The sequence below is a fragment of the Rhinopithecus bieti genome, unplaced genomic scaffold (assembly GCF_001698545.2).
Source record: "Rhinopithecus bieti isolate Rb0 unplaced genomic scaffold, ASM169854v2 scaffold_51905, whole genome shotgun sequence".
Classification (NCBI taxonomy): domain Eukaryota; kingdom Metazoa; phylum Chordata; class Mammalia; order Primates; family Cercopithecidae; genus Rhinopithecus; species Rhinopithecus bieti.
This window is the reverse complement of record NW_016821253.1, coordinates 711,918-784,006: the sequence shown is the minus strand read 5'-3', so window position 1 is coordinate 784,006 and position 72,089 is coordinate 711,918. Positions and strand designations below refer to the sequence as shown.

At 45.5% G+C, this 72,089-nt stretch overlaps 1 long non-coding RNA gene across 1 annotated transcript; it reads left to right on the top strand.

Moving 5' to 3' along the window:
* Positions 1-21,525: 21,525 nt before the first annotated feature.
* On the top strand, positions 21,526-40,378 carry LOC108520788 (uncharacterized). The gene is made up of 3 exons (XR_001883007.1): positions 21,526-21,744; positions 38,535-38,675; positions 40,279-40,378. It is a non-coding gene; the product is annotated as an uncharacterized LOC108520788 (long non-coding RNA).
* Positions 40,379-72,089: the final 31,711 nt, after the last annotated feature.

Sequence of the window (72,089 nt, the reverse complement as noted above, 5' to 3'; positions counted from 1 at the left end):
TGTTTGTATCTAAAAGCATGCCATTCTAGTCAAAGCCTTGGTAAAATAACCAGTGTCTGCAATTGTGCCCTACTACAAAAGAAAACAGATTCTTATTACACTTATGCAAATAACTATACTGCCGTAAGTTAAGAATATTCACAAATAGTTTCCAAATTTTGGAGAAATCTGGTAGATAGAAATATGATTCAAATTTTGTTTATAGGAGTATACTTAACTGGTAAAAGTTATAAATAGCTTGAAAGAGAAGTATTTTTTATTCTGAAAACAAAACAAAGGATCCACAAGGTTTTAAGCCAAAAGTTAAAAAAAAAAAAAAAAAAAAGATTACTTCAGCCTTTTTTTAGCTCAGTTTATGCAATTAATTCATGTTTTGCTCAATATTTATAAACACATTACTTTTCCTAGAGAGTCTTGGAAGTTCTTTTCTCTCCATTTTTAATGTCACAATCTCCGAGTTATCAGAAACCTGCATTTAAGAACACCTGTTAGAGTTCTATAGCTGATTATGAAACCACATTTTAAAGAGAATTAGAATGAGACAATTGTCTGTGGGTAACAAAAAACCTTAGGGCAGCCATGGTCAAAGACACAATTGACAAGGAAATTTATCACTTCCGTGGCACACAATTATTTAAAATAATTTTAGTTATTAATAAGGTATACTAAGTCATATTACAATTACAGAAGTTTCACATTATTTTGGAACACATACCAACAACACATTTATGCAAATATAGTTCAAAAAAAGCCAAATTTTACTTTTGCATTAGTGTCCTATTGATGTTAAATCCAATTCTTAATAAAACCTTATGGACAAATCTATTTAATATTAATCAGTTTGACCATAAGGAAAGATTTTCAGAAACCTTTTATAACCCTTTACAATTTTCGGTTAAAACCAGAGCAATGCTCTAAGAAAACTGTGTTGTGCTTTCATTCCAATGTTCAATTTACAGAAAAACTGAATAATACCCCTTTAACTTTAGCAATGTGTTCACACACAGAATTTATTTTGTAAGACTACTTTTTCACAAACTTTCCACAACTTGCTCAAACTTTTAGCTTTATTCTATCTAACTTAAAAGAATCCTTTAACCCTCTAAACTGGGCAAAAAAATACTATTCCCATGACTTATTATACTCTTACCAAAAGCACATTTTACTTTCCTTATATGCCTGGCATAGTCTAAAATATATGTTACACTGTTAACTCTTACCAACTTTTACTTTTGGTGAAAAACTATTAAATCTTAAACAAATACATAGTATATTCTCCTGATCCCTTTATCTCATTTTCATATTATTTATTTATATTCTTTCTTTTGAATTTTTATTAATTATAAAATAGTTTAAGCATTCAGTAAAGACACTCATGCACTCATCATCCAGACGACATAAAAATTAACATTTTGCTATCTTTTAAATTGTTTGACTGTCATGTTTTTGAGGGGATACAAAATCACAGATACAAAAAAATTCAACATGAAATTCCAGGAATAGTTATTGACCTTATTTACGGTCACCTGACTTGGGACGTTAATTCTGTCTGCAAATCTCCTTCAGGGTGGTGTCGAGATTAGTGTTGACCAGATCACCCTGGACTGGCTCCACTGTGGTCTGGGGCATCTTTTAAATTTTGCCTCCTTCGCTACCTTCAATTCCAGATTTTAAAGAGAGTTTTATAAAAATGAGCTTCAGTCCTCAGCTTCCTCCACTAAAAACACATATTGTCATCCCAATGCCGCTTTTCTACTTTACATCTCTGAGAACCAAGTCTATCTTCTCAGGCCCCAGCTGTCTCTCCTGTGAAATGGGAATGCGATATGTTTTGGAGGGTTACCCACCACAAATTCATTATTTTACATAGATAAATATGAGAACATTTTATTTGTATTACAAATTATAACACACATATAAAAAAGAACAAAATGCACAGCTTGGAAGCTTATGATCAATCGAACACTCTGGGCAAAAAGCAGAAGATTGAAAGTAATCTACAGGACTCCCTCACACCCCTCAGTCACTTCCTCCTCCTTTTCCTGAAAAAGGAACAACCAGAGTGATCATTCGTACTTATTCTTTCCTCACTTTTCTTTCTTTGTCCTACCACCTAGACATTCACCTTTGAATACTATGGTTTTATCTTGTTTGAAATTTATGAAAATGGAATTCTGTGATCTGCATTCTTGTATCTACCTGTTTTTATGCAATATTGCATTTGTGATATTTATCTACTTTACTGCACACATATCGCTTCAGTCCATTAATTTATATTGCTTTAAACAAGGAGTCAACAGACTACAGTCAGTGGGGGCCACATTCAGCCACTGTGGCCTGTTTTGGTCTATAAAGTCTTACTGGAACGTAGCCATGCTCACTCCTTTACTTGTTGGTGAAGACTGCTGCTCCCTGCAGTGGCAGAGGCGAGCCCCTGATAGAGGCTGCGTGGCCTGCAAAGCCTACGCCACTCCCTGCCTGACTGTTACAGAAAAGGTTTGCAGACGCCCCTGCTGTGGACGCCTCCTCTGAAGGGCTGTGTCCACATCCTGCTCCTGCTGTGCATTGGCGTTTTTCAGATCTTCAATAGTGTGAATATCCTTCCATGAGTCCTCCTGCACACAGCTCGCAGCCCTGCTCTGTGTCTAGTTAGGTGTGACATTGCCAGGTCATAAACGAGTACCTTTATTATTGCCGGATAATGGCAATATTGCTTCCTTTTGTTTCCCCATCCATGGTGTTGAGGTATCCATTGTGGCTTTAATTTTGCATTTTTCTAATTACAGAAAGTTGTTTGCAAATGAGGTCTAAGACATTTCGTACGGATATTGGGCAGCTGGATATCCTCTTCTGTAAAGGACCCATTTCAGTCTTTTACCCATCTGTTTAATTAGGTCATTTGTGGTTTTGATCCTAATTTATGGCAGTTATTCTTCTGTGTCAGCTCCAAGCTCTCTGCCAGCTATGTGTTGCAAGGATGCTCTTGCACTGTGTGGCTTGCTTTTACCTTTTATTGGTGTCTCTGCAGAGCAAATATTCTTAATACGAATGCAATCCAATGTGTTGATTTATTCTTTTACGGTTGTTATTCCTTGTGTCTCTTTAAAGAAACAATTCCCTAATAAAAAATGTAGATACCCTGTTATTATTTATAATTTGTCTTACTATGTCTTTCACATTTAGATTTAAAATTCACCAGCCGGGCGCGGTGGCTCAAGCCTGTAATCCCAGCACTTTGGGAGGCCGAGACGGGCGGATCACGAGGTCAGGAGATCCAGACCATCCTGGCTAACATGGTGAAACCCCGTCTCTACTAAAAAATACAAAAAAACTAGCCGGGTGAGGTGGCGGGTGCCTGTAGTCCCAGCTACTTGGGAGGCTGAGGCAGGAGAATGGCGTAAACCCAGGAGGCGGAGCTTGCAGTGAGCTGAGATCCGGCCACTGCACTCCAGCCTGGGCGACAGAGCGAGACTCCGTCTCAAAAAAAAAAAAAAATTCACCATACATTTATTTTTGTGTGTAGTATAAAGTATATATCAAGTCTCATTATTTAGTTTTCATATTTATTTGACCCAATATTATCTATTGAAGTTAAAAAAAAACCAACACATCTCTCTGCCCTTTACTCCAAACTCAGCCATGAGCTAAGTGTCTGTGTCTGTGAAGGTCTGATTTGCAGCTCCAGGTTCCATTCCATCCTCCTGACCGTCTCTGTGCCCACATCGCTGGTCACTGCTACTGGAGAAACCACCGGCCATGGGGCAGTTCCTGGGGCCTGTGTGTCTGTGTTGCCCTCAGCTCCTCATTTGTCTGCCTGTATTTTATGGTTTTGAAATTATTTTTCATAGGGATGGGATCTCACTATGTTGCCCCATCTGGTCTAGAATGCCTGGTCTCGCAAAGTTTTCTGGCCTCAGCCTCCTAAAGCACTGGGATTACAGGCCATGCCTTATCTCTGCCTCTATGTTAGACTCAGTTTGTCAATGTCCACAAAAGAAAAGGCCTGCAGGTATTGTTACTGAGATGACCCTGATTCTAGAGAGTATTTACCTTTACTGTGCTGAGTCTTCCAGAATCTAAACATTGCTTATTTCTTTAGGTCTTTAATTTCTTTGAAAAACATTTCACGACTTTGAGTATACTGGTCTTGCATAGATTCTGTTGCTTTTGTTAATGCCATTGTAAAACAAATCTTAAATACACACAAAATGTATTGATTTTCAGCCTTTGTGATTTTCTAATATATGGATTTAAAACTATACATTCTCTCCATACCATGTTTCACCACATGAATGTGTCTATTTTTTCTGGTTATTACATCAGTCTTTTGGAAAACAGCTTGTTGAGCTATACTCAAATACCGTACAATTTGCATGTTTAAATTGTGCAATTCGATGGTTTTGAGTATATTCACAAATATGTGCAGCCATCCCCACCCTCAGCTGGATCATTTGATCAGCTCCAGGAGAAAAAGAGGAGACCCCTGCCTTCTCCTGTTGTCCCTCTGCCCCCCGTCCACCGCCCTCAGCAGCCACTAAGCTGCCTCCTGTCTGGACAGACACTCCTCTCCTAGACTTCATGCAGACACAGTGACTCAAAGGTCTTCTGCATCTGGCCTCTCTCGTTAGGCACAATGTTTTCTAGATTATGGATGAATGATGTTCCTTTGTGTGTCTAAGCCGCATCTCATTTTTCCTTTTGTTCACTGATGGATATTTGGGTGGTTTCTGCCTGTTGGCACTTTGACCTTCTTCCCAATGACAGATCCTAGAGAATTTGAAGTGCGTTTATCTCCCACCCCATACGACTATTTCACGGGAACACCCTGCCCTTGCAGCAGGAGGGGCTCATGGCATGGGGCGTAGGAAGCACACCCAGGAGGAAAGCAGGGTGTGGAGCAGCACCTGCAGCACGGTGCCCTCTGACTCGGCAACCCCCACGTGGCACCCAAGGGCACGAAGAGCATCGCCAGTGTGTAGAGACCACGGCGTTTTCCATCTCTTATTCCCGGGGTTCACACAGATCATTTCTTTATTATTATAATTAATGTAACCATTTCTAACTTATGAAAATCACTGTTTCTTTACTCTCTGGATATAGTTGGATTACCTCTAAGTTTGACTTTTTCAAGGACCTTTAATTTCCTTTACTGGATGCTGCTACTGTTTTGGTTTGGCACTCTGTCCCTCCTGTCTGTCTCAACAGCAGCCGAGACTCACTGTTGACCTCTGGGCAATAGATCCCATGAGAAAGAAGAGGGAAAGTCTGGAGCTTCCTGCACCCCTGGTAGAAGGAACCAGAGTTTTGAAAGCCTGCTCACCACCACGGTTCCGAGGCAGTGGGACTCCCACCAGAACCCTGGAAAAGAGACTTTCATGAATTAATATGCTCAGTTCTGACCCAGAGTGAGGCACGCTGTCCTGCAAAAGCTTATATAGCTTTTCATTTTGATTAAAGAAAAAAATTACTCAAAATTATATTCACCACAAGCATTCTGTATTTGTTATAAATTTAATTGTCTCCTGTGAACTTGTGGGGATAGAATTACAGTACTAATTCCCTGGGAAACTATGTTATCGCTTCCAAACAGCTACTCATCAGTTAATAAGTCAACAGAGATTTACTGTGCGGCTTCTATGTGCCAGACATTAGCCTGGAGCCGGATGGTGAAGGGCGGGCGAGAGCTGAAGGCTTGAGTGTGTGTTCTGTGGCTGAGAAGAACAGTCAGTCAGTAAACGGAAGAGGTCATAATTTAGAATAAGCATAGATGCTTTCCTGAACGTAAATGATAGGCAGAGGATGTGGATAGCCAGGGGATGATAAAAACGTGATAGATGACAAAATTCGTTAAAGACTTGAAAGGAAACTCTTCATTAAATAAGGAACCACGTGATGCAATGTTCGCAATCACCTTTGCTTAGAAAGAAGTTTTCAGGATGTTTTAGAAGGCTCTGGCACCCTGCATGAAGTGCTGCTTTTGATCTAATCAACACCGGAGAGCCCGGGAGGGCACAAGGGCAGTGCCCAGGATGGAAGCTGGGGTCCGAGTGTTCCCAGGAAGCCACTGGGAGGACGTGCAGCTGGGTTGGTCCCAGCCCACCTGGCCATGCTGGTTTGTCTCCAGATGCCAGTATCAGGGACTGCTCTGCAGCGAGTGTTTAGGTGGTCAGACCGGGGTAAGGCCCCATTCCCTGTCAAAGGACCAAGCCCAGCCTGCAGGCCTCTGATCCGTAGCTGCACGTGGGCACCTGGCGCCCCCGTCACCACGCTCCCTCCACGGGCCCACCAGGCACCAGCTTTGGAGCCGTCCTGTCACAGGGCCACCTTTCCCACCCCGAGTGATGCCCGCTTTGAGGATCGCCCGGAGCCCTCTTCCCAATTCTGTGACTGGTGAACAAGCTGAAGTCAACCTTTTCTATAACAAAAGAGAAGACACGGGCCGTCAGTTGGCTGAAGCCAGTTATTAGCTGAAAGTACAAATTGACATGATTTTCAAAGCAAACACGCCTGTCTTTTCTTATATTGTCTCTGTGTTTTAGAGGCGTGGCTGGCGTGTTTACAGGGTGTGTGTGGCAGCGAATGCTTTCCACGAATGTATGAGAGAGGGCTGCTTCTCCTTCCCACTGAACTGCAGTCTGGCGCTGAAAACGCAGTGAGCCCAGGGTGCACACGGCCCAAGAGTCGCACCCAGGCTTTGTCCTTCACTCCCTTTAGATTGTGTCTGGACTCCCGAAGCCTCAGTGCATCTCGTCAAGTGATGAGGATACCATTTTCCAGTAAGAGTCGTGGAGAGGATTAAATGAATTCCCGAATCTGAACAGCTCAGTGCAGAAGCTGGGAGATGCTTGACGTTCGTCGTCTGCCTTTGCCTGGCTTGCACCTGCATAGGGACCTTCATCCATCGACATCAAACTTGATCCGGTTCACCGGCTTTCCGCGTCTCTCCTCTGTGGTGCGCCGGCCGGAGGCTCAAGACACCTGCACTACCCCTTCCCTTTCAACATCCTCACAGCGTTCCCTGTTTGTGTTTGGACGCTACAAAAGATTTTGCGCTTGCTCTAAGCCTTCAGCTATTCTGATGAGTTCGTGAAGAAGAGACAGGAATGGCCACAGCTGTGTTAAGGACCTGGGACTCCATATGCCCAACCTAACTGCAAGCACTTTGTGACTGACATGTGTACCTCCCACGTGAGGATTTTAGTGAGGAAACGTGTGCGTGAGTGCTCCACTTGGAGTATTGAACGTGGTACCGAAGGCCGAGTGCAGAGACATGGACGTGGCACCGAAGGCCGAGTGCAGAGATGTGATAGTAAGGAATACATGCATTAAATTAATGTATCTGCAATCATTAATCATCGCCAGAATATTGTGGAGGTGACTGCATTTCTGAGATGTAGGTTGGTGTGAGTTTCTGAGACCATGAAACACACCTGTGCAGGGTCTCAGCCGACCCAGACAACCTTCCCTGCCTACTCAGCGGGGTGGTGCCTGTGGACTTGCTTATGTGGCCTCTGTCATCGTCCAGGGCAATGGACCAAGGACGGCCTCCATGGGCCTGTGACAGACAATTTTACAGCTCCCCTTCCCCAGTGAGGGTCAAACAGCAGCCACAAGAGCCTCGGACTCCTCCATCTCAAGGTCTGTTTTCTGCAAAGGAGAGTTTCTAACACGAGCCTTGGAAAGCCACTGGAGTTTTGCTTTTTGTAACGATAGTCACATTCAAAGGATGATTCCACTGTAAGAAGCAAGGTGCCTGGAGGCAGCAGTTTCAAAGAGTTTGAAATTAATGAGACTTTTATAAAGGAGGCGGCTGTGAATGGAGGGAAAGGCAGGAACTCTGACAGCAACAGGGCCACGAAGTACCCACCCCAGCCTACCAGCCCGGCTCAGTTTCCCCTCCGTGAGCCTGATCTCCTCATCCATAGAACCCAAACATCAGAGAATGGCACATGGAGTATCTCCACGGCCCTCAGATAAGCTCCTCTGTGACACACAAGATACCCCACAGCAGGGCCTAGAATGAGCATCAGAATGGCCTGTTCTGTCCTTCCCATATCTGAGGGTTCACTGTGCACCAGGCGCTTATTCGTTTAGCATTAATTGAGCACCTACTGTATGCCCAGTATCCTCCTGAGTGCAGGGCCTGCAGCAGTGAGATCCCTGGCTGTGCCCCTCATCTCAGGGGCTTCTGTGTAGATGAAGGGGATGCCCGGCGAGGACAAGGCCACCAACAACAGAAACGTAAGGACCCGGCAAGCCTGAAGCAGACATTACGGCAGAGACGCACGAGGGGCGATGGGCGGCCACTGTGGGTTAGGGTGCGGGGCTCCTCTGAGCCCGCAGGTGGACATGTGGGGAGCTGGCATCACATGAGTGACCGTCTCGGGGCCGCCTGTGAAGACCTTCCTGGGGGATGGAGCAGTTGATTCAGAAATCCCGGGCAGAGCGTCTTATCTCATAGTCTCCTCGTCTGGCTTTGGGATCAGCATAATCCTGGCCTCATAAAATGAATTAGGAAGTATCCTCTCTCCTTCAGGTTTTTCAGGTTTTTGAAAGCATTTGAGGAGGATGGGTGTTACTTCCTTAACTGTCTGTAGGATTTATCAGTAAAGCCATTAGGCCCTTCCTTGGCTTTTCTTTGATGGAAAGTGTTTTTTTTTTTTTTTTTTTTAACGAATCCAATCTTTGTACTATTTAGGTGACTTCAGATGTTCTTTTCCTCATAATTCAGTCTTGCCAGGTTCTACGTGTCTATGGATCTGTCCATTTCTTCGGGGCCATCCAGTGTGTTGCTGTTTAATTGCTTACACTTGTTGTGTGACCCTTCGTATTTCTGTGGGCCGTCTGGTTTGTTGCAGCATAATTGTTCACACCGGCCATCTGACCCTTCGTATTTCTGTGGTGTTGGCTGTGAGGTCTCCTCCTGCATTTCTGATTTTATTATTTGAATCTTTCTTAGTCCGGGTAAAGTTTTGTTGACTGTTGATGTTCTCAAAAAGCCAGCCAACTGTTCACATTGGTGGTGTATTTGTTTTTGTTTTAGTACCAAAAAAAAAAAGACAAGAAAGGGGATCATGATATGAAACCAGGGAGTTGGACCCGGGCGAGGCTGGGATGCAGACGGGGCCAGATCATGGAGCTTTATAAATCGGGGAGAAGAATCTGGAGTCCAGTGGAAAGCCAGTGAAGGTTTTAATTAAGACATGACATCTGATTTAGGTCTTGTAGAAAGATCATCTGGCTGTGGAGGCGGGACCACAAGGGGTGACGCCCGAGGGGAATCGCTGCAGCCCAGCCGGATGTGGCCTGGGTGGGTCGAGAGGTGCAGGTAGAGAGAGATCACGCGTCGGACTTTCAGACTCTTCTGAGCACGTGGCCTCTTGGTCCCCTGGCCCGCTCTGGCGTCTCCGTCTCATGTGGGCAGGAGAGAGGCACCCAGGTCTCTGCTCTCCAGAATCCCTGGAGGCCTCTGAACCCGGGTCATCAGACGTCTTCCATTAACAGTCCTTTGAATGGATTTTAAATCAGTTAAAACATTATGGGATTATTTTTACTGGTGAGAAACAAAAGGGAGTTGTGCACCTATGTGTGTGTGTCCATGCGTGCATCAGTGTGTGCCAAGGCATGAACTGCATCTTATGTGTGTCGTGTATGTGTATACACGTGTATCCTGTCTGTGTGCATGAATGTGCACCTATGTGTGTGTGTCCATGCGTGCATCAGTGTGTGCCAGGCCATGAATTGCCATCTTAAATGTGTGTCCAACATATGTGTATACAACGCGTATCCTGTCTGTGTGCCATGAATGTGCGTCACGTGCATGTTGGTGTGTCAATGCATGCAATCAGTGTGGTGTCAAGGCATGAACTGCATCTTAATGTGTCCAATGTATGTGTATACCCGCGTTATCCTGTCCTGTGTGCATGAATGTGAAATCACGTGCATGTGTGTGTCCATGCATGCATCAGTGGGTGTGCCAAGGCCATGAATTGCATCTTATGTGGTGTCCTGTATGTGTATACACGCGTATCCTGGTCTGTGTGCATGGAATGTGCGGTCACGTGCACTTGTGTGTGTCCTGCATGTGCATATCCATGAATGTGCATTTTGTGTTGTTATTTTATGTGTGGTGCACAGGTGGTGTGTTTTGGTGTGTTCTTGGCATGTTGTGGTGTATGCATGAATGAGCTTCTGGAGTGCATGTGTGTCATGAAAGTGTGTGCATATGTGTGTCCTGTATGTACGTATGCTTGAATGTGCATCGTGTGAGTCTGTTATCATGAAAGAGGAGGCTTCAGTCCCCACAAAACTTGTATCATCCCTCGGAAGTCTGCAGCCCCCCAGCAGACATTTCCTCTGGTGGCAGAAGGTACACAGTGCACAGGCCCTTCCCTGGGCTGCTTCCATGGTAGGGTTTCATCCTCCTGCTAATATTACAGTAACAAGAAAAGCCACATTTCAATTTGGGTAACAATGTTTCAAGATGGAGCAGCACACGGTCTGACTAATTCCAGGTGTGGGACTATCTGGGCGGAGCTCTGGCTGCATTTGTATCTGGGACAGGAGCAAGCACAGACACAGGTTGGATGCCATATATTTGCCTCTGTGAAAGTCCTCCTCTGCGCTAACCATCTGTCAGATAATCCTCTGTCTTGCCCACTATCCCTTCCTTATGCTGGGAAGGTCAACCTTGGTGCAGAATCCCCAGGCCCCTGGCATCTCTGCCCTGTGATACGGAGCTAAGTGAATTCTGTGGAAGGCAGCAGTTTGGAACAAGCTGCTGTGCAGGGCCCGGACCGGAGTGAGCTGCAGGTCCCACACCACCAAGGAGGGGCCAAGATCCTTATCTGACCTCCGGAGATATCAGGAGAAAGCGCACAGAAGCCAAATCTCCAAACAGGCTGGTCCTAGCTGGCATGGTAAGGAGGTTCCTCTGCTTCAACCTTTACAAGAAAAGTCACCAGACACCCCCCTTGCCCAGGGTCTTTTACAAGAGACGGTGTCTGTCCCACTGCTCTACTCTTTTCCACTGTTCTGCTCTCGTAAACGAGACAACTCCCTCGCGTTGTGTTTCCCACTTGCTTCCTCTTCTGTCTATAAAATCACAGCCGTCTCTGCTTGGCTCACTGGGACGTGCACTCTCAATACCAATCAAGATCTTTTATCTAAACTTGTTGTAATTTTGTCTTCTGGCTGCGGGAGGCTCCGGACTGGCTTCCTGGCCTCGTCCTTCTCTTCTTTGCTCCCCACTCTCCTAACTGTACCTTAAGGGTTCTCTCAATTACGTGTGTGGACGTCGGAGTCCAGTTCTCCATCCAGCCACCCCAGAGCAGCTGCCCTGGCCGGCCCCGCTCCCTGCAAACACCGGACTCCCTGCGAGCACCAGGCTGGGCATGCCTCTCCCTTCTTTGGTGCCCACCCACTTGAGAGCAGACCCGGAGTGACATGGACAGGCAGATGGGGCACACCCCACACACCTGGGCCAAATCTCTGGCTGACTACACTCTCCTCCTCACCATGCAGGCTCAAGGGAGGGACTGCCAGGCCCTGACCCAGAGCCCAGGTTTCTGATCTGTCTTGGCCACAGGGAGGTCACACTCTTCTCTAAAGTTCAGCTTTCCCGCCTGAAGAGGAGGCAGTCAATCACTCTTTAGTTTCCTCTTGGCTCTTACAATCTATGATACCCACTAATTCGAGGACAGAGCCCAGTAATTGTCTTCAACCAAAGAATTAAAACAATAGACAAAAATGAGACCTTGACTTCTAATTAGAACAGGAAAATTAATGTATGCGTTAGAGTTTGAAGTCCAAATTTTGGACCATATTGCCATATGGAAATTAAGAGTAGGCCGATAAAGACAGTCCCAGCTTTGGACATGAAGAATCCCTTTTGTTCCAGATCTAAACACCACCTGCACGGGTTGAATGAGTGATTTAGCCTTGAAGTCAATACTTGATATAGAAAATTGGTATTTCTTCTTTCCTCTGGTCAACTCTTTGCCAGAGGCACTACTGAGCCATGATGATGTGCTTCCAAGAGGGTCAGAATGAACGATGGGATGCATCTAGTTATAATAATTTACTCTTAATAATATACAATAAACAAAAGCTTGGAAATCCACATCTTTAAGATGAACAATCTTTAAACATAAAAAGCCAAATATGTGCATTATTTATTTGAAGAAACCATGTGCATAAATTTTTAATATTTAATCTCATTGCATTTGGTGTTTGAGAATTTACTCATTAATATCGTTCACATTATAGGCTAAAATATTCTTTTAATTAGAAATAGTGATGGGAACCTTTAAATGGTCACACACTTTGAACAAAAACCTAAATTGTCTTACATAATAAAGAAAATAAAATAAATTCAAATGAGAAGAGAAAAAAACCCTCAAGATTGTTAGAGTAAAGATGGTATCTTCAGGATCGTTGGAGACTGTGGATGCTTTTGATTCAGGGCCCGAGGACCTGCATGTCCTGAGGACCGGACCGTCCGGGGTGACCTTGTAAGAATCCGCTCCACCGTCCACACCACAGCATCCCATTCGCCGCTGATGCCTGTGATGGAACGAAAACAACATTTTTGTCACCGCAGTTTGAGTTCCTGGCCGTCGGATACCCACTTTCTACTTGGAGGGAACGCCCGTGATTTTAGCCATTGGACAGCTTTTGGTTTTGATTTTTAATTACAAAGAAAAACCACACAACTATTTTAGAGTGCATCTCGTAGATGTTAGTTTCAGAGCAAATTTTGGGACAAATTAATAAGTAACCACTGCAAATGATCTCAATTCCAAGCACAGCTCCCTCTGGTATTCATTCTGTGGGTGGCATTTGTGAGCCAGGCCCACGTGCTCAGGAGTGATGGACCAGACACCCTCTGCAGTGCCCTCTCGTTTCGCAGGTCCCAGACCACACGGGACAGCAGTTTAGAGAATCACCAGGACTTGGCCTCTCTCCTTTGTGGAGACTGAGATAGGAAAATTCCTTTGTCTGGCCACAGTCGAAGGGAGGGCCCTGTAACATCCCAAAACACTATGGGGAAAACCAACCCACTCAGTTGGCCACTCCCGTTCAGTGATCTCAGTGGACCCTCAGGGATAGGAAGCCCGGTCTCCCTGCTCCAGACCGACTTTTCTCTCCGATCCCCCACTCCTGTGTCACCCTGGAATTTTCAGAGCAAGAACAGGCCTCTGGCCTAAGCATAAGACTCACTCATGCCCTTGCTGCCTGTGATGTGTAAGTGCTTGATGTAAACATTCCCTGCAAACGGCCACATTTGATCTGCTAATCCACGTCCGTCTCTGGGCGTTGGAGCTACCGGCATTCCTGGTTTCCTTGCCCTTTGGTGTCTGTGTGTTCGGTTTGCTTTGCCTGCTCCTGGTCCACCTGCCCAGAACGGGGGTGACGCTGCATCCTCCCCTCTCCCCAGGAGTTCTATCCCAGTGATCTTAGTGCTTTGTGTTATTTTGATGGCCCCCTTCCCAAATGCTACTAATTCCTAAAAATGTGTGTCCCACTGGGTCCTCATCAGAGAGTTTGGGTCCCATGTGTGACTTTTTGAATGACATATCCACTGAGATGCCACGGAGAGTGTCAAAGCTGAACTCATAATCATCTCCTGCCCCTGGGCTCAAATTCCCTTTGTCCAAGTTCTCCTTTCTCAGTGTGTGACCAGGAAGTTCTCATTCTAGTTACCGTGGAATGTCTGGAGGAACACCAACACTTTGCCAAGACAACTAAAACATTTGGACAAAATCGGGGGGAACATCCATGCGTATGCAAGTTCGGCAGGTCTCGTGGTTTCAGATCTTCAGAAAAAAAGACTCAGAAAAGTGATGGCGTATCAGTGTTGTCTTTCTATTGAGGCATTTAAAAAATGTGGAACCTCCGTGAATCAAGAAGCTAAGAAACCAAAGAGAACAAAGCTGCAAATCAGACTGGATTCTGGGTGGTGCTGGAGGTGGAAGCTGAGACCAGGATTTCTGAAGAGTGAGGGGCCCCAGGCATCCCCTAGGCTCCTTCAGGGTACCCTGGACGCCCCTGCCCTGAGGGGGGAGCGGGATAATCAGAGGCTCCTGCAGGCCACATGCCAGCCTCCTGGTAACTGAAATCTCCACTTTATGTGTAACACACAGCCCAGATATCGGCATTAACATTGGCCATTTAAATGGCAGCTTTATACACACATGAAATAGATAACACCATGGATAGTTTTACCACAACGATGGAATCCGTATAAAAGAAGCAGATAGAAACTCCAGAATCGAGGAGACAATCGCTGTAATGAAGAGCTCACTAGATGTAAATGCCAGAGTAGGCAGAGCAAAGGAGAATCAATGCCCAAGAAGTTACATCGTTAGAAAATATTGAAGCTGAAGAACAGAGAGCCAAAAACTGCGGTCATCATATGAAAGGCATACTGGACGTGATGAAATGTCTAACGTGCATGCAGTTGGATTGATGAAAACCAAAGGATGTCAGTAAACATCATTCTAATTCAAGCATAGCACAGAGGAAAAAAATAAAATAAAAAAAGAGCAACACCACGTCAACTGTGCCAGGGACAGAATCAAAAGCTGGAACTCATGGGCCATGTGAGCCCCAGAAGAAAATAAAAACATCAAAATGGACGAAGCATTTGTAGAAAATGACTTGATCAGAAACAGTGATTCTCAGCTCCAGGAAGCACAGCAAGTCGTCAGAGCCCAGAGGCTGAAAGCTGAAGATAAGCTGGACTCTCAGGAGCCGCCTGATAAGAGAGATTTGTTACCCACTGGGAAACAGTGATACAGCTGAATAATGATGCTTTGTCGCAAAAATAATGGAATCCAGAAGAAAATGTCACCAAAAATAAAAAGACTTTCAACTGACAAACATATCTAGAAAAACTATCTTTCAAAGATGAAGGGTAAATGAAAACATTTTAAGATGAATTGGAGCTGGATGAGTGTGTTGCCAGCAGATCCATACTTAAAAAAACGCTAAAGAAAATTCTTTAGGCTGAAGAGAAATTATACCCGATGAAAAATGGTGTTATAAAGTAATGACGAATACTAGAGATAGTAAATATGAAAATAAATAAAAACAATTATTTTCCTTCTTTGCTTAAATTCTTCAAAATTAATTGGTTATTTCAAACAAAAATAGAAAGATAGTGAGTTTTTTAACATCAAATTTAAATGTGGGGCATCACTTGCAGATAGCAGGGAAGACAAGTGGATTTATAGCAGCATGAGGTTGTTTTACTGTAGATGAAGTCACACAATATTACATCAGAGTAGACCATACAAATAAAAATGGATATAGTAACTTCAAGAGAAAACACTGAAAAAAATAATGCAGTCAAAAAGTCAATAAAAGGACGAAATGCATAATAAAATTTTACTAATTTATGCTGAAATAAAACAGGAAAATAAAAGGACAAGAAAAGAGGACTCACTGAAAAGGAATGTTTAGGTGGGAGCCTCGGTTCACAGCAGAGCGTCAGTGAGGCTGTCGGTGACCCTTGGGACTCAAGAAATTCTTCAAAATGAGGTTTATGTGGTGGACAGACCAGACCCTGGCAGGGCCCCATTTTCATGACTATGATCCCTTCCTCTGAGTGTGGGTGAGACCAATCACTGGTTTCTAACCAACATGAAATGGCAGCATTGACGGGAGTCGCTCTCTTCCTTACGTTACTGTATTCACATAGAGCTCCGTCTGGCTCGCATTCACCGAAAAGACTCTTTCCACTTCTGCCTGGAAGAAGTGAGGTGCTGCATCATGAGAGGCCTCTGGAGGGGCCAATGGCAAGGCACTGCCGGGGACCCGTGTCTGAGGGGCACTGCCGGGGACCCGTGTCTGAGGGGCACTGCCGGGGACCCGTGTCTGAGGGGGACTGCCGGGGACCCGTGTCTGAGGGGCACTGCCGGGGACCCGTGTCTGCCAGGTGAGAGGAGCCCCCAGCTGCCATCCACAACAGAGCAGAACCTTAGTCCTCCAACTACAAGGAGATGAATTCAGCCAACAACACGAAGGAGCCTGGAAGCAGACCTTTCCCTTCCCCGGTGCAACCTCTGATGAGCCCATAGCCTTGGCCGACACCTGGATTGTAGCCCTTTGAGACCCCGAGCAGATGACACAGCTAAGCTGAACCCTGATTTTTCACCTACAAAAACTGTGAGATGATAAAAGAGTATTGAGCTTCTAAGCTTTTGCTCGTGTCATGCAGCGATAAAAAAACTAGTATGTCCATTAAAACCAAATGAGGCTTGGCCGGGTATAGTGGCTCATGCCTGTAATCCCAGCGCTTTGGGAGGCTGACGCGGACGGATTGCCTAAGGTCAGGAGTTTGAGACTAGCTTAGCTAACATGGTAAAACTGTGTCTCTACTAAAAACACACAAAAAAGTTAACTGGGCGTGGTGGCACATGGCTGTAGTCCCAGATACTTGGGAGGCTGATGCAGGAGAATTGCTTGAACCCAGGAGGAGGTTGTAGTGAGCCGATACTGCGCCATTGCACTCCAGCCTGGGCAACAGAGCAAGACTCCGTCCCCACCTCCCCGCAAAAAAAAAAAAAAAAAAAAAAAAAAGGCTTCACTAACCACACATGAAACATGCAGGAAGAACACAGTAAGTTGGTATGGAGGTGCCGGAGCGGCGGTTCCCCTTCAATGTTCTTTCTCTTATCTTTCCAGTCATAGACTATAGACTGTTCCCCGAACATCTCAACACAGGATTTGCAGAGTTTTACTGACTGTCAAATAACTTCCCACATGTCCTGTCATCATGAGCTTGTGTCTAACAAGACCCACGCTGCCCAGGGCCACAGGTCCTCGTCGCGTGACAGTTTTATCACTAGGCACAGGTGCACCCCACAGGGGTGTGGATCCCTGTCCTCAGATGAACAACCTGCAGCAGGCTTTTCCTCTCTATGTACTGAAGGGGTCTAGAAATCAGAACTCACAGCCATCTGGATGGAGTTTTCTTTGTAGGAAGGTTTTAATTAACAAATTCATATTTCAGGCTATACTGATTTTATATCTTTTGTTCATCACCTTTGTTAATTATATTTTCAATGAGTTTGATGATTTCATCTACATTGCTATTTATCACATTCCATATAATTTTAGTATCTCTAGGATCTCTACTGGTGTCTCCTTTTACATAATGACTTATTTTTTTGGAAATTTGGATTTGTTCATCGATTTGCCTAAGGGCTTATCAATTTTCTAATCATTTTGAAGCACAAATTTTTGCACATAATGGTCAGATCTGCCCCAATGGCTCATCAAGCTTCTCAGAAAACAGTCTGTCCATTTCTTACTATTTGGATATTTAAATTTCTTCTTCTTTTCCACCGACAAATAATGCTGCAGTGAGCATTCTGAATATATGTCCTTATGTAAATAATGAGTGACACTCTAAGATATATTCTCAAAGCTGGAATTGCTATGTTATAGCAGATGCACACTGACATTTTAATGGACACTGTAAAATGGCTCTTCAGCCTGGTTGTATAAATATCTACTCTAACACCTTGTTTATAAGAGTTTCCTTTTCTCTACATCCATGATAACTTGTTTGTATCTGTTATTTTTTTAAAGCAAATAACTAAGAAGTTATATCTTTGATGTCTGTATTCTTAATTAACAGTGATGCTGATTTTTTTCATAAACTCATTATCTGTTTAGTTATTTTCTCCTGGGTGAATTACCCATTCTTAGTCTGTTTCCTTTTGTTCTCATTTGTCTCCATGTATTTGATAAGTAGATGACCTTTATGTAATCCTGATACTAATGCTGTATTACACATTGCAAATAACTTCCCAAACTAAAATCTAGCTAGATATGCAATTTCTATAGTGTATTTTTAACTTGTATTTTCTATCTAGAGAACCACTGTGTTCACAAATAATGAATATTTCCCCCATATTCCCGTTGACTTGCTTCATTTCACTCACTAACACCTGCAGTAAAAGTGTGAAATTTATGAAAATTTATAAAAAAGACATTTTTAGTCTTGCCTTAAGTGGAAATGGAGGTAATTTTTCACTTTTAAAGGATTGATATAAGGTTGTGGTAGATACTTTTAAAGAAAATCAAATTTGAGAAATCTCTTCTATTATTGTTTTGTAGATATTTGTATTGTAATTGATTGGTTGAATTGCATCAATTTTTTTCTCTCTTGAAATGGTTTTTATTTTTCGCCCTTTCAATTTGTTAAGGTAATGAAGAAGGTAAGTGATAGGTTGTTTAGCTCTTGAATAATCTTTGTATTCCTGAGATAAGTGTTAATTACTCAGGATGGATTTATGTTTCTTTGTACACAGCTACATATGACTTATTTATTTTATTTAAGCTTTTTGTATCTATGTTCATAAATAATGTTGAACTATGATTACTGTTTTGCCTTTAAAAAAACAAAATTTTCACACTTTTTTATAAAAAAAAAAACTTCAGTTCAGCAACGTCTTGTTTTGTTGCTGACTTTTCCTCACATTGCTTGTAGACACTGACCCTTTTCCTGGGGTCAAATTCTCTTCTAGTTGAAATGATCTTTTAGATTTTTTCAATTGTTTCAGATGAGAGATTGGAGCTCCTAATCCTTATTTGAATAAAATTATTTTATTCTTACACTTTTATATAACTCCTTATTATGGAAAATTTCAAATACATACCTAGGGGAGATTATAGCATAATTAACTCTAATTTACCCATGACCTGTCTTGAGCATTGAGCAGCTCAGAGCCCGTCTCACTTCCTCTATTTCTCACTCTCTCCCCTTGCCCAAGATGACCTCATCTGATGCCTTGGGCTGGACTAGCCTTCTTTCTATCACTGCATCGGTTCTTTTGTCCATTTTGTACTATCTGGATACTTATATTTCTTCCATTTTTTCACCTGATCAAATTATGTGCCAGTGAATATCCTTGTGTGTTTCCTTATTCCATTGTGCTCGTAATTCCAACGTATATTTCTGCACATATTTCTAAATATTTCTACGTGTATCTTTAAAAGACACACCAACACCTTTAAACATAGTGACAATTTATTATCAAACTGGAAATTAATCCACAGTAATCTCTTAATATCATCAAATATTCAACCACTCCTCACATTTCTATAATCATTCTAATGAATTTAAAATGCATTTTAAGGCCAGGTGTGGTGGCTCACGCCTGTAATCCCAGCACTTTGGGAGGCCGATGTGGGCGGATCACAAGGTCAAGAGATCGAGACCATCCTGGCCAACATGGCGAAACCCCGTCTCTACTAAAAATACAAAAATTAGCCAGGCTTGGTGGCGGGAGCCTGTAATCCCAGCTGCTCGGGAGGCTGAGGCAGGAAAATCACTTGCACCTGGGAGGTGGAGGTTGCAGTGAGCTGAGATCGCGCCGCTGCACTCCAGCCTGGGCGACAGCGTGAGACTGTCTCAAAAAAAAGAAAAAAAATTAAACAGTTTGTGCAGTTGAAACAATTCAAACACATGAATTATTATTAATTAAAATGCCCCGAAGGTGCTGCTGCTCTAGCTATTCCTCCTTCATTTCTTTTTTTCAATTTTTTTTTTTACAATTTTTTTGCTGCTGTTGAAGAAACTGGATTTTTGTTATGTAGACGTCCTGTGAGCTACTTTGGTGATACAGTCCTCATGTTGTTTTTTTTCTTTTTTAAGTTTTTTTTTTCTTTTTCTGTTCTCCATACTTCCAGTAAATGGATAGATCGAGATGCTGAACTGAATTCATGGCTGATGTTTTTGGCAAGAGTATTTATTGTGATCTTGTATGCACCTGTCAAGAAGGGCAGACGTGGAGGCTGAAGCAGCTCCACCTGGGATGACACCCACCATGTTGACTTTTGATTAACTCCAATTCAAGGAAGTCCTCTAAGATTTCCAGTTTATCTTGTGGCAGAGTAAAGGCAAGACTTGGCCCCCACAGGAACCTGGCCCATTCCCACTGGTGCGTCTTTCCGTGCACATCAGCTAAGCACCCGACCTTGCCTCACCACCCCCACTGGCTCCACAGACCCCGGAGAAACCAAGCTACCCAGGGTTCTGCTGGAAACCTCACTCAAGGGAGCCACCTCTATCACTGCCGTGTGCATGAGACCAGAAGAATGGCTGAGCTTTACCTCTTGCCTCATTAAAAGGTTAAAATCCCCACCCAGGAGGGGCTTAGGTGTTATTTATCATGCACAATGTCTGTATCAGACTGATTTTTCACTGTGCCCATGCACCCCCAGCTCCGTCCCACGCACGTGATGATGTTCCCATGCCTCATGCTTATCCCTGACATCCTTCCTAACACACCAAAAAGACCTGCCCTCAGGGAGCCAGCCCGAGACCTCTCTCTCCAGTGCTGCCCCCTCGTATTCAAGCACAGACTCCTGACAAAGCCTCCTCTGGGGAACGCGCATGGCCTCGTGACCCCTCTGTTGCATGGGAGTGTAAGAATCCGTGGCCTCGTGACCCCTCTGTTGCATGGGAGTGTAAGAACCCGTGGCCTCGTGACCCCTCTGTGGCATGGGAGTGTAAGAATCCGTGGCCTCGTGACCCCTCTGTGGCATGGGAGTGTAAGAATCCTGACCTCGTGACCCCTCTGTGGCATGGGAGTGTAAGAATCCTGGCCTCGTGACTCCTCTGTTGCATGGGAGTGTAAGAATCCGTGGCCTCGTGACTCCTCTGTTGCATGGGAGTGTAAGAATCCGTGGCCTCGTGACTCCTCTGTTGCATGGGAGTGTAAGAATCCGTGGCCTCGTGACTCCTCTGTTGCATGGGAGCATAGGAACCCGTGGCTGGTAACACTCTTGGTCCTTGCGTGTGAGTAACTATCTACTGTAAATCGTGCCCTTGGGTCCAGATAACCTTGATGATGTTGCACTTCAGTTGTCCCACCCATGCTTTCTGAACCAGCCCTTCGCCCTGGCTCATAGGCCCTGGGCCTGGGGATTACGGGCAGGGATCCACCATCTTGTCTGGCTGCAGACACGGCTTCTGTCCCTAAGTTCCTACTAAATGTTTCTTTCTGAGAAACCAGGTTTGCTGGCGTCTTTCTCTGGCCTCTCAGCTTCCTTGGACTTTGAGGGCTGTTGTGCCGGGACCGCCCCACTGTGGAACAATGGAGTATCCAGTGTGTCTCATGCTTTAATGGAAGCAGCCTTGATAATCACCACACAGGCACGTTAATGCATGTGGGTAGCACATTGGTAGTATTTTAATGTTACCATGCTTTTCTTATTTATTAGCTGAAATATTTCCATGGAGAGAAACTTCCCCTTGTTGACTCTTTCCTCGCCCTGAGGTACAGTTTTTATACCAAAGGCAGGATCAATGCGTTTGCCTTCTTTCCATTTTCAAAATTACGAGGTTTTATCCTCTATTATCTCCCAAAAGTGATCACGGATTCCTTTGATTTTAGGTGTTGTTGAGAATTATTAATAATTCATGGGATTTAAACCATAGATGTGTTTAGAGTCCCTCAAGGTTATCTTCATTCTTGATGTTAAAACAGACCCATTCTTTTCCAGGGAAAGCTGTTCATGTTCTGTCCCGCGTGTTCTCGAGAAAGTTTTGATGAGAGAAAACATCACACAGAAGGGTGCACGTCTCACAAGTTTCCAGCTCCGTGGATTTTTGCAAACTGAGCACATTTGGGGGCCAGGAGTGGGGCCCACAGCGAGGATATCCTTCCTGCCGCTCGTGCCGTCCGACCGGCAGCACAGTTACTACCCGGCCGTGGAACGACACAGGTTAGTTCTGCCTGTTTTGTTGTTTATGCAAATGGGACCATACAGTGTTCAGTCTTAAGTCTGGCTTCCCTGCTCAACTCATGCGTGTGAAATTAACCTGCCCTGATGTGTGGAGTATCTCACGGGTCATCCCGGCTGCTCTGCATCATCCGCTGTGAGTGTGGATAACACCGTTGTTCATTTTACTCTTTGTGGGACTTGCTAGCTTCCTCTTCTGCTGCTGTGACTATTCTCAGACACATCCCATGGCTTTGAAGAGAGTTATCTTTGAGGTTTTTCTTGTTTTGTGTTGTGTTTTGTTTTTTCCTGGCATAACATGATGCTGTGGCTCACTTGGTGCCTGTCTTCACCAGAAATAGAATCAGCCATTTTTTCCAAGGAGCAATGATCCTTTCCCTGGAAAATGAGGGTTAGGAACCAAAGCATTTTAACTGTATTTTATTTTATTTTAAAATTTTGCCTAAAACTTAGAAACAATCCTATCCAACTGAATAATTTATAAAATTAGTAAATAGCAAAATAAATTCCTTTAGGTTTCAAAAGCTTTCTCTTTAATTATCAGTGCTTTATGCAGTTGAATAACACAAATGTTTGCATTGCGGGGACAAGAAAAATAAACCCTGGCCCTGAATACTTCCGAGTTGGAATTTTGAACTTAAAGAAAAAGCATGGTATTAACGAACCCTGTAATCTGCAGCAAAGAATATGGTTGTGGTTTTAACAAAAGGGTAGTTAAATCATTTTCTCACAGTTTATACCATAATAAACTGTTTTCAAATCAAATATTTAAATGTAAAATCGAAAAGTATATAAGCACCAAAAAAAATGAAGATGTTTTCTTATGGTTTCAGCATGAGAAATGCTTCCAAGTATTAATATAAGTAGAACAATTAAAATTTATAATTGGATTAATATTTTAAAAGTGACATGGTTCCAAGGAAATGGACAAATCATGAAATTCGTTGCTATCATAAAGCACATTTTTTACATGGTTAAATAGATTCTACAATCCTGTAATAAAAATACCAATAATCCAACTGAAAAAATGGCCAAAAGATGAGACAATAAACAGATGCGCTAAAGGATGCTTAATTTAATTAAGAATAAGAAAACAATTGAAATCATGAATGATGACTTTGATTTCTGCCTCTAGGATTAGGAATAATTGGATGGCTAAGAATGGGAAAGACATGTGCTGTCTTCCACACTGCTGGCAGCATTGCAAACCAGCTTAACATTCATAAAAGGCAATTGAAAATTAGACACAAAAGATAAAACGCTCATACTCTTTTGACCTGATCATTTAATGTCTTAAATTTTATTAGATATATGTTATCACATATGTATAAAGTACATCCATTGATGTATTAAAAAATAAAAAACCGAAATACCTTATGAGTAATTCAATAAGGCATTGCATAAATAAACAAGGCCATACCTGCTCAATGGAAAATAACATTTCTTTTCAAAAGAATGATAAACTCTACACTAGGAAGGCATAATCTTCAAGATATGTGGTTAAGCGATTAAAAAAACACCTGATTTTAGATTGTGTGCATCATATGTTTTTGTGTATATAAGGATTAAAGTTGGAAAACATTCACAGGATATAAATAATATGTTATAAGCAACATATCATAGTGCACCACGTAGGTCATGATGATACAGGAGGGGCAGGAAAGGGCAGGTGGAGAAGAGCAGGCGCACTGTGAGGGCTCCGCCCTCGGGCCTGTGCCCACGGGCCTAAGTGAGAGCAGGCACTCCTGTTTTCCCACCTGAATGTTGCATTTCCAAGACCACTCTGGCCTGCCACACCCCCATCCTGTGCCTATATAAACCCGAGACCTTAGCGGGCAAATGCACAAACCGCTGAATGTCGAGAGGAGTGGAGAGGGGCAGAGAGCAGTGCAGAGCGGCGGAGTGCGGCAGAGAGTGGTGGAGAGCAGCAGAGAGCAACACTGTGGCCCGGCAGAGAAGGAGGGAAGAGGGGCCTGAACACCAAGAGGAGTTCGCTAACAACAGCCAGACCCCAGGGGAAGATGATCTCCCCCGCCCCTCCACCTTCCAGCTCCCCATCCATCTGCTGAGAGCCACCTTCACGGCTCAATAGAACCCTGCACTCATCCTTGGAGTCCGCTTGTGATTCGATTCTTCCAGGACGCTGGACAAGAGCTTGGGATACAGAAGGCTGTCACACTGGCTCTCTGCCCTTGTGATAAGGCAGAAGGTTCGTTGAGCTGGTTAACACTGAAGCCATCTGCAGGCAGCCAAACTGAGAGAGCTCTGTGACACGGGGGTTGCATGCACACACCTCTAGACACTACTGTAGGTAAGGCCAAGAGCCCAAAGTTCTTGCCCCGGCTTCTGCCCCTGCCCCTCTGCATGCTCCTGCTAGGGGTTTGCGCTGCAGGGCAGCCAAACAGGTGAGCCACACTCCTGTTGTACATCTTTCGAGGGGAATTCAGAGAATTCTCCAGTTTCAACAATACGCTGTATCACATAGTGTGTAGCACACAGTGTGTAACATACCACAGGTGTAATGCAGAACATGTAGCATGCACTGTGCACTGTGTGTGTGCACAGGGGCATCTTCCTGTCTATAAACAGGGGAATATATATATATACACACACATACGTAGCATGCCCTGTGCACTGTGTGTGTGCAGAGGCACCTTCCGGTCTATAAACAGGGGAATATATATACACACACACGTAGCATGCCCTGTGCACTGTGTGTGTGCAGAGGCACATGTACATACACACATGGAGGCTATTTGCTGTTATTTGTTGCATATGGACAGACTGTTTCTGGGATCATCTGGAAGACACAGAAGAAGCAGATAGGGAGTTCTGTTGCTGGGTGAACAAGTGGACAAGTGGGATTTTAGTTATTTATTTATTTTTTATTTTAAATTTTGAACCAATTAAACACATTCAAATACATTCAAACATTAAAATAGTTGGATTTTGAGAATTACTTCATAGCTGGGCTCTGTAGGAACAGTCAAGGCCTCCGCCTCCCTCCAGGTCATAACTGGTCTGGGTTCGATACCAACTCATCGGGTGAGAGGGAGCCAGAAACAGCTGGATGGGTGCAGGCAGCTGCAGGGGCCTGGCTCACTCACCCAGGTTCACAACCTACCCAGGTTCACAACCTCAGGGGCTGTGTGGGGCTGTCACCTCACAGCCAGTTTCCAGAGCCCCATTCTAGACGTGCCCCACCCAACTCACAGGTGAGCACAGCTTCCTGGGGGTGCAGCTGCCACTGTCAGCTGTAGAGAACCTCAAGCTGCTTCCAAGGGGAGCCCATGACCCTTGGTTCCTTTAAAAAAAAAAAGGAATGGTTTTTCTTACTCCAGGCACCTCTTTCCTAACAGTGGAGAAGATAGAGTGCCGCTGCATTGAATCCTGGACAGAGTGGCAGCCATGCCCACGTTCCACACAACGTAGTGTTGATTTACCAGACTGAAGTGCCCTCTACAGCAGCCGGCCCCTGCAGAGCTTTCAAGGAAGGTTGCTGGGGCTGGTGTTTTCCACAGCTGCTGGGCTGCTCGCTTCCTGGGATGCCTGGGTAGAGGTAGGGATGCGTGGCTATTCAAAGTCATCCAGGCGGGAAGACAGTAGCCAGGAGCCGGCAGCACAGTGCAGGATGCAGCCACCAGGACTGCCTCAGAGTCAGGCCCAGTGAGGGAGCAGGGAGGGCACCTGAGGCCTGTCCCCAAGGGCTTGGGGGAGTGCAGGGGGCCCCCTCTCCTGGTTGTCAAATCAAGTGTGCCCTAAAGCTTTACATATTTTAAGTTCGGTGTGAGCTATAACCTAAGTGGAATTATACACAGACTGTAGCCTGCACTTGCATCAGTCACCGAGATTTGGCCACTCAGACATAGCCAGTTGTTTGAACCCTGTTAAAATAAGGCAAATGCAGGCTGTAACCCATCCAGCAGTCTCTGTCCCTCACATCCGCTTCTGTGACTTTCCTTTCCCTGTGCATGAATCTTCCTCCCCCACGCAACTGCGAGGGAGTCTCTGAGCCTCCTCTGGCTGGGAAGGCTGCCCGATCACTGCTCAGTTAAACTCCGTCCAACGTCATTTGCCTGAAGTTTTTCTTTTATCAAGGGCTTTCACTGTTCGGTCAGACTCCTTTAGACAGAGCCCTGGGGCCCGGCGGGACAGGCTATTCGGGGTTAGGAACGAGCTGGTGACCCTGGCCCATCATTCCCACCCATGCCAGCTCCTCCCAGGGCCCCCAGGACAGGCTCTGTGGGTCATTCCTTGTGAAGTCAGGTTCCAGGTCCATCTGCTGCAGCTCCTGACTCCACATGTCTGGGCCATGGAGGTCCTGGTGCCCCTATGGGTGCCATTAGTGACAGTTGGTGAGCCCCCTGCCCCTCCGCCTCCCCTGGTCCACACTGAGTGTGTCCCTTGTGTGTGGAGCCTGCGTGTGTGCCAGGTGACCTGGTGCCTGGTCCCGCGTTCTCTCAGCCAGTCCGTGGCAAGCGTCAGGTGTGTTTTTTCCACACCCTTCTTCCTCCTGCTGTGAGTATCTCCACACATTCAGAGCCTCACTGCAATTTGTCATAGGAGCTGCGGAGCTGTGAATCAGACACTTGATCAAAGTAAAGTAAATTTTGTTTAACAGCATGTGGCCATCAGCACCGCAGACCATCCAGGGGCTTCTGGGGAGAAGCCCACGTCTGACTGTTGGGTCTATTCCTCTTCAGCAGCCGTGGAAAAGAGCTGTTTGCTTGCTGTGTTTCCTTTTCTTCTAGCTGCGAAAACCAGAGCACAGGATGTTCTTGAACAACATGGAATCGACCCAAATAAAATGCCTCCTGCTGTGAAAAAGCATAGAACGCCCACTTCAGATTTCCAGTCTCCAGGATAGCAAAGCTGTCTGAATTCTACGAGACAGCCGGTTCCCACTGGCAGCTAATCCATTTTGTCTAAAGCACCAACTTTTTTGAGCAATAAGCTAAAAACAAGGTTTTCCAGATGGTTCCCCTCCCACAAAGGCAGAATAACCTATGGGGCCTCATTTGACAGCTCCACACGTGGGCCCTGGGACAGGAACAGGTGGCCAGGCCTTTCCTTCCCTGTGGTTTGTTTCCTGCCTTTCCGGCCGCAGACCTCACTTGGTTCAGTAGGTGCCAAAGGCCTGGCCTCAGCGTCTGTCACACGCCTCGGAGCCCAGCCCCACTCGCCTGCCTGGAGCACCGAGCCTCTCCACTGTCTCTGCCCTTGAGACAGCGTCTTCTCCACTAATCTGGAGGGCCGCACACCCCCCTTACACTTACTCACTTGCCCATTTGCAACTGGAAGCTCCACGTGCGTGATCAGCCAGAGATTCGATTCACCAGAATGTCTGCATTCTCTTACGGGCTTTGCAAATGCTAAATCTTCGAGTGTTTCCGCTTTTAAAGTTTAAATCCTCTCACTGGTAAGTGAGTAATTATTCTCAAAAGTAGACTCTTCTGAAAAGAAGGTCACAAAGAGGGTTTTTTCCATTAAAAATACATTTGTGTTTCTTGAAATGTGTTAAGTGGCCTTTGTCAAGGTGTTTGTAATAGGAGAGTAGATAAAAATGAATTTCCCTGGAGATGCAGCATACGCTAAAGATTTATCATTAGATAATTAGAAATACATAAATCATGCTAACATTTCCATATGTAAATGGAGAACATTAACTCTCCTACTATTTAGCTGCAAAATAACAAATTTTGTAATTATCCTATACTGAATTACACTATATTGAAAAAATACCAGTTGCTCACTTTTAAATTTGACAATGTATGTGATGAATTATAAATTTAATAGCCTGCATCTTTTCTCTTGTATCAAGTTCTCAAAACTTAAGCTTTCGTTACTGGAGTTAAAATGTTGCTACTAAGATGGAAAAATACTGATTTAGAAAAAAATAATGTATATAATGGAAACATCTGTTAATTTAAACATATACATTATGCAAATAAGCATACTCTTTTGTACTTTGAGGTCAGGATAAAATATACAATGTGTGATATAATCGACTCGCAACACTTTGTAATGTCAAAGAATTTAAAAGCTGTAAGATTGTCCAGCCCTTCCATTCATGGGACAAAAAATTAAAAATAACAAAAATTAAGCAATCAGTGAAAGACAACAAGAGCTGGGCTCCTCCCTGTGACTCCCAGGCGAGCACCATTTCTACAGCTTCTCCAGCGTGCGGACGGACGGGGTCAGGGCTTAAACCAGAAGCCTTGACTAGCAGTGAAATAGCCCGACAAATGTTACCTATTTTCTACACTTTTTTTTTCAAATATGGTGAAAGTTGTCAGAATGAAAGTGGAGTCGCTTATGTTAAAACCTGGATGAGCCGAGCTGGGGAAGGCCTTGGAGGGCTCTGCTGCACGAACGCCTTGACAACAAGACCTAAAGACTCTGCAGACATGATATCCATGCATGAAAGCCCCAGTGGCCTCAGTCAGAAAGCACCTCTGGGAGGACGTCTGCCCAGCACCTGCCTGTCCAGCCTCACACAGGCACCACCCTTGCTATTGGCCCTTGTAGCCAAGGATAATTGTCTCCAAACAACTTATGTTTTCTTTAAGAACTCTTGTCTTCCTTGACCTCCCTGAATGTACTCACTGACTCCCATTGCAATGCACAATTCCCAAACAAATATTTTTTCTTTAGAGGGTCTTTCTCTCTCTTTCTGTCTCTTTTAGGTTGGCAATAATAAAAGTCAAATTACAAAGAACTCAGAAGAAATTTCAAACCTGTTTTCAGGGATGAATGGTCTCTCGACACTGTGTCTTCTTGGAGTAGTGCCTGGTTTCACCTCTGTGCTGGTACCCTCTTTCCTGCCATTATTTTTATTTCCTAAAATGTTTTGCATCCTCTATTCTTCTGTGTTCAGCCTGTGAGTGCAAAAGTAATTGCACTGTTTGCGTTGTCGGAATTTGCCATTTGCCATTGGAAAACATTTTAAAATACATGTGGTTATGCTATATATCATTTTAATGAACATTTCTCACTTTATGTTTTTTTGTTAATGACTTATTACTTGCTGTTTATTTTATGTTTATTTTAGACTATGGAAATGATGTTAGGAAAAAAAGCAAATTCAAGTAATTTTCTTATTCAGGTTCAAAATGGATCATAAAGCAGCTGAGACAACTCACAACATCAGCAATACATTTGGCCCCGGAGCTGCCAGCGAACGCACAGCGCAGTGGTGGTTCCAGAAGTTTTGCAAAAAAGTTGAGAGCCTTGAAGATGAGGAGCGTAGTGGCCGGCCATCGGAAGTTGACAATGACCAATTGAGAGCAACGGATCCTCTTACAACGACATGAGAAGCTGCCGAAGAACTCAACGTCGGCCATTCTACGCTTGTTCAGCATTTGAAGCAAATTGTAAAGGTGAAAAGCTTGATAAGCGGGTGCCTCACGAGCTGAGTGAAAATTTTTTTTAAAATTGTCCTTTTGAAGTGTCTTCTCATTCTACACAACAACAAACCATTTCTCAATCAGACTGTGATGTGTGATGACAAGTGGATTTTATATGACAACCCGTGACGACCAGCTCAGTGGCTGGACTGAGAAGCAGCTCCAAAGCACTTGCCAAAGCCAAACTTGCACCGACAAAAGGTCCTGGTCCCTATCTGGTGCTCTGCTGCTGGTGTGATCCACCACGGTTCTGAGTCCGAGTGGACCCATGATACCCCAGACGTGTGCTCAGAAAATCAATGAGATGCACCAGAAACTGCAGTGCCTGCTGCTGGCATTGGTCAATAAAAAGGGTCCCGTTCTTCTCCCCCACAATGCCTGACCACACGTCTCACAACCAACACTTCAAAAGCTGAATGAATTCGACTACAAATTTTGCCTCATCCACCATATTCACCTGACCCCTTGCCAGCCGACTCCTACTTCTTCAGGCATCTTGACAACTTCTTGCAGGGAAAACACTTCCACATCCAACAGGATGCAGGAAATGCTTTCCGAGAGTTTGTCAAATCCCGAAGCATGGATTTCTGTGCTATGGGAATAAGCAAACTTATTTCTCATTGGCAAAAATTGTGCTGACTGTAATGGTTCCTATTTTGATTCATGAAGATGTGTTTGAACCTGTTATAATGATTTAAAATTCATGGTCCAAAACCACAATTACTTTTGGACCAACCTAATATTTTGTGCTGTATGTGCCTTCCAGTTGACTATTTCAATCACTTCTAATACTCACGTATTTAGTGCTTAGCTGCAATTATTTTATTTTCCAGTTATACAACTTCCATTTGTTGCATTTTTTGAAAAAGATAGTTTATGTCTGATTGGCTTCTCCACCTCATGGCTGGTCTTCTTGGAGGACACCTTCATTGTAATCTGCGTCTCTTCACCACAGAGACTGGTGCTCCCTGACCAGCTTCTCTTTTCCTTTTCTTACAGGGTCTTTGGTGTGGCATTTTTGGTCCAGAAATCTCTGTGGCTGGTGGCACCTTTGCCTGAGTTGTGCTCAAGCCCACTGGGCTGGTTCTCCCCACTTGGCCTAGCAGGCTGTGTTCCACTCACACAGCTAGCCTGGGTCCCATGCCTGCTAAGGGCACGTTAGGCATGGAGCGGCAAGGGGTGCATGAGCAAGTGTGGGGTCCAGCCAGTGTGCAGTTGACATGCCAGTTGCTGCAGCTGGGCAGGTAGCTCCAGGTGCCAGCATGGGTGCCAACTCTCTGCAAGGTTGTGACTTGACTAGGCACACCACAAGCAGCTTCCATGGCCGGCACTGGGGAATGCAGTGGCACCTGGCGGCCTGAAGACACCAAGAACCGCAGGGCTTCAAAGAGGGAGTCACAGCCTTGGCTTGGGGAGCTCCAAGGTCTGGGCTCCCCACAGGGCCGCAGCTCTTCTCTCCTTCTCTTTGCCTGCAATGTGGTGAGCAAGGGGTGTATTTCAGCCCCTTTTGTATTACAGCTTTTTTAGCCATGCCACTCGGTAGGTCCCAAGTTCTTGTCCTGTGACCAGGAAGAATGAAGTATGCAGGCAAGTGGAGGGTGAGCAGGATGAAGGGGAGCTTTACTGAGTGATAGAACAGCTCAGAGAAGGGGATAGCTTCTTTCCACAGCAAGGGTGCCCCGATGAGTGTCCAGCTCCTAGCAGATGGTAGCTCCTCTCTGCAGCTGGTCATGAAAACAATTGTCTGGGCAGCTCTCACGCAGCAAGAGCAGGCGCCACTGGAGTGGGTAGGGCTAGCTCACTATGCAGAAGGTCTAGCAACCATACTCCCACAGCTACTAGGACAGAGAGGAGGCCCTGGAGTGGGTAGCTCCTCTCGTGAAGGATGGTACATCACAAAGATCTCACACCAAGGCTCATAAGCAGAGAGGAGGCGCTGAGTGGCTTGCTCGCTCCTCTCTGAAGCTGGTCATCCGGATGTCTGCTCAGCTCTGGTTGAGCCCAGAGCTCTTATGGGCCTCAGAGGGGAGGAAGTGAATGCCCTAAAAAAGACACCACAAGTTTTCACTTTGGTTTGCAAGACCCCAACCTTCAGGGCCTCCCTGATCTGAAGGTGAGGCCTCACCAGAGACCTGTCCCCTCTGCCCGGGAACCTGTCTGCCTCCTGCCATGCTTCATGGCACCCAGACTGTAGGTGCCAAGGATGCATGCAGGCCAGCCCTGAGCTGCCCTCAGCTTCCCCTCAGTTTCCCTCCTAAGCTCCTTGGTGCCCAAAGTCTGGAGGTGGGCTGAGGCAGCAGGGGGCTGGTGTGTCAGCACTGCCTGGAGCATGTACACTCCCAGCCAGGCTGAGACAGTGTCTGGGCTCGGCCCTAACTTTTCTCCAAGATTGGAGTGGGTGCCAATAGCAGTGAGAAGCGAGGCAGCAGAAGCAGGAACTTCTGAGCCTGTGAGGGCAGAGGGGGCACTCTTGGGCCCCCAAGAGTGCAGAGATGCCTGGGTCCACAGCCGTGGTTTGGGTGGCTGCAGCTGCACACATGGGGGTGGGGATCCTGCCTGCTCTGTGGAGCAGGAGGCCTGGATCTGCAGTCATGACATGGGTGTCCTGCCTGCTCCCACCCCATCAACTCGGAAGGGGCGGGGATCCCACCTGTCCCCAGCTGCCACTGGCTCCATGTGCAGCCTCCGCTGTGCCTCCCCTCTGCAGCCACTTCTGGCTACTCTAGATGGGCCTCCCCTGCCATTGCTTCTCTCTCTACTCTCCTTTGATTTTTAGTTTGCTTTGTCCTCTCCCTGGTTTGCTTGGTAATCTTTAACTGAATGCTGTGCTACGAATTGAATGGTGACCACCGATTCATAAGTTAACACCTGACCCTCAGTAATTGAGAACGTGACCTTATTTGAAGACGGGGCCTTTGAAAACATAATCAAGTGAAAATGAGGTCATTCAGGTGGGCTGATCCGGGATGATGGGGGTCTTGTGACTTCTTATGTCTGGGGGAAAGGAGGGCACAGCCCCACACAGAGGATGACCACGTGAGGACACAGCAGGAAGGCTGCTGTCCACCCACCAATGGAAGAGGCCACAGGAGAACGCAACTCTGCCCCACCTTCATCTCGAACATCCTTCCAAATCACTAGAGAACACAGTTCCACTGCTTAAGGCACCCAGTGTGTGATATTTTGTTATGCAGCAACCCTAGCAAACAAATGCAGCCAGTTACAATGTGTGATGCTGCAGAGAGTCCAGGCTGGAGCACGCTGACCCCCTTGGCTAAGCATTCCCTTTCTGGCTGCAGCCAGATACGATGTGTGAGGCTGCAGAGAGTCTAGGGCAGAGCGTGCTGACCCCCTTGGCTAAGCATGCACTTTCTGGCCTAGGCTGGATATGATGTGTGAGGCTGCAGAGAATCCAGGCTGGAGCACGCTGACTGCCTGGGCTAAGCATTCGTTTCCGTGTCCTGGCCGCAGTTGGGGAGGAGGCAGGACCCACAGATCTGTTCTCGTTTCTGCTGGTCTGAGGTGGAGCTGAACTCCTGCTCATGGTCCCCAGCCTAGGGGCAGGCAAATGGGCCAGCCCCAGCCAAGGGGCTGTTTGGCGACCTCTGAACCGCAGCTCTCCACGGTCTCTTGTTTTCCAGGCCTGAGCCACTTACAAACGGCAGACGTTTTGTTCAGGGAGAAAGCTGCACACGCTTCGAGACCCACCCGAGAAAGCTCTATCCTCTCAGAATCTGGGCCCCTCTGGTCCTGCCATGTTGGTGATATGCTTTGGCTCCATGTCTCCACCCAAATCTCATCCTGAATTGTAATCCCCACGTGTCCAGGGAGGGACCTGGTGGGAGATGATTGGATCGTGGGGTCGGTTTCTCCCAGGCTGTTCTCAGGATAGTGCGTGAGTTCTTATAAGAGCTGATGGCTGTAGTGTGGCACTTCCCCGCCCTTTCTTTCTCTCCTGCCACCTTGTGAGGAAGGTGCCAGCTTCCCTTTCACCTCCGCAATGATTGTAAGTTTCCTGAGGCCTCCGCAGCCATGTGGACCTGTAAGTCAATTAAACCTCTTGTTATAAATGACCCAGGCTCAGGTAGTATCTTTATAGCAGTGTGTTTATATATAGTAAACCTGAATGCTCAATTTTTTCTGGATGGCTGTGTTTGTCTGCTCAGAACTCAGCCTACGGTTTGGCTGTCACCCATGTCTTTAAAGTCAGCTCTCTGAACTCTCCAACCCTAACTAACACCACACTAGCAAATGCCCGGAAAGGGAGAACCCCACAAAAAGCCAGGCCTGCCTCAATCTGCTTCCCTTCTGTCCAGAATGCGGCCGCACCTGTCGAGTCTGAGATAGCGCCTGGAAGACACCTTTTCTTTCATCCAGTGGTTCTCATTCCTGGTGGGAAGATTGGTCAGCAGAATGCCTGTGCTGAAATTGAAAGTGAAATTTTAAGAATACAGTTTTTAGGAAAATAGTTTGAATGTTCCTCAAGGAAAATGGCAATAGCAAGAAAGAGAATTGATAATAGTTTCTGGAAGAAATACTGTGGTGAGATAAGAATTGATGAATCAGGAAGTTAGCAAAAGAGCTGGTCATTCATTTGATTCACCTTGGATTCACCTGCTCTCGCTCCTGTTTCCTTCTCTGTTGAGATACTGCTCTTTCCCTGGGGGTTGTGATGTAGTCACCTGTTTAAACTTTGGAGTTTTAAATTTTATGCTTTTGGGAGTCTTATTTAGGAAATCTACACTAGCCTTATACCATAAAGATGTTTGGGTATGTATTCTATACACTTAATAACTTTCCTCTAATATTTACATTTTTAAGCTTTAAAAGGTTACTTTTATGTGTGGTTTAAGTGAAGGATGGTGATCTATTATTCATCATACAATGAACCAGGTTTCTAACCATGCTAGTGCGTGTGAGAAGGTATCTCATTGTAGTTTTAATTTGCATTTCCCTGAAGATGAATGACGCTGAGCATCTTTGCATGTGCTTATTAGCCATCCATATATCTTCTTTGGTAAAGTGCATGTTCATATGTTTTGACAAATTTTTAATCTCACCTTTGAGAAAATCAACTGACAGTAAATGTTGGGATTTGTTCCTGGACTCTCGTCTGTTCCCTGGTCTCCGCGTGTGTCTTCACACTGATGCCATGTGTCCTGAGAGCTGTCACTTCCTAGTGTGCTTCAAAATCAGGAAGTTAAAGCCCTTTATTTTTTTTTTTCAAAATTGATTTTGTTATTCTTGGCATTTTTCATTTTTGTATAAATATTAGGATAAGGTTGTCAATTTCTTTAAAAAGCCGTGTGGAATTCTGATGGAGAGGGCATTGGATCCATATCGATTTGGAGAGAATTGTCTTCTTGATGAGCTTTCTATTGCTGATGTAAGAAATTACCACAAAATTAATGGCTGAAAATAGCACACGTTTATTACCTCACAGCTCTGGAAGTCAGAAGTCCAAAGCTGGTCTCACCAGGCTAAAATGAATGTGCTGGCAGGGCTGTGTTCCTTCCATAAGCCCCAGAAGCAGGTCTTTTTCCTGGCATTTCCCGTGTTCTAGAGGCACCTGACTTCCTCAGTCAGTGGCCCTTCCCTTTGCCTTCCTTCCTGTAGCTCTCCCACCTCCCTCTTTCTCCCATAGGGACCCACGTGGTGACACTGGCCTGGCCTGGGCAGTCCTGGAGAATCTCACCACTCAAAACCCTTCAGTACACCTGCAACGCCAGTTTTTGCCAAGTAGCATATTCAAAGGCGTCTGGGATTCAAACATGTTGTCTTGTGGGGTGGGGCGTTGTTTTGTCCATTAAATCAATGTTGAGTCTCACAGTCCACGGACAGAAAATGTCTCTCCATGTCTTTAAAGTCACTTTAATTCCTATCAGGAACATTTTCTAATTTACAGTGCACGTGACTTGCACTACTTTTGTTAAATTTATTCCCAAGTATTTTATAATTTTGGATGATGTGAATAAAATTGCATTGCTAATTTCCTTTTCAGGTTGTTCATTGCTTGCATATAGAAATACAATTGATTTCATATTAATTTGTATTCTGTCAACTTGCTGTGCTTTTAAAAATTAGTTTTAATAGTTGTCTGTGGATTCCTCAGGATTTTTTTATGTACAGGACTCTGATATCTGCAAATACAAATAGTGTATCTCTTTCTTCCAATTTGGGTGCCTTTTTGCCCTGTTCGCACAGGCTGTACCACGTTGGAAAGGAGATGAGAGGAGATGTCCTAGCCTTTTCCTGAACTCAGAGGGACGTGGTTCATCCCCCTCCATTTAGCGAGGTGTCAGCTTGGGGATTGTGTTTAGATTTTCTTTATCAGTTTTTGATTTATTAGGTTCCTAGTTTGTGGAGGGCTTTTGCCATGAAAGTGCACTGCATTTTGTTCGGTGCTTTTTCTGCATCTATGGAAATGATCATGTGCTTTTTGTACAAATAGGATGCTTTACATTGAGTTTCGAATCTTAAACCAACCTCTTTTCTCTGGAACAATTCCCACTTGATCATGGTATTTAGCCTTGTTGTAATGTGGTGTGGCTTTAGTTTGCTAATATTTTGTCAAGAGCTTTTTCCATTTATATACGAGAGATATTGGTCTGTAATTTTCTTTCTTGCTATGCCTTTAGCTTTTCTATCAGGGTGATAGGCAGGTAAACAGCACAGTACACTTTCAGTCTCTTGCTAAAATTCTCAGTTGCAAGCAACAATGAGGATTTCCAAGCCTTTAATTTGATTTTAAAGCCTTGTATTAATTACTTTTTAAAAAATGCAATGAATTCGTTCAGCAGTTGTATGTCCATCTGTCTTTTGTGAAAGGTGGGCCCAACACACACTCTCTTGTCTCATTGAATCATAGAATGAGTTGTTAATCATTCTTTTCTCCTCTATTTAATGGCAGAGTTTGTGAGATATTGATATTACATGTTTAAATATTTGATAAAAAATTACTATCTGGGTGAGACCATCTGGGCCTGAATTTTTCTTTGTCTGAAGATTTTTAATTCTTCATTCAACTTCTTTACTTGCCATACATTTATTCAGATTTTCTATTTTCTATTATATCTGGAGTCATTTTGCTAATTTGTTCCTTTCTAGGAATTTGACAACTACATCGATGTCGTAGAATTTATTCCCAAAATGTTGTTCAGAGAATATTTTTGTAACTTTTAATTTCAGAGGAGTCACTGGTAATGTCTCCTCTTACATTAATAAATTTCACTATCTATGTCTTCTTTTCTCTGTCTTCTTTTTTTCTTTTTTGACAGAGTCTTGCCCTGTTGCACAGGCTGGAGTGCAGTGGCACAATCTCGGCTCACTGCAACCTCTGCCTCCTGGGTTCAAGCGATTCTCCTGCCTCAGCCTCCTGAGTAGCTGGGATTACAGGTGTGCACCACCACGCCCAGCTAATTTTTTTTGTATTTTTAGTAGAGACAGGGCTTCACCATGTTGGTCAGGCTGGTCTCGAACTCCTCACCTCGGGATCTGCCGGCCTCAGCCTCCCAAAGTGCTGGGATTACGGGCATGAGCCACCACGCCTGGCCTGTCTTGTTTTTTTCTTCAAGCTAAAGGCTTATCAATGTTGATCTTTTCAAAGTACAAACTTTTGGTTCCCTCAAATTTTCTCTATTTTTCTATTTCATTCATTCTCCTTTAATCTTTACTGTTTCTTTTATTGACTTGCCTTCAGTTTAATTTGCTTTTCTTTGTCTAGATTTTCACTGCAGAAGCTTAGATTATTGACTTGAGATCTTCGTTATCTTTTCACAGAGGCATTTAAAGCTATACATTTTCCTCTAGGCACTGCTTTAGCTTTGTCCCATAACTTTTGATGTTTTGATTTTATTGTCATTTAGAAAAGCATACTTTCTAATTTCCCTTGTAATTTCTCTTTAGGCTCATGAATTATTTAGAAATGTGTTGTTCAATTTATAAATACTTTTGGATTTCTCAAATTTCCTTCTGTTGTTAATTTCCAATTTAAATCCATTGTGGTCCAAGAGCATCATCTGCATGATATCAGCACTTTCAAATGCATCCATACTCGTTGCCATATTAAGTATAATATTTCATTTATTCTATTAGCCATTATTGGCCCTGAGATGTGATAGGTTCTTATTTGTGGTTATTTTGTTAACTTCTCTCAAGCAAGCCCAAAATGTAAATACCACATTATACTTTCAGTCTCTTGCTGAAACTCTCAGTTGCAAGCGACAATGAGGGTTTCCAAACCTTCACTTTGATTTTAAAGCCCTGTATTATTTTTGTAAAAATGGATTCTTCCATCAGTTATGTGTCCATTTATCTTTTGTGAAAAGTGGGCTCAACACACACTCTCTTCCAAAGCGTTTTTGCCCTGCACAGTGACTAAGCGCAGAAAAAAAGAACTTGAGGAAGGCACTGTGTCCCCATAGACTCATCTTCTCAGCCTCTGTAATGGTCAAAGATGTGACTTAAATTGCTTGCTTGTGACAGAATTCGTGTAAGCGACTAGAATATCATGTAAGAAATGATTTGTTCTGGGAGTTCAGAGAACGGGTAGCAGCCAGGATTGCTGAATTTACCAAATAAAAATACAGGACGCCCACCTAAATTTAAACTTCAGATAAACAGTTCCCCTTTTTAAGTAGGTGCCATCCAGTTCTCAGCACCTATTTATACTGGAACAAAAGGTGCTGTCGATGTGACCTGAGAACTTAACCAGGTTCCCCTTTTGTATGTGTTGATCCCAATAGCAAAATGACTGGAAGGATGTGGCTGTAGGTTAGGGTAGCATCCACACCGTTCCACCCTGGCTGCTTCCTGCCCACCGACCTCCCTTCCAATGGGCCTGGGGTCCAGCAGCCAAGAAGCTAAGGTGATGGGCCCCAGAGACCACCTCCCTGGGCCAGAGCATGGCAGAGGTGGATCCTGTCTGAGAAGAGACAGCCACGCTCTGCAGAGAACTTGCCGGAGCTCACGCCCAGGCGTGGATTGATCATTGCTGGTCACTGCCTGGCCCATTCCGCTCATTTCCAGGCAATTCCAAATAGCCTCCGAGGTGGCTGCATCCTGCTGGCTTACCAACCTGGGCTGCCCCTCCACACAGTCTGTTCAACACTGCCTGGCATCGGCAGACCTTCCAGCGTTGCAGTATTAGATATAAAAGGCATCTCATCAAGGTTTTCATTTACATTTTCTGATTATTAATGATTCACATGAATTTTGGTCTCTGGAGTGACAGTTTGCAATTCTTGCCCACTTTGCATCAGTTTTTATTTCATCTTTTATTGATTTGTAGGTATTCTTTACATATTCTGAATTCAAATTTTTGTTAAAGAAGTTTCGGGTGTCTTCTCTTTTCCTTTTATTTCACAGCTTGATGAAGCATATGGTTTGGAACTAAAGCAAGACTCCGAGGGCACTGGAAATGAGCGCTGCCTCGGTCACTGAAACGGTGCTGTGCTGCGCACCTGCAAACTGACCAGCTGGCTTTAAAACAAAATGGAGCTCCCTTAGGTACTTTCTAAAGTTTCTCCCTAAACTCCCCTGTAAGTATTCCTGGATGAAGGTGCCCATGGCCCTCCAGGGGTTCCCAGGGGTATGAATTACAAGGTGAACTGCACTCAGGTGTCTGATAGGACCCCTGCTAAAAGCGACCTGCACCCTGCTCTTGAGTTCAGAGGCTCACTGGGGAGGAAGGCAGACACTGGGGCCTAGTGCAAGGGCGTCAGCACATGGCAGGTGTCAGGGAGGAAGCCAGGGTGGAGACGACACAGGGACGGCTTGGAGGGGGAGCACCTTCAGGCGTGGCCTGGAATCGTGCACGGGAATTTTAAAACTTGAAAGATGTGAGAGGGGGAAGATGTGAACAAATGCCAAACGCTTGAACATTCTGGTCACTGATAATGAAGGGCAAGAGTCAAAGTGTTTTCTGTGCAGAAAATTGAAAATATTCTTGGAAAATATGTCTTGAGGAATCTGTTTATAAATTGTGGAAGTCTTATTGGCCAGGGTGTGAGGTTGGTTTTTGTTCTGCAGAAGAAGGACATTGTTTTTTTAATGTACGGTGCCTTTCAGAACTGTGCTTAGGAAAGCCGTGGGAGGTTCTGGTCAGCCTGTAGCGGGAGAAAGGCTGGTGTTAGGGGCCAGGCACAGACTGAGCACGGAGAGTGTGGCCTGAATGCAGTTCACGCAGGAGTGAAATGGGGAGGCTGGCTGAAAACGTTGCTGGAATTTTGTCTAACGAGATTCGCTAAGTGTTGGCTCTCACAGTGAAGGTTTCCTAGAGCCAGAGCAGCTTGGAAATGATGGTGACATTGAGTGACCAGAGTCTTTGTTGCTTGCTGTCTTGCATGTAAGTTCTAGGGGGAGAGCAGTAGGTTTCGATTTTAGTTTATTTGAGTTTGCAGTGAAATTTACATATGCAGCATATGCAGACCTGTCTAGCCAATGGTCATAAAAACTTGAGTCTTAAGCACAGGAGATATTGGAGCAGAAAGGTGAATTGGTGGCTCACCCTCCTTTGTTTGCAATCAAACTGAGGTCCTGTTCCTCTGCTTCTCAGTGGTCACTTTGATAAGATTTCCTCAGCCTGGCTTTGGCCTTCTCTGTAACCCTTGACACTTCATCAAACTCTATTCCATCCGGAAGCATTTAGGGCTTTAACTTACTGACCTAAACAATGACTTTCCTATCTGTCAGGCTTCATATTTTGACTTTTTTTTTTTTTTTTTTGGTGGGGGGACGAAGTCTCACTCTCACCCAGGCTGGAGTGCAGTGACACAATCATGGCTCACTGTAGCCTCGACCTCCTGGGCTCCAATAATCCTTCCACCTCAGCCCCCTGAATAGCTGGGACTACAAGTGTGTACCACCACACCCGGCTAATTGAAAAAAAAAAAATTGTAGAGACAAAGTCTCACTATGTTGCCCAGGCTGGTGTTGAACATCTGGGCTTCAGTGGTCCTCTTGCCTCAGCATGCCAAAGGGCTGAGATTACAGGCATGAACCACCAAGCCTGGCAATTGTGACTTTTTCAGTCTTGGCTTGGAATGTGGAGAATATTAACTTTCATGAAGAAATGTAACATAGTTCATGTCAGCAAAGACATTGTTTTCAGGCTCTTCCATACAGAAGTAAAATACAGAGATGAAATAGGATGACTCTGTTGGGAGAAAGGTGACTAAGAAGTGAGAAGGAGCACCAGTCCAGTTGCTAAGCTTGAGGTGAGTATGAGTGTGTCTCCGTCCCTCTGTGCTGCTGTAACAAAATACTACAGACTGGGTAATTCACAAGTAATAGAAACTAACTTATAAGCAATAGAAATTTATTTTTCACAGTGCTGAAGGCTGGGAGTCCAAGATCAAGGCGCTGACAGGTATCCAGTGAAGGCTGCTGTCTATATCCAAGGTGGCCTTGGGGCAGGTGCCTGGTCCTCACCGGGAGGGTGGGGGAAGGCCTGTGGCAGCCTTAGCCACCTTCCGCCAGCCCCTGCACAAGGCACTCATCCCTTCACTTCCCAAAGGCCCCGTGTCCTCACACCACCACAATGGGATTCAGTTTCAACATGAACTTGAAGGGTCACACATTCAAACCACAGTAGACTCTCTGTTTTTAAATTTAGAACTGTGCACTGTTGAGTTTATGGTGATGACAACAGTGAGTGTCTCTCACCTGGCTGCATTTGCTGGAGGCACTGGCTGCTCTGACCTCCTCACTCCAGAACATTCCCTGCTGAACAGCGACACCAGGGAAGACCAAGGAGGGTACACAAGGCTCAGTTCTTCACCTGATGGCGACTTGGCCATGCCCATCTTTCCTTATTCTCAAAGACCTGTGTGGGGCGGAGAGAGGTGGCGTTTCCAGTGGCCTGAAGTGTGGCTGAAAGCAGAGTGTTCCACTGGGAAAAAGAGAATTCTTCCAAAGAGAAGGATGAAGCCAGCAGCAGGGGTCCTGGCAGGACTGACCCCCACGGAGCTGATGAGGCCGAGTGTCAGGAAGCACGCACATTTTCCTTGAAAACAGACACAGGCCAACCTGCGTGACAGCATCGGTGAGGTCAACAGATAACCCCATAGTGACTAATACTGTAACTACATGCCTGCCTAAAGTGACCTGACATACTGCAGGTGCACACAAGATGCTACGTAGTGAAAATACATACACAATTATTGCTAAATTCAGATCCTAGAAAATCCACTGGATTGATACTTTAGAAGAGGGTAATGGATAAAATCAATCCATAGGAAAATTCAAATATTTAGAAAATGCTAATTTCAATCTAGTGTAAAAATACCGTAAATTTGTACTGAATTATTTTCCTTATTACAAAATATTCAAGCAATAAAAATGTCAGATATGACTGTGGACTATGCTATAATTACTTATCTGAAAATCACATTTATGTTGATATACAGGTACCCTTGACATTACCTTTATGTCCCTTGGACACTGAGGGGTTGTGTAGGGTGTTTTTAATAATCAAGTTTTATTCCTGGAATCTCTGATACAGCATTTACTTCTTCATATAATGTGATCACAAAACAGTGAGAGTAGTTTTAGCAGGGGTTTCTGAACACGATTTGTATGATATGCATTATCTATACCGCAATGAACTTATCCAGTCCTCCAGACAGACATAAGCACCTTTGGGCAAATTGTATTAATTTAGTGTTCCCAAATTTTGGTAACATTTCCTGGAATAAGGAAAATGCAGCATGTATAATTGTCATAGGGGAGAGCACTAGATTTTCATATCTGTTACCTTGTAGCTATAATCAGATCAGAACATTTTTAATGCAATAGGTATATTGTTATTTTCTTTTGAAACACATACTAACAGTACAATAGTGGCAAAAGATTTTAGTCTTTTCCTTAAGGTTTAACAAGCAGAGGAGCTATAATGAAAGGGATAAAAGGGGAATTTCATCTTTTAAAAGAAAAAAAAGATCAAATTACTGCCTGGGGTGGCATTATAATGAGACGTCTTGCAGGAAGCTGGGCACATCTCTGCCCACCTTCTAACCTCCATGGGATGGCACAGGCCACAGCCCAGCCGTGAGCTCCAGCCCTGGAAAGAATCGCTCGTGTGGACGAAGATAATTCAGGGAAAAGTGCCTGGGTGGAAAACTCATCTTCCAAATCTAATTAACACAGACTTATTTTTTATTAACAGGAAGACCAGAGGCAGAATGATGGGGACTTCAGTTTCTGTCCTTACATTCCTGGGGGTGGGGATGGCTGGGGTTTCTCCGTGGATGAAAAATGATGCGTAAAGATGGGTTGGAGGAGGAGGCTTTGCTCCCTCCCCTGTCGCTCATAACAAATGCCCATCTGAAGACTGTTCTTCTGAAGAGCTTACACTGTAATAAACAGACAGTGTGAGGTCATGTCTATGATGATGTCCACAGGAAGGAAAACAGAAGCCCTGGAGTGCCCGGTGTCCCAGCTGGGAAGACGGCCGTCTCCAGGCTGCTTTCCAAGCAGGTTGGTGAATCCAGCACTAGTTTCCAGGGGATAAGGATGTTTTCCTGAAGCAGAAAGAGGAACTGGCCACAGGCCTGGGAGTGAGTGCAGGTGGGGTCCCTTCCACACCCCTCGGCTCTCCCCTGCTCAGGTTGTGGAAGAGAGCGAGTGTCTACTGGCAAACACAGGGCCTACCGGATCTTGTCCTATGATTCTGTTTTGTAATTGAACCGACCGACGCCACTCCTGCTCTTGCTAGCCTCCCCTCACCTGCAAACGCGTTGTTGCCTGTCGCAGGACCAACTCACATCCACAGAGCCGTGCACAGGGACCTCGGTTGTTCTCATAGTTCGAGAAATTCTTCAAAAGTTTGTAATTCTGAAGTATTTGTGCTGATGGAGCCAGTGGTCAGCCCTGCCAAGTTCCCCAAGCCCGCAGAGGACACACGGGGCCTTTGGAGTCTTGTGGTCTCGGACACGGGAGGGCGGCAGCCTTCCACTGAGCCCAGCGCGTCATCGTGTTTACGTCTCTGCAGAGGAAACACAGCAGGCTTAGCAGGACCCTGGACCCTGGTGTGCACCCTGCACTCGGGGTCACTTCTGCACTTTGTCAGGTGATTTGTGGAAGCCCAGCCTCACCCAGGGCTGTCCTGTGGCTGCAGGCTGCCTGCTGTCCCCCTCAGCCTGTGGGGCCCGGGAGTCGGAAGGTGCTGGCTGATGTATCTCTGTGATCGGGGCTCTGTGGGGAATCTCTGGGCGTCTCACTAGCCCCACACGGATTCGGCAAGCCCAGAGGCAGGGTCGCCTCTTGGGGCAGATGCCGCCTGTCCTGTGTCAGCCACCGTGACCCCCTGGGCCCCCTCAACCTGGGTGCTGGCTGTGGGCTGTCTGGCGACCTGCAGACTGAGCTGCGTGTGGTGACCAGATGTGGTCTCATTCTCCAGGCCATGACGTGGGAGGGATTAGGCAGGTGCCCTGATACACTGTACAGGGAAGAGGGTGGAGCTGGCAGCCTCAGTTGGTTTAGGGACGGGAGCCACATCTACCTCTGCGTCCTGACACAGTTGGGGGCTCCTGGGACCACCTACCAGGGAGCACACGGCCTCTGTGCACACCTGGATGAGAACCATATGCTGTTGCTCAGGCAGAGTGGACCATTCCCACTCGAGACAGCCCAGAGCGCACGGAGAAAGGCCATGCCCCAGAGGTCAGGTTCGTGAGCCCAGCATTGGGCCCTCCCAGGACCTAACAGCCATTTGGAGATCCTGGGTCTTCCCTGCCTCCCGTTCCTACCTGAGACAGTAGAGGAAGGGCCCGACCGGCTGCAGGGCTGAGAACACTTATTTGGGGCCTTCCACAGCCACCTCCAGGAAAGGGCAAGACAGCCCTGAACTGCCTTCCAGCACCGGGGAGCAGGGCTGGGGGCTGGGGAGATTCGGGACAGGACACACAGGGCCCTGGTGTCTGGATAGATGAGGCACTGTCGGCGTCCACACACACTCAGAGGGAGTTTCAGGAGGACACTGGGGAGGCTGGAGCCGCAGCCACGGTGGGCCGAGGCCCAGCTGGGAAGCACCGGGGTTGGGGAGGGTTTCCATAAAGAAACGGAGCCCTCCGGGCTCTGCTGTGACTCCTGCCAAGATAGGAACGAAATGACGCCCATGCCCCACACATCCCTTCACAAAGCTCAAGGCGAAGGACCACCCCCAGCTCACACAATCCAGCCAGCACCACCCTGATACCAAACCCAGAGGCGAGAGCGGCTGCACGGCAGCCTTCGTGAACACAGATGCTGGGCTCCTAACCATGTGGTTTCCATCCAGCAGGGAACAGAAGCTCCTCGCTTGGTTTAACGTTCAGGTGTCATTGATGGATTTGTCCTGTTTACAGGCGTGGAAAGAGAAACCCGTGACCACCTCAGTCCATGCAGAAAACACGTCTGGCAAAATCAAACACGGACTCAAAAAACAAACAAGCGCTAGCAAACGTGTACTAGAACGAGGGAGCTTCCTCAAGCTCCTCCAGGGCCTGATGAAAACCCCAGAGCCAGCGCCCTGCGTTGCATGAGATGGACGGGCTCCCGGGAGCCTCACACCGGACGTCCTGCCCGGAGTAATGAGGCCGGGAGAAAAAGACCCACAGCTGCCTCCATTCAGAAGACATGTTTGTCTACGCAGAGAATCACAGGGAATGCATGGAAAAGCTACTAAGATATAAGTACATTAGTTTAGCAAGTTTCCAGGACAGGCAGCCAATACCTAAAAATAAGATGAATTTCTACGTAGTAGCAACAAGTGACTGGACATTGAAATTTCTTAAAAAATATATCATTTATAAGAGCACCCAAAATATGAGATATTTAGGGTTATTTTTACATTTATTTCTGTCAGGTAGCCCCCGCAGCTGCCACTGGCCGGAGAATAACTTGATGTTATTTTATCAACTTGGAGACTCTCATTCTACACAAAGCAACGTTGAACTCCAAGCCCGCGTGAGGGCCGATCAGCAATGTCTCATTTCCGCCTCTAAGCACCGGCCAACTTCTCGGATGCCTTCCTTTCCACTAGGTATTTTTTTTCTTTCTTTCTTCAATTCACACCATCACTGAGACACCTCCGTGAACCGTGGCTGTCTGTGTTGGGACTGAAATGTGGTGGCCAGTGGGATTTTGGAGGTTTTCAAAAAGCCATGATGAGTTTTAAGTCACATTTGGATATCTACTTTTTGTAGATTTTATTTTTTCTCAAAGACCTTGTTATTTGTAGTTATTTATTATACACTTCTACATACCAATACATGATTGTTTAGATATATATCTGGTATGTATTTAGGAGTAAATGTTTTAGTTTAGAAGTATAAAATAAAAATAATAAAACAATTATCAACCTGGTCACAATTCTAAATTTGAGAGTGAAAGAAACATGAATGGTAAAAGATAGAATAAGATAAATTCATGCCTTTCTTTACTTCATTCACAGTGTCAGGCACAGTAAGTTATTTGAGAACGAGGATTAGTTCCTTCACATTTTGAGAACTAAAAATAAGGAACATTTCTCATCCAGAACAATGACTTAATTTAAGTGCTTTTACAAGTACCCCCGCATTTAATAATTAAGTAGGTGAGGCTGGCTGAAATTAAAATGTGTTTTTGGCCTTTTCATTAAGATGATGATGCCGCTGTGTATTTCCATGAGTGATGAAGAAAACACCTTATCACAGGTGAGGTGCTGATTTGGAAACTATTCATTAAAACTCGCATGCTGTTCCCATAATTGTCGCTTTCACAGTTTTTTCTTTAATCCACTCTGTCATTTCTAGATAATGAAAGGGGTTTTAAAACTAGTGAATAATCAGGCCCTGTGGAATCAGAGGTGAGCACAAAATGAAAATGTCTGCACTGGATTCACACCAGATTAATTTCAGATTCATCATGTTCCTCGATGCTGCGCTTGCCGTCATGATTTTTAGGAACAAAAGAAGTGAGGGGAAGAGTCTCGTGACTCCCAAACGCACTGGGTTTTTCCAAGCACGATGACACACAGCTGGGAACTGAGTAGCTATTAATTATCTAACTGGGGTGAAGGGCCTTCTTTTGGGAAGAAAATGCCTCGTACTGGCTGTGGAACATTGATTCACTCCCTCGAAATTTTTGTAAATTCAGTTTCAAGTTTCTTTCAGTGTAATGTAACAGTAAGGCAATTTATTTTCATATTATGGATCTATAAGGGGATTGTGGCTGCTGGAAACTGTCATCGATTATCAGGCTTAATTGATGTTCATGGGGGCACAGTCTTAAATATTTCCGAGGTGTGGCTACTTTTAAAACTACATCAGCCACTGGAGCAACCCCTTCCAACAGGTTCCAACAGACCAATAATAACCCCCTGGCAGTGATGGCTCTAAAGGCTCCCGATGCAGCCAGGAGGGCTTTTCGGCTGGAGCCTCAGGCAGGCCTGAAAGAAAGAATTTCAGACCCCCCAGGGGTCACCGCTTCCTGCTGTCACTGCCCAGCCACACACCTGCAGCCAGAAGGGCCCCTTCGGAGGGTCACAGGCAGGCCCTGCCCCCGCACCGCTTCTAATACCATCACACAGGGACTGTAATCCTGAAAAACAGCCTCTGTAATACCCCCTCTCCTTTGTCCTTTTCCTTAAAAGCTCAGATCTCTCTTTTGTTCTCCAGGACATTTCTCAAGGTACCCTAAAAGTGTTTCCTGCCGTCCCTCTAATTTGGCTTGAATAACCTCTTCATTGTTTAAGCTGCCTCAGTTATTTCAGGTCCACCTAAGCTTCCCACCCTCAGTGCTTTCCACAGTGCCAATGACTGGCTTTCTAGAACACAACCTCACCTCACCTCCCCTCCTCAGACCCCGTGCAGCCCACTCCTGCCTCTCGGGTGCACCAGGCTGGGGGGGTCACAGGGTGCCTGCTGGGTGAGGCTCCAGGCTGGGGGACAGGATGCGGGTTGGGTGGGGCTCCAGGCTGGGGGACAATGTTCCTATTGGGGGAGCAGGTTGGGGAACTGTGTGTCTGCTGGGTGGAGGTGCCAGGCTTAGGGTCACAGGGTGCCTGCTGGGTGGGGCTCCAGGCTGGAGGACAGGGTGCCTGCTAGGTGGGTGCACCAGGCTGGGGGACAGGTTGCCTGCTGGGTGGGGCTCCAGGCTGGAGGACAGGTTGCCTGCTAGGTGGGTGCACCAGGCTGGGGGACAGGGTGCCTGCTGGGGGGGGTCAGGTTGGGGGACAGTGCCTGCTGGGTGGGAGAGCCAGGCTGGGGACAATTGTCTGCTGGGCGGGGTTCCATTCTGGGGTCACAGAGTGCCTGCTGGGGGGGGGCAGGATGGGGACCAGTGTGTCTGCTGGGTGGGGGCACCAGACTGGGGAACAGGGTGCCTGCTAGGTGGGGGCGCCAGATGGGGATGCCAGGCTGGGGGACAGGGTGCCTGCTGGGGGGGGCACTGGCACCAGGTGGTGGGCATGGGAGCCCCTGTGCACACCAGGGCTCCACCAGCTGTTGGCCCTCTTCACATGTGTTTCTTCCTTCAAAAGACAATTATTAACTAAAGTGCTGGAGATAAGAGGTGAGCCAGACACCCCAACACCCATCCTTTCAGCCAAGTGTGGTGTGGACAAACCCCAACGAAACTCTCAGAGTGACAAAGAGCACAGGCAGCAGGAGCATCCAAGGCTGCACACAGGCTCCTGGCACTGAAGCCCTTGGAAGCCACACATGTGTCTAATTAAGAGGATGACATTGTTGTGTTTAACCCAATGATGTGGGAGCACGGAGGCTGCCTGTTCGCTGCACTGACTGTGTGAGCACGTGTGTGCTGCAGCCGGGGATGACATTGTTGTGTTTAATCCGATGATGTGGGAGCACGGAGGCTGCCTGTTCGCTGCACTGACTGTGTGAGCACATGAGTGCTGCAGCCGGGGATGACATTGTTGTGTTTAATCCGATGATGTGGGAGCACGGAGGCTGCCTGTTCGCTGCACTGACTGTGTGAGCACGTGTGTGCTGCAGCCGGGGATTTTCACGTGGACGCTCCCTCAGCAATTCCCTCCAAGGTACTCAGATGCATTCACTGTTTAAGAGAATGATTTTTTCTACATTTTTTCGTAAGTGGAGGAAATTCCACACAGGGCCTGAGCTGTTGGTTAGCACAGTTGTAATCACCATGCGTGGTTGATCTGGGACGGGCCACGTCTTCTCAGATGTGGATACCGTTCACTCATTTAGGGCTCTTACCACCATCTCTGAAGTAACATGGTGCCCTTTTGGGCTGATGAAACTCAAACAGAAGACGCACTCTGCCCAGGATCACAGGTCAGGAATTTAACCTCTTCTGGAATCAAAAACCTGTGGTTCTTTCAGTTATATTTTAGATCAAAGTAAGCAGCGTTGTAGGGCCTGAAATGCAGGGACTGACCACGGCCTCACAGATCCCACACCATCAGCCCCTTTTCTCTTAAGGACGGTGACACACAAAGCATGAGGTTTAGGAATGTCACTCCTAAAGTGCCCAATCTGTTACAGCTTTTAGAGATATTTGCACCACACGAGTTAATGAAGTCAAATGGCATAAATTAGCTGCCAGGAGCCTCGGCCAGCCCGCACCGCAGGGGAACCTGGGGCAGCACCAGGTCCCACAGTCCCAGCTGGTGTTCTGGGTGGTCACCCTGCATTGTCCAGACCTAGTTCCTGGGCCCCCGCTCTGAATTTCTTCGCTGTGTCCCATTTGCACCTTTCTTCCCTCCTCCTTTGCTTCTTAGTTCAGTGCCTGGTCCAGGGCATTGCTGTCCTTTGGGAAATGGAGTGGTTTATGCTCTAGGGTTCCGTGAACTGCTCCTTACCTGTTGTTGGTGGCCGTGTCTCAGGGCCTTGGATAAAATGCAGAGTCCTTGAATTCGTGTGCTATTTCTGGCTGGTTTCTCTTCAAATGATTCTTTCCCTGCCATTCTCCATATATTCTGTGTATACATCCTAACACGTGAAATTCCAGAATTTACCCTCCATCTCAGACACTCATTAACTTTCATGCATCATCTTGTTTTTCAGTCAGACTCCCAGAAACATAAATTAGTGTTGACCTACCATTAAATTAAATATTTAAATAGCAGACCCACAATTTTCATGGGTAATTTCTTATGAGACTATTAAATGGTTAAATTCAGTTCAAAGATGAATATTGGGTAACTAGGAATATGCCAGGTGCATAAGGAAGACAATATTGTGAAGATGATTAAATGCTGAAGGCCTGGCAGTTGCTGAGCAGCAGGCCCCTCTCTGAGCTGGGTCATGGTCAGGGTCTCTAGAAAAGCCACCCTGACCCTCTGGCCTCAGAGGTGACCTCCCCAGCCTACCCCAAGCAAAGCAGCTCTGGTGGGCTCACTTGCATGGCTGCCCTCACCCTCGCTGGTGAGTCCCACAGCAGGTCCCCTGTCTGCCCCGGAACCCGTGTACCTATGGAGCTGGGCTGGGCGTTATGCTCAGAGTAGCCTGTGTAGGGCCGCTTTGACTTCTTGGGAGGTCATCCGTCAACTTTCCCATCCACTGTTGATGGAGGGTCTGTGTCGCCTCAGGTGCTGAGCTGGGCTCTGTCCTCGGTATGTTAGAGAGCAACACGGAGAAGCTGCCCTGTGTGGATTTGACAAGAGACTACCCTGAATAGATAGGCACAGCAGGAGATGCATGAGAAATAGACTTTGGAGTCCTTTCTTGGAAAGAGTATTTAATCGCCACCTCTTTTTCCCATGGGTGAGAAAAGGTCCTGCCCTGGGATCCTGGGAAGGACAGAACACAGGACCCTGGGCTCTGGGCAGATGGACAGACAGCAGGTTATTAATCACAGCCCTGAGTGGGGACACTGCAGGCCATGTGAGTGTGCAGCGGGACCTCGGGAGGCAGGCTCCTGAGGGAGGGGAGGCGGTGCCTGGCTCCTGAAGAACGATGGAATTGACTGACTTGAACAGTTTTGCCGGCTGGCCAGGAGCTGAGTGAGGCTCCCTGCTCAGGAGGGGCTGGTGCCTGGTCCCTGGGAGGAGGGGGCGTTTGTCTAAGGGGTCTCACCCAAGGGAGCAGAGTGTGGAGGCGATGGTGGCAAAGTCATCTGGGGCCTCTTGATTTCCCCTGATGCCAAAGCACACGCAATATTGAACCTTAATCTTAGATCTTAGAAAACCGTGTGCCTGAAGCCTTGGGGGCTAGCTGACTTCTCCAGGGAATGGGTGGAGTTGGCCTGGGTGCAGCACAGATGTACACTGTGCAGGTCCCTTACACGCCTGTTTTCTACACACTCCACCATCTGTGAAACAGCCAGACAGACCCCTTCCCTGCCATCCTCCTCAGCCTGCTCAACATGAAGACGAGAATGAAGATCTTTAGGATGGTCCACTCCACTTAATGGTGAATGTATTTTCTCTTCCTTATGATTTCCTGAATGTCATTTTCTTTTCTCCAACTTACTTCCTTGGGAGAATACAGTAGATAATGCATAGAACATATAAAATATGTGTTCATTAACTTTTTATGTTGTCAGGAAGACTTTGGTCAACAGTAGGCTATTTACAGGTAAATTTTGGGGAAATAAGACGTTGTATGTGGATTTTCAACTGTGTGAAGGCTCAGCTCCCCTAATCCTCAAGTCATTCAAGGGTCAACTGTACAGTTACCATTCCAAGAGTTTTTGGAAGTCCCACAAATTTAGCCTACCTGGTGTCTGTGTAACCCCTCTGTTCCAGACTGGAGCTCTAGAAATTGTAGGGGAGAAAGTGTGCTCTTTGTTATTTTATAAGAGGTTCTCAGAGAAGGTCTCATGCATAAGATGTTACTGGGGTTGAGACCTCAAAGAATGCTGGTGTGGATTTGGGGAGAGAGGGTGCCAAGAAGAAGAAATGACAAGGGAGAGGGCCTGAGAAGGAAATGTGCCTGAGGAACAAAATGGGGGTGCTGCCATGGCACAGACTAGGAAGGGAAGCTTGGAGGCCATGAAGACCATGCTGGGGCCTTGGCTGTTACTCTGAGTCACACAGGAAGCCATGGGCCGGGATGTAAAAAAAAAGGCATCTTCATAAACCCTCACTTCTATTTCTTTACTCATCCTTAAAATATTTTATCTTTGCCTTTGAAAAGCCCTCTTTTGCTTGAAAGCCAAGCTAAAACCTCCCTTACAATCAAATTTTATATATTTATATATTTACTTACTGACTTAATTTATTTTTTGAGACAGGGTCTTCCTCTATTTTCCAGGCTGGCTGGCTAGCTAACTCACTGCAGCCTTGAACTTCTGGGCTCAAAGAATCCTCTCCCTCAGCCTCCCGAGTAGCTGGGACCAAAAGCATGTGCCACCATGCCTGGGTAATTTTATTTGTTTATATTTTTTGTGGAGATGCAGTCTCACTTTGTTGCCCAGGCTGGTCTTAACCTCCTGGGCTCAAGCTGTCCTACTGGGACTCTCAAAGTGCTGGATTACAGGCGTGAGCCACTTCACCTGGCCTATAATCGAATTTTAGTATTTATATGACAAAAATAAAACTTTTCATAACATCTGTAATACTTTGTGTTCTCTACTGTTTCATAGTCAATGTAATTTACCTTGGTGTGATCATTAAATACATGAAATTCTTCCCTAGAAGACCAAGAAAAGTCAGCCTGCCTGGTGATAATGAAACAAGGGTGATGCAAAAGTTACGATAAATGAGATCATGAAAATCATAAATTGTTACAACTATTCAACTGTAAAGTTCTCCTATCAATCTCTAATACATAAAAGTCCTTTCTTTTAGTAATTAGTGCTTTATTAGTGTGTTCTCATGCTGCTGATAAAGACACACCCAAGATAGGGTACTTTAGAAAGGAAAGAGGTTTAATCGACTCACAGTTCAGCATGGCTTAGGAGGGTCAGGAAACTTAACATCATGGCGGAAGGGGAAGCAACATGTCCTTCTTCACATGGCAGCAGGAGAGAGAAGTGCCGAGCAAAGGGGGAAAATCCCCATCTAAAACTATCACATCTTGTGAGAACTCACTATCATGAGAACAGCATGGGAGTAACTGCCCCCATGATTAAACTACCTCCCACTAGGTCCATCCCAAGACATATGGGGACTATGGGAACTACAAAAGATGAGATTTGGGTGGGGACACAGCCAACCATATCAATCACTGATACTACTAATCTTACCAGCACTAACTGGTAGTCACCATGCCCATGTCTAGTGGAAGGTTCTTTCACACAATGGTTCTGGCTCCTGTACTTCTGTACTTCCCACCCCGTTCTGCCCTTCCCCATCCCCTGAGATGTGACGGGTTCTGTGGGAGTCTGAACAGGATGGCGTCTGAGAGTCTTTGGGTGTGGATTCACAATTTCATTTAAATACAAACCCCTGCTGTGTGGCAAATTATAACCAGGCTCATTATCGCAGCACTGCAGTCTCCAGAAAGCAATTATGAAGAGGCCAATAGGGTTTGTAGCGTTAGATGATGTCAAATATCCCTGGTGGAAATGCAAATTTTTGAATTTACTAACTGTCCATGAGACCCTGAGGTACTATTTTTTTTTTAAATGAAAGGAAGCACAGTGTGGTCACTTGGCTCTACTCATCTAAGGGACTTGGTCTTATGAGAGTAAATGTTAATTCATGCCCAATTTTAACTTAAATATTCAATCACAATATAACATGAAATTTGCACCATAGATTCATAACTCAGTAATATCCATTAGAGTTTGACTCTATTAAGAAGAAAAAATGTGTTTAAGCCTAAGATTTACAGAGCTAAATAATGAATTTCTCTGCTACCCCAAGTGCATCATAAAAGGCAGATCTGTGGAAGCCAGCACGAGTGTCCAGGTATGAATCAGCCTTGGGGGCCTCTGTGGTTTCTGGCTATTAAGCCACAAAATATGTTTTCAGTATTTGAAATCTGTTTTCCAAATTCAGCAAAGGTAACCAGCGAGTGAAGTTCCAGGACACGTGACTCTGAAGTAAAAAGAGGCTTTGATTTCATTAGTATAAATTATATGAGGCTGGGAAACCATTTATCATTCTGTCACATGTCAAATTTAAGTTTAATTTATTGGGAAAAGTGGTAATGGATTGGAATACAACTCCATGTATCAAATCATCATTAAATTGAAACCCTAGGTTGGCTGTGGATCAAAGAATTCAGCAGAAATCAAGGAAATCTTTTTGTGAGAACCAGGTAGCTGTGGTCTTTCATTATTTAAATATTTACAGTGTATTATTTGTGAATTGCCTGCTGGGGCTGCTTTGCGTCACCCACAGGATTTGGTTGGAAGAGCCATTAAACCTGCAAAGGCAAACTGCGGGGGTGGGAGGTGAGGCAACCAGAAGGCCCCTGCGGTGGCGGCTCCCACAGGGGCTAGCAGATGGGTATCACGTGGTGCAGGCGTGGGTACCTGCAGGCCTCAGGGGCTCAGGCTCTGAATAGACTAGAAGTTGCTTCTAGTTAAACCACGAATGTTCTTGTATTTCTCAGTAGATGCTGAGCTAATGTTGCGGGAACAGTGCCAGAAATATTTAGGAAACTATAAGAAAAATGCTCTGTAACCCTGGATGTCTGAATAGGTTCACTGTTCGTATTTTCATTTCCTCTCCTTAATATAAGTACATGAAATAGAAAACTTTTGGATTGTAACAATCTCCTTTACTCCCCATCCTTGCTCTTCTAACCATCATTACTAGGACTAGGACTCATTAATTCTTATTTTAGGATCTGACTTGCCTTTTTAAACCAAAGGCCATCTTTTTCCAGGTCAAAACAAAATGAAAGCCTCTCCGACCTGCCTCTGTCCTGCCGCCTTAGGTCTGCATCTTCCTTCGCAGATCCTGGGACCTTGCTATTGTTTTTTGTTGTATTTTTTCTCTGTAACTCGGACCTTGCTTGGTTTTCCTACCCCACACCCAGCCTCCTGCCCACTGGATCCTCTGTGGCTGTGGCAAGGCTATGCGTCCTCATGGTGGGCTCTCGTGGGCCCTGGGTGGGTGTCCCACACCCCAGGACTTGGTGTCCCTTGTGGGCAAGGAGGATCCTTGGTCCCCAGAAGGTTCTGAACCTTCCTGAGCCTCAGTGCCCTGCTCTGCAAAGACCCTGCCCACAGTGACCACCCACGTTCCTGTCTGGCTTGTATCTTTGGTGGTGCATTTTACAGATAACACATCTCTCTGATAAATGGTGGCACGTTCTCCCCTTGAACTGGTTGAAACCCTGGCTAAGGAAATACGTACCTTACTTTTGGATTCTCCTGCTGGCTCACCTTCGGCCCTTAGTTCCTCGTAAGGAACTTCAGTTTTCCTCTCCTGCCCCTCTCAGCTGGCGTGGGCCTGGTGCTACTGTCTGAGTCCCGGCAACCTGCCCCTGGTGAGGTCTGATTGTCACCCACCTACTCACTGGCCATCCCTGGGGCCCACTCCAGCCACAGGTGCCGGGCCTCAGACCAACCCCGGTGAGAGCTTAGTCCAGCTTCCTCGCCTCCCCCGAGGCCTACACCGGAGTCCTGTGGCCTGTGCTGACCTCTCCTCCGTGGCCTGCTCCAGGGACACAGACAGCAATGCATCCCCTTGAGAGGAAGCAGCTGAACCCAGACCTCAGCCTGGAGCACTTTTCATTTCCACACTCTGGTTTCATGATGCTTAATCTCAGGTCATGAAATCACATGCAGTGTTTTCATTCTGTGTAGGAAGCACATCATTTGTATTCCAAAGCAGATGATTGAGTCCAGTGAGCAGCAGTGAGAATCAGCCGCCCGCTGCCGCCTCCCGCTTCAGACCTGCTCGCGGTGGACTCCATCCACTCAACAGACATTTTCCTCTTGTTGGAAGAGGTGACAGCTTGTCTTCATCAACAAAACTGTTGGCCTGTGGAGAGATTTTAGAGCCCAATACCAGCATTTCTGGTGTTGGAAGCTTGGGGGACCAGCGATGAGTGCATGGGGGCTGCAGGCCTCTGACCTGGTCTGACTCTCCCAGCGCCCTGCCGAGGGTGACTGTGGCATCCTGTTGCATAGGTGAGGGCAGCGGGGTGCAGAGCAGTGAAACAGCTGCGGCAGCTCACGTCGTAGAGACACAGAGAGGCCCAGGGCTCCTCCCAGGCTTTCCTCTCAGCTGCTGAGCCACTCACTGCCTTCCTCTGCCTCAGCCTCCTTGGTAGGTAGAGGGCAGAGAGGAGTAAGGGTCTTACTGAGAGAGAACCAGGTAGGAAACCCTGCAGAAGGCGATGAGGTGGCCTCATTGAACACCAAACATAAACCAAGCATGTGCTCCAGATACACTAATGCAGCACCCACATGCACACACACATTCACATGTGCGCACACACATGTATACTCACGTGTACACAAATATACTATGCACAGTATTCACGTGTACAGATACACATACATGCACATGTTTGCCACACATGGGGCACACACGTGCCAGCCATGTATGTTGTATTGAATGCACATGCTATACACATTCATGTAAGCATCCACACATGAGTATTACATTGTATATATTACACATGTAAGTGTAATCTCTTTGTTAGTCACATTTCTTTTGAGCTTAATTTTATTAGCTTAACATCTTAAATTTTATTATTGTAAATAAAATACTGGTAGGTACGATGTCTTTGTTAATAAAACATCCAACACTTAATGTTCAACTATGCACTGCCATATCACAAATCTAGCCAAAACTTAGGGGTTTCACAAAAGCCAGTCATTTTATTTTGTCTGCAGATCTAAAACCCAGGTGAGCTTCTGTCCAGGCAGCTCATTGCAAGCCAGGCTTGGTCACTGGAGCTGGAGGGTGCAGGGGCCCCCGGATAGAGGCCCTCAGGAGATGCAGATTGGGCTGCCATCCTGGGAGCTCAGCTGAGCTTGAAGGGGCCCAGTCTTCTCCATGGGGCTCCTTGTGTTCCAAAAGCAAGTGCTCCTAGGAAGTGGGAGAGGAAGCTATATTTTTAGGAGCTGAGCCTGGAAACTCAAGCCTGGCATGTTCTGAGTCAATAACGCAACACTCAGCAGTGGACAATTTCGCAGGATCTGCCGAGCTCAAGGGCAAGGGACATAGACAGCATCTCTCGAGGGAAAAGCGTCTGATGACCACTGCAGTGAACCACATTTAGAGACGTAGTGGGTAGAAAAACACCCTGTACTATTTTCCCACAATTATCATTTCATGATATGATCCTTATGACCCAGTTATCCTGATACGTGGGTCTATCATCCTATGACTCAGTTATCCTGACCCCAATGGTGGTCTTACCATCCTTATGACCCAGTTATCCTGGACTCACTTTGGGTCTATCATCCTATGAACTCAGTTATCCTTCGACCAACTGTGGGTCTACCATCCTATGACCCAGTTATCCTGACTCACTGGGTCTATCATCCATGTCCCAGTTTTATCCATGGACTCACTGTGGGCTAATATCCTACGACTCACTTATCCTGACTCACTGTGGTCGATCATCCTATGACACAGTTATCCTGACTCACTGTGGGTCGTATCATTCCGTATGTCCCAGTATATACTACCAACTGTGGTCTATACTCCTGCTGACTCAGTTATCCCGACTCATTGTGGGTCCTATCATCCTAAATTCAGTTATCCTAAATCACTGTGGGTCTATCTCCTATGACTCAGTTATCCTGACTCACTAATGGGTCTATCATCCTAGACCCACTTATCCTGACTCACTGTAGGTCGATCTCCTATGACACAGTTATACGCCCAATGTGGGTCTATCATCCTGTGACTCAGTTATCCCGTACTCATTGGTGGGTCTATCATCCTATGACCCTTTCCTGAACCACTGTGGGTCTATCATCCTATGACTCAGTTATCCCGACTCATTGTGGGTCTATCATCCTGTGACCCAGTTATCCTAAATCACTGTGGGTCTATCATCCTACAACCCAGTTATCCTACATCACTGTGAGTCTATCATCCTGTGACTCAGTTATCCTGACTCACTGTGGGTCTATCATCCTACTACCCAGTTATCCTAAATCACTATGGGTCTATCATTCAACCCAGAGACGACATGAACATCAGAGGATTTATGCATTTTCTTTTGTAACTTGATCAATAGAAATTGATGCTCTTTGCTTTCTTACATATTTCTTTTATTAAGATATTGTAAGGAACCAAAAAAAGTAATTTTCAAATAAACTGGATTTTCCGTCAATGCTTCAATGTTGATACAAGGTCAAACTTCTGGTAGGCATTTTGAGGGGACCTAAATTCTCATTATGCTACTCTTTAGCTGTGAAATCTTGGGCAAGATATTGACTCCTTTTTTCCCACAATTTATTCAACTGCAATAATACTTTCTCAGGCTGTAAATAACATTTTTATGTTACAGCATGCTTAAGACCTCTGAGCAAAGAAATGGAAACATGAGTTGGAGGACAAACCTTAGAATTTAGAAGGTGATTAGATACCAGGAATCTGCCAAGAGAGATTTATTTTCTGGAGATATGTTCATGCTACAAGGGAAGACACAGTCCTAGGTTCTGAACTTGGAGATACTTGTCCTCTGTTCCCCTCTGGACACAATTGTTTACATTCCAAAGAGTAGGAACTCAGGAACCCTCACCTTCTCTTCCTAGGGAGAATTTGTCGACTTTAGGAAGTTGAACTTGCTTTCTCTTTCTCAATGGGAAAGAGGTAGTGTGTGTATTAACTCCTGGATTTATATTTTGTGAGTTCCTCTCCCACATACAGATGCTGGTATGTGTAGTCACACAAGATGCTCATTGTGTCATCCCAGAAAGAAGAATCGGGGCAGAGGGAGCGATATGAAGATTGTTGTGAATGATTGTAACTGGTCTCCTCTCCAGAAACCTCATGTTTGTATTCAGGATAATGGCAACAGGTATGGATATCAAAAGTGCATCCCTGACCTTGCAGGATTTATGTCCGGATTAAATGAAGTAATGTATGAAAATCGCACTGGATGGCTCATGGCAGGGAGTCATGCCTAGTGAATTTTAGCTAGTATTATAATCTTCTGATATGAAAATCAGGAGATTTTTCTCAATCAGGAAAAGGTGCATCTTTGCTCATTGCCGTATGTCCTGGACTGTAAAATTTATTCACTGTGGCAGGGTCTGCAAAGTGTTCACTGAAGCCCACCCCTCACAGAATGTCAATGGGACCACACTGCACCCCCCATCCTTCCTCACAGGCACATGTGGCCACATCACTGGGTTCTGGCTAATGGAGGAAGACAGTGTTGCTGCATTCCACTTCCGGGCATGGCTATTTTCCCATCCCTTATCCTGGGGAAGAAGATTAACCAGAGGCTTTCCAAGTCCAAGGATGGGGCAGATCCCAGATGGGCCCTTGGATAATAGCATGGAAGGACCCTCCCACCCCAAAGAGTCTTCACCAGATTCTTTGGACTTTGCTTGGAAAAGAAATAGGCTCTGATTGTTTTAATCCACTGAGATTTGGTAAGTACAAAAGCAAAACTTATTTTCCATAACACACATCTTTCTTCCAAAGTTCTGAAACCACTTCAGTCACAACTCTGATCTTTACTAGCTGATGTCAGCTGCCCCTATCTCTTGCCATGTGCAAAAATCAAATCAAGGTTGATTAAAGGCTTCTAAGACCTCAAACTATGAACTAGGACATTAGTCTGTATATTTGTCCTTTCTCAGGCTGCTGTGAAGAAATACCCAAGACTGGGTAATTTATAAAGGAAAGAGGTTTAACTGACCCACACTTCAGCATGGCTGGAGAGGCCTCAATAAACTTACAATCATGGTGGAAGGGGAAGCAAACATGTCCTTCTTCGCATGGTGGCAGGAAGGAGAAGAATGAGCACCAAGCAAAGGGTGAAGCACCTTATAAAACCACCAGATCTCATGAAAACTCACTCACTGTCATGAGAACAGCATGGGATCAACGGCCCCCATGATTCAATTATTTCCACCTGGTCTTGTAGTTGACACATGAACAAATGAGCTCACATCAAGTGACAAAGCTTCTGCACAGCAAAGAAAAGAAAAATATGAAGAGGACAACCACAGAATGAGAGAAAATCTTTGTGAGCTACTCATCTGACAAGGCATTAATCACAAGAATATATAAAGAGCTCAACTCTACAAGGAAAATATCTAAAAAATACAATTAAAATGGACAAAAGATCTGAATAGACATTTCTCTAAAGCAGACATACAAATGGCCAACAGACATGTGAAAAGGTGCTCGACATCACTGACCACCAGAGAAATGCAGACCAAAACTACAACAAGATATCATCTCATCTCAGTGAAAATGGCTTTTATCCAAATGTCAGGCAATAACAAATGCTGGTGAGGATGTGGAGAAACGGGAACCCTTATGTATTGTTGGTGGGAATGTAAGTTAGTACAACCACTATGGAGAACAGTGTGGAGGTTCCTCAAAAAACTAAAAATAGAGCTACTGTATGATCTGGCAAGCCTACTGCTGGGTATATGCCCCAAAGAATGGAAACCAGCGTCTGGAAGAGATGCCTGCACTCCTGTGTTTGCTGTTCACAGCAGTCGAGGTTTGGAAGCAACCTGAGTGTCCGCCAGGAGATGAATGAATAAGAAGATGCGGTGCACGCACAGTGGAGCCCCATTCAGCCGCAAAAACGAGAGTCCATCATCTGCAACAACATGGAAGGGACTGGAGCTCATTATGTTAAGTGACATAAGTCAGGCGCAGAAAGACAAACTTTACATGTTCTCACTTATTTGTGGGAGCTAAAAAATCAAACAATTGAACTCATGGAGATAGAAAGTAGAAGGACTGTAACCAGAGGCCGGGAAGGGTGGTGGGGTTTGAGGGCAGCCAGGATGGTTAATAGGTACGAAAACAGTTAGAAAAAATAAATAAGACCTAGTAATTGATAGCACAACAGGGTGACGAAAGTCAATGATAACTTAATTGTACATTTAAAAATAACTGAAAGAGTATAAATGGACTGTTTGTAACACAAAAGATAAATGCTTGAGAGGATGGATACTCCAGTCACCATGATGTGGGGATTCCACATTGCACACCTGTACCAAAGCATTGCATATAACCTACAAATGCATACACTTACTATGTACCCACAAAAATACAAAATAAATCTTTAAAAGTAAGAAATAAAGTCAGCTGCAACAACAAGAACAATAAAAACAACCCAGTATAAGCTAAACTTACAATGCCTGGTGGTGGTTTTGGGGAGACAGGAATTGTGAGGTGGCAACAGCAAAGGGGCTGTGTTCTCAGTGGAGAATCGCCACATATCCACACCAGCCTACTGTTTCCTCGTCAACCAAATAGGAATTACAACATAATTTTAAAATAAATTAGTAACATAACCATGCCTAGCACACTGTAGGTGTGCAAGAAGTGATTGGCCTTTATTCATTCATCCTAGGATTTGTTTTTTGTCATGGTTTTTGTGGTCATCATCATCTTTAAGTTACTTTGAGATTGCAATATTTGCCAAGTACTCTACTAAGGGCTTGTGGGATTTGGTTGTTACTATTCTATTCTTTATTTTTAAATGTGCAAATATAAATTATATATCTATTGTATACAACAGGCTGTCTTGAAACATGTATGCATTGCAAAATGTCTAAGTTGAGCTAATTAACATATTCATTACCTCACATATTTATGTGTCATGAGAATACTTAAAATCAACTATTTCTGAGATTCACAATAGAATACCTTGCCATTACTGTAGTCGCCATGTTGTTTGACGGACCCTCCTGAACTTATTCTTCCATCTAGACAAAATGTTTTCTCTTTTGCCCAACGTCGCCCCCACCCCACCCTCTCCCCACGAGGCACCGCACCCTCCCTCCTGCTCTCTACTTATAAGCTCAACCGGCAACCAAAGAGCCCCATTTGCTGGTAACCCCACACTGTGTAATTAGAAATATTTCAACATGTCAGTACCTCCACTGAGACTTTGCTTCTAGTGAAACTGCAGGCTTTGATCAGAAGGCTCCACATCTCTGTCAGGCACAAAGTAAGCCCTGTGAGGAGAAAGGAGGATTCATCTGACACCAAACAGGTGCACTGGGTCTTACAGGTTAAATCATATCTCCCAAGAAGATGTCGAAGTCCTGCCCCTCAGGACCTGTATATGTGATCTGATTGGGACATAAGACCTTTGCAGACAATCAAGGTAAGATGAGGCCATTAGGGCGGGTCCTGGTCCAACATGACTTTGTCTCTGTTAAAAGGGAAAATGTGGACCCTGAGACAGAGACCACGAGAAACCGTCTGACAATCAGGATTACACTACCATGGACTAGAAAATGCCAAAGCCTGCAGGAAAACCCGGAGAAGCTGGAGGAGCAGCATCGATCGGACTTGGCCCCACAGTCCCCAGAAGGAACAAGCCCTGCCAACATTGTGCTTTCAGTCTTCCAGCCTCCAGAACGGGCAGGCGGCAGAGGCCTGTTGTTTGAGCAGCCGGGCCTGTGCTGTTTTGTTCCCGTAGCCTCAGCAAACTCAACAGCAGTCCCACAGCATCCATGGGCATCAGTTCCAGGATCTACCCCACATACCAAAACCCTCGGATGCTCCAAGCCTCTGGTGTAAAATGGTGGGTATTTGCATATAACCCAGGCACATCCTCCTGCATACTTTAAATCATCTCTCAATTAGATATGGTACCTGTAAAGATGAGGTAAATCATTGCTATACTGCATTGTTCAGGAAATACTGATAAGGAGATAGTCTGTGCATGTTCAGAACAGGTACAGTTTCATTTTTGAGGTTGTGGGATCCACAGATGCAGAACCCACAGATATGGAGGGCCAGCCATGCACCAACCAGACAGTTAATTGAATATCATGAACATAACAGGAAACGATAGAATTTTAGGATGAAACTGTTCTAGAGAATTATTGATCCAGACTGTCTGCTTATCAGAAGGAGGGGAGACTCAGGAGGCCTGGGGTGTTCTAATGTCGATCTATTCTAGGTCATCTCCCCGTGGCAGCTGATTTATGAACTGCTGTCTGTCAGCCTGTCTTTCCGCCAGTGTGAGTCTTTTCTGTAAGTCATCGTCCCCTCCGGTGGATACTCAGCCTTCCCTGGAATGTTGCCACTCTCAGGAAACTACGTACAGCACAAGCCCACCCATCTAATTTTCAATTGTTTGTTTAAAAGTTCTTTAACAATTGTGATTTTATCTCTTTAAAAGAAGCTAAAGACAGATGCTTCCATTTCTTCCAGCACTCCTGACATGACCTGCTAACCTTCGTGAGGGTCTCCTTTCTCTCAGTCCCTAGCCAGGGTCTCCGGGCACAAGTAGGATGCCCACTCGTGTCTGGCCAGGGAAGTGTAGGTCAAAAGGCTGCAAGCCATATTCCCTGTTTGTGTGGCCACTATATTAGCATTCAGTGTGGTTTCTGTGCTTAACCCAAGCACCTGTGCCTTGGAGAAGTGCTCATCTCACTAATGCCTTCATCTCCAACCCAGAGATAACTTAATGCTAGTCAGCCCGCTAGCCATCCATCTAGGGCAGTATGCTTCCCTATCGCACAACCACACGAGACATCCGTCTAGGGTAGTACACGTCTCTAGACAGTACACATGCCGAGCCATCCATGTAGGGCAGTATGGTATCCTATCCTAATGTTACACAGGCTAGCCATCATCTAGGGCAGTACATGTCCTAAGGGTACACAGGCGAGACATCCATGTAGGGCAATACACATCCTAACAGGAAACACGCAAGCCGTCCACGCAGGGCAGTCCATGCCCTAATGTTTGCCCAGCGTGCTGTCAGAGCGGCTATGGAGGTCAGGAACTTGGTGGGTCAGAGAAAGGACTCCATCCCAGTTGTGTGTTTTGGTTGTAATTGGAGTAACACTGTCACTTCAATAGTTGGGAGGGTACTGAAGTTTGCCAAAGATTTACTTGTTTTCAACACCTAAGAGCAGTTTCAGCATCTTCTTCACGTGGAAGCTTCCTGCGAAGGGCGGGCAGGCTAACGCTGCCAGTGGGACTAGTGCCAATACGGCTCACAGCTCCGGATGTGACCAGGAGTGAGAAGCATCAGAGCGTTTTCTGCCCTCAGGTGACCATGGTGACAATAACTGGTCTTTCCCCGGGAGTCTGAGTAGGCCCCAGAGTCACCAGCAGACTTTGGGAATGTCTAATTAGCTGCTACCTTGAAGTTCATCCACTTCCGTCCAGGTCACAAGGCCACACTGGGAGGCTTTGCCAAACTCTAGCCGAAGTCTTGACACGCTGCCTGAACGGTGTTCTCCAGGTCTATTGGTTCAACACTGTGTCAGGGCCTGGGAGCTGGACCCTCCCCCAGCACAAAGGTGGGAGGAAAACCAACCCGTAATGCAGTTGCCCAGAGTTGTCACAGCCCACGGGGAGGCTCTTTCTTGGAGGTCCAGACCGTACATTTTGTAGGAATTTAGCAGAAGTAAAGGAAATGGATGAGGGTTAAATTAGTCAGAGGAGACTGTCGAATAGAGAAGAAATTAGATTTAGTCCCGGAAGAAAAACTAACTTGGGAAAGTGGGGGAGAAATGGCATTTCACAAGCGAGGGGGGCAGCACCAGCCAATGGGCACGTGTAGGTCACCGAACTGACGGGAAAGCCTTTGAGACCATCCCACAGGGGGTTCGTGTCAGAAATGGCGGACGGCCAGGAAACAGGCAGCGCACGAATGTCCTGACCACCACGCAAAGCGCTGTCCACTGGATATTGTAGGGAAGACCAAGCCGTGAAAAGGTTGTGAAGAGAAGAGACACTGGCAGGTGTGCTATCTGAGTTAGTGGCCTTGCGGGATGCCCAGGCTGGGCTTAGCCAGGCGTCTGTAACCCTGAGGGAAGGTGCAGCTGTTCTCACGGATGCGACATCCTCCCGGGTCACATGCTGGCTCCTGGTGTGCCCTTGAGTTTCCCAACCCAGGGAACACAAGACAGGGGCAGCTCCCTGCCTTTCCACACCACCAGTTGGCAAGGGATGGAGCTTACACTGCAGGCTCACAAATTATTTTAAACACATTCAGAACACATCTCCGAGGAGGAAATGAATACGTAGGAGCTGCAGTATCCTGAGACTCTGGCAATGAATTGCAAACTTAAGGACGAGAGAATGTTTTTGAAAACAATATGCTTATTTTACCACATGTGCAATTTTTTTAAAGAAAATCAGGACATAATGCATCTTGTTTTCCAGCGTCCACAAAACATTCCTTTTCCTCTCTCTGAGGAGAATAAAAGGGAGCTCTCCCAAAATGAGTAACTTCTACTTGCAGAAAATTAGCAGCCTGTCATCGGTGTTATGTCCTTTGTTATGTAATTACCGCCTTTACTGTGCTAAAATTGCTTCAAAGGAATCTACTGTAGACCACGCGTCAGGCGCTGAACAGGGCCTGCCCTCGGGAATTCTTTCCAGCAAATCATGTGTCTGACAAAGACACAAATTCTATTCAGGACATCAAGACTTTGGTGGTGCGACGTGCTGTTCACCACATGTTATTTTAGTAGCTGTATTCTTGTTATTTTCTGCCCTCTGGGATGTGGATTTTAGCCTCACATGAAGCTGACACTTGATTGAATGCAAAGGTTAAAGAAAGCTGTTGCTCAAAGTCATTTTAAGGTTGGAAATAGCAACCAATCTTTCCCTTTGCTGGGGTTAGAAATAATTCTGTACTAAACGAACCGGGAGAACGTATCCTCACAGAGCAACATCAGCCCAGACAGACATGGAAGCTTCGGCTGTGAATCAACTTAGCTGTTTTGTGTAATTTTGGGGCAAGTGTGGTATTTTACTGATTTATGTTTCATCTGCAAATCTTGATCCTGCATGGACTCCACAGGGTACGATGCTGTGGGAACAGAGCAGTTGCCGCCCTCTCGGCCCCTCTACTGTGCAGGCCTGTGCTCAGGGCCTGAACAGAGAGACCCCTCATCTCTCCACCCCAGCCCTGCCACAGGCCTTTGCCTTCTCACACTGGGGGATTTTTCAGCAGCCTTTGACAAGCCGTCCTGCCTTTGGATGCCCTTGATCCAGGCGAACATTATCTCCCTGGGCTGACAGCCTTCTGGCCTGTGGGGCTTCTGTGTCATCGGAGGCAAGTGGTTCATCAGGGGCCTGCGTCCCCTCCACCTGTGGCCTGGCTTCCACTTCAGCCACCCAGAGGCTTGTGATTCTTGCAGTGTGCCTTTTCACGGCTGTCCTTGCTTGGCCTTCCCCTTTTCCGGAGAAGCCTCCCCCCTGCTGTGGTGGCTGCAGAAAGCCTGCTTTGCTTCTACCACTCAGAGGATGGATTCTTCCAGCACACATTTTCTTCAGACACCCCAGAAGTCCCATGAGAAACAGAGCCCCAGGCCGAGAGCAGAGCTGGGCTCAGGCTGCGGGGAGGAATTGCCCCCAGGTGTGGACTCTGTGCTGAATCCTTAATAATAGTTACTTATATTTTCTATTATTACCATGAACAGAATCATCTGAGAGAAAACGTGAGTTCCAGATCCCCCACGTCTTCAGTGCCTTCCGGGGTGGGGGGGCAGGGGACAGGGAGTTCTCCAGACCCTGTGTTTTGTTTTTCCGTTTTCTCTTTTCTCTTTTTCACATGGAATAGTAAGAACCAACTGAAGCCTTTCCTGAGGGGTTTGTTCAGGAGATGGCCTGTGAAGTGCATGTAAATGCGAAGTGCCCTAGCGATGTTGATTAAAACTGTGATCAGTGCAGGAAAGAGCGACATCGTGGCTGAGGAAGCCGGCTGGGCACCTGCAGCTGGGCACCTGCGGCTGGGCACCTGCGGGCAGTGGCATGGGCTCTTCTCTTGTTCGCCTGCCTCTGTTGTGGCCTCTCTCTCATCTCCAGGCCAGAGATGACCAACCGTGGGTCCAAATGCTTAGGAACAAAGCGCTGGGCAGGAAGACTCACAGGTGATCCGAACCCCTGCCTTGATCCGAAGGCTTCCATTGACAAAATAAAACTCCTGGAGGATGGTTTCTAAATGATTGAGAGTCAGCAACATGAAATCTAGGATGGAACCTCTCAAACATCCCTCTTACGGGGCTCCACTAGCGTTCTGGCAATATTTGGATGAGTAATAAAGGATCATAATTCATGCATTATACTGTATATTTATTCCATAAAATGTATTTTTCTTTTTTTCCTTTCAGCTGCATCACAGATTATGATGTTTTGCTTTTATATGAGAAAAAACAGGATTACCTCATTCAACACATTGTCTTCAAAGTGCTCAGAACTTTACCTATTTTACAGAAAATGTAAATTAAATGTAAAATATTCAAGTTACTTTAATATATTTTTAAAATTATTTTCTTATAAAACACTAAATCACGTATTCAAAAGAAAACAAAAAATTTAATTTGTTAATATTAAAATATTAAAAAATCACACAGAAATTTTATATTCTTTTTGGAAAATGTAATGAACTATTATTTAGTAATTTATACAGGTAATTCATAATTAGCTGTTTTCTTTCCATGAATGGAGGAGTCTAACACACATAGGAGTTTGTAAGCACACATTCTGGAGTTCCATGTCCACCATCTGCTGATATAAATAATTAGTGTCCTGCTCAGTGGAGTTCCCATGGATGTCTCCATACACAACAAACTCAAAAGTAACATGAGTTCTGAGATGTTCTTCTCAATTTCGACAAACAACTATAGCAAATGACATATGAATTTATAGGCATATCAACAGCTATGGAATTGGAACACAAAGAAGCCGATCAAGGGCTGCTCCGGGGACTGAGGATTTATCCTGTGTTAAGCTCTTGCAGGAGTGAGTCTTCCTGCTGCAGGGGAGGCCCAAGGGAACAACTGTCCGTCCCTGGACTCGAGCATTGCTGAAGTCCAGACCTCCCGCGCTCCCGGCACTGCCCCCATCAACATGTCGTCTTTCCTTTGATGATGACATTATGATTTATTGGCCATTTCTCCTGTAGACGAACTTTGGGGTTATTTCCATTTTGGGAGTAATTTCACCAAATGATTCTGCAAAGCGTCTTACACGTGTCCGCAGGTGCTTCTGTGCCTCCGTGTAATTAACTCTTTAATTTGATTTAATTTTATTAAGTGACGCCATGCATTCACTGATATTATCCTAGTGTCTTTCTGGATGCCTTAGGCCCAGCACTGTCCTGGCCCAGCTCTACACTCCGGCACAGGGTGGGGCGGCTGTGATGGTTTGGAGTAATCATGTTTTCACTTGAGTGCGTATGAAACATCACAGCATTGTCTACTTCCTGGCCGCACTGCAGGTCTTAGTTATGAGTTTATTTACTCTCCTTGATTTGCACTGTTTTGGAGGATATGTAAACAGATTTTGATCTAGGTTGCTCTGACAGGAATTGAGAAGTTAAGTAAAAATTAATACAAATTCTACCATCATTTAATACAATGAATTTAACACTTAGATACTCATTAGTGTAGTAAATAAAATGTTTTTTTCCTTAGGCTTTCTTTTTTAGCTTTTGTTAATTTGCCATGCACAAATAGCTAATGAGGGGTATAAAAGGACAAATCTCATTTCTGATGATTTTTTTATTTTTCAATCAAGTCATCATCAACTTCTCGGTGCACTGTTTGAGATGAATTCAGCTAAGGTTGGCTGGGTGCTGATTAGACACTAGACTGTGTCTTCTATGGAACAAAACAAAACAAAACAAAGCCCACTCGCTAGGTCTTCTTCCACCTATGAAGGACAAGTTACAGGAAGTGCTTTCCTCCCATTAAAAAAAAAAATAGAAAACGGGATAAAACATGGGAAACACATGTTTGCAGATAGAAACAGCTGATCATGGAGGCTCCTGAGAGAAGGGAGACAGACCCAGTGAGCCCTAGTTAGGGACCCGCTCACCTCCTGCCACAGCCTCCACTCTGCAGCCCAGAGACCAGAAATGCAAAAGCAAACAGAACCAGGGCTGCTGGGTGGAGAGACTGCACTGAAAACTCAGGGCAGCTGAGACGGTCACGCTGTGTGGGCAGCACCCTGGGAAGCAGAGGCCGCCCAGCAGAGACTCCTGTGACGTGCAGGGAGCCCTCATGAGTCCTCAGCTGGGCCCTGGTCAGCATGCTGAGTGAAAAGCCCACAAGATCACTGAAAAAGACACCGGGAATCTTCAGGCTGAAAACATCTCAGTGCTCACACAGGCCTGGAAAGTTTGCACTTCACCATAAGAATGGAGAGGCCTCCTACTACACGGGTCATGAGTGGAGTTTTAGAAGGGCCAGACTAGTCCTAGACGGGACGGGCCATCACAAGGCTAGAAAAAACCACACTGATGCACAAGTAATTCAACTGTGAGCCTGAAAAAGGCCTGAGTCTCTTAACAAATAAAATAAAATATGGCCGTCTCACATGGTGTTCACAGTACCAAGTAGGCAATAAAAACATGCTGTATTGTCTGAAAAATGGGGAAAATGCCCTCTTAGCAGAGAAAATGCAATGAAAAACACACCCAGCTGACAGAGATGATGGAATTAGCACATCATAACCTTAGTTATTATAAATATTATTAATAAGCTCAAGGCTCTAAAGGAAACAAACACAATAAAGAGAAAGAAAATATGAAAATGGATCTCCTAGAGATGAAAAATGTAACATTTGCTGTGGGGAATACTGTGGATGGAATTAACAAGAGGTTAGACATGGCAGAAGGAAAGATCAGAGAACTGGAAGAAAGGGCAAAAGAAACTCTCAAGGCCGGGCACGGTGGCTCACGCCTGTAATCCCAGCACTTTGGGAGGCCGAGGCAGGTGGATCATGAGGTCAGGAGATTGAGACCATCCTGGCTAACATGGAGAAACCCCGTCTCTACTAAAAATACAAAAAAATTAGCCCAGCGCCTGTAGTCCCAGCTACTGGGGAGGCTGAGGCAGGAGAATGGCATGAACCTGGGAGGCGGAGCTTGCAGTGAGCTGATTGCACCACTGCATGCCAGCCTGAGCGACAGAGCGATACTCTGTCTCAAAAAAAAAAAAAAAAAGAAACTATCGAAAGTAAAACAGTGATTGAGAAAAACGCCGACCTTAGTGCTAAGTCTTTAACTCTTATAAGGAACTAGTTCCTTAGTGCCATTTAGAACAACACTCAGAACCGTATATTAAATGTAATGTACATGGAATTGTAGTAAAAGGGGAAAGTGATGAGGAAAAGCAGACATAACAATGGCTTAGACATTTCCAAATTCGGTGATAATTACAAACCATGAGGCCAACTCGATATTCCCAGAGCAGCCACAGATGCATTTCCTGCGCTGCACATCCTGCCGTAGCTTCCACTCCCAACAGAGTGGAGGCTGTTTCCCTCCTGTCAGGTCCCAGAGACTGGGGCACCCAGACTGGGGCACCCTCCCCAATCCATACACAGCCTGCACCAGCAGGGACGCTGCAAGGCCCCCAGGTGCCCTCCTTCAGGTCTGAGAGGAAGACAGGACTGTGTCACTTGTTCTCTCCTTGGGAGCAAGTGACTTGGAACCCCTGTGCCAGCACAGAGGGCGTCTGGCTGCTCTGAAGGTAGCATGCTGGGGAGCTCAGGTGGAGAGACGGCTTAGAGAGAAGTGCCCCCAGGGCCCTGCAGGAGAGCTCCAGTGGAGAGGCCACTTAGAGAGGAGCACCCCCGGGGACCCCGCAGGGGAGCTCGGGTGGAGAGACCACGTAAAGAGAAGAGTGCCCCCAGGGCTTTGTTCCAGCCCCTTGATGCTGGAGCCCCTGGCCGGGACACAGCAAGGAAGAGTGGGCAGACCTTCGGGTAATGCCAGTCCCAGTGCCAGTCAGGCCCGTAGATGCCAAGTAGGTCAGAGAGAAGCCACCTCCAACCCCCTAACCAACTTTCTGGTTTGTGAGCAAAATATATGTTGAAGATACTAAGTATTGGAGGAACCGAAACACCCTCAGAGCTACTAAGCCCCCAGTGCTCCCTGAGAGCAGCGCCGGAATTCCAGCCTCAGAGACACTAAAGAGGGAACCCAGGTGAGCCGTCCCACATTCTGACCTACAGAATGAGGCAATAAAAGCTGCTAAATGTGTAGTAATTTGTTAAACACTGACAGAAAGCTACTGCAGGATATTTGGTAAACAGTAGTGTCAACTATTGAGAGGAGAATTCTCTGCTGAAAGCCCTGCACACAAAACACCCGGACAGCCGAGAGGTCACAGATGCACATGAGACTCTGGACAGCACCAGAAGAGCCAGGCAGTTCACACGGCTCCTGCAATCATACAGGTTTCCTACAGATGGGCTGGGACACTTGCAATTTAAAATGTTAATATCGTAGTTTCCTTTGGGTTGTTGAAAACACTGGTGTCATTTCTCTGAATATGCAGCTGTTCTGAAACGTGTGTCTTTTTAAAGTTGTGATCCCTACCTTGGTTGCATTTCTTAATCAGTCAGGAAGAGTTTAAAAGTATCTCCTACCAGATGCCAACCACATGCCTGTGACAGGGTCTGGGCATCAGCACTTTGAAAAGATGTGTGGCCATCCTGAATAAATCCATCTTAAAATAATCCTGCTCACACATCTATTTCAGAAAAGAATATTTAAAAATCACCTTGTTTTCCCTGAGCAGGGTGGGCTTTCTGAAAAAACAACAACAAAAATTCGGCTTTACAACTATGGACACTTCCTTGGAAAAAGTAGTTTTCCTTTATACATTTCTTCATTCACTAAACCATTCCTTTATTCACTCATTCACTTATTCCTTCTTTCAGTCATCCGTCCCTCATTCTCATCTGTTCCATCATTCACTCATCCATTCCTTCATTCACTTGTTCATTCCTTCATTTGCTCTTCCATTCATTCCGTCATTCTGTCATCCATTCCTTCATCTACCCATCCATTCCTTCATTCTTATCTATCCCATCATTCACTCATCCATTCTTTCATTCTCTCATCCATTCCTTCATTAACTCATCTATTTCTTCATACACTCATCCATTCATTCATTCATCCATTCCTTCATTCTCATCTATTCTATCATTCACTCATCCATTCCCTCATTTATTCATCTATTCCTTCGTTCACTCATCCATTCTTTCATTCACTCATATATTCCTTCATTTACTCATTTATCCCTTTGTTTACTCATCCATTTCTTCATTCACTTGCCAATTCCTTCATTCACTCATTAATTCATTCCATTATACTCTTGTCCATTTCTTCATTCGCTCATCTATTCCTTCATTCACTCATCCATTCATTCCTTCATTTACTCATCCCTTCCTTTATTCTCATCTATTACATGATTCACTCATAAATTCCTTCATGTATTCATCCATTTCTTCACTCACTTGTCCATTCCTTCATTCACTCATCCGTTAATTTCATCATTCTCTTGTCCATTCTTTCATTCATCTATTTCTTTATTCACTCATCCACTCATTCTCTTATTCATTCATCTATTCTTTCATTCATTTATTCTGTCATTCATTCAACTATTCTTTCATTGATTTATGTATCTACTATTAATTTGTCCAAAGATAATAATTATCTACTATTTGATGGTCACTGTGCAATAAGGTTATGATTTATCTTGCTTTCCACTGCCAACGTAGGCCTTTCAACAGGAACATCTCTAACAGAAAAGTTATTTTCCCTCTTTTGCTCACCAGTAGATAAAATTGCTATAAAAGGGACTCTGATCATCTTTTAAATATCAAACGTGGACCCATCTTGACTTTCTTTAAGTTGTTGCCTTCCTCAAACATTATTGGGTTTCACATTCTGAAAAAAATATCCAATACTCAAATTCTTACTTTTTTAATCAGTTGAAGTGCCCGGTCCTAAGATTTCAGGTAACAAATTGGTTCAGGGGACAACTTATTCTGAAAATGAGATGATGAAGGGATTTTCAAGACAAAACTTTAACAAAATTGTCCTTTTGAGAAATAGTTGCCTCAAGTTGCAAAAAGTCAGTATTAGGAAGTAGAATACAGACAGGCCTGTTTAAAAGAGAAATGAAGCCTTTCAG